Genomic DNA, 72,089 nt, shown 5'->3' on the forward strand with positions numbered 1-72,089 from the left:
AACATTCATCCATTCATATCTCTAGAACTGAGATATGAATCAAATCAGTGGTTGACATTAACATCCATCTTTCCATCTTTTCTGGTTTTGTGTTTATCTGAAGTTGAACAGATACTGGTATTGGTGCAATCTTGGATGTAAGATCTTCTAAAATTAAAGCTAATCAAAGACAAAAATGCCCTACTCTGTGCCAAATCATTATGCTGTGTATCTGAATCTAATGTAAAATTGTATGAAGTACTTCAATTAAAAAAAAATCTTCTTCTGTAAGGTAGTGATCCATATCACCTGATATGCTCAAGTAGACATTCCAGGGAATATTCAAGAGAAATATTTTAGACATGCTTTATATTAAAATTGTCTTAAAGATTATTTATTTAAATATATCATTAGATTTCTAAACATCCTGTGTGGTGCTTACTCTTGGTATCAATAAAAAACACACCTTTACCTTTTTTTTTCCTCTACAAAAATGTATTTCCATTGCCCAGGCATATTTGTGACTAACTTCCTATTTATCCCAAGGCTGAACTGCACCATTCCATGTTCTTTTACCATCTCTATATACCTTGAAAGATCTTTCTTTTATTATTGCCAACTATGCAAATTACAAATGTACTGTGACAACTATTTCCTTTTGCATGGAATAACTTGGGAAATGTAAAAATTTAGTATATATCTTTTTGAGAACCATAAAATTAATTCCTGAACAAATTCAGTACCATGAATAGATTTCCTGTTGTGTTTTTCCCAATAATTTCATCTAATAAGAAAACTAGGTATTACTGTCTGGATAACCCCCGTCCCCATATCCTCTCCTAAAATTATTTTTTGTTTGTAATACATTATACTTCATCAATACATTATACTTTTATCATGGGTTAGTCTACAGATTATACTGAAGGCACAAATATTATTTAAATCATTTAACAGGGAAAAAATAAATAATTTAACAGGGAAAAGTTTGAAATGGAAGCTGTGTTTTTTTAGAAAGTATTAGATCTCTCCAGGTGCCATATTGAATGATCAAAACACCAGAATTCTTCCATCTGGTGAAGTTTCTAATGAAATTTTGTCTGATGGACTAAAAATAGTTCTGAAAGAACATAATACAAAAATACTGAAACTACTGAAAAAAAAAACAGGAGGGATAAATGGATATTCCATTATTAATAAGCTTTTGAACATTTCTTTATCTTAACATGATCACTCTCCTCTCATTTTTAAAGATAATAATTCAGGATTTAGCAAGTTCTTCTTTCATCACTTGACAAAGGCCACGGGAGTTTGAATAATATTTCTTTAGAATTGCCTTCATAGAAACTCTGAGCTATCATTTTTTCACTGAGGCCAAACTTTGTGTAAAAAATAATGCAGATGTCTACAGAACTTGCTTATAAGTTCCGGATGTTTATGGGCTTTAGGTTAATACCTTCTCCTGAGGAGGCAAACTTTTTGTATACTTCATGAGAAAACTTTAGAAAACTTTACTCTATAAACCCACAGAGTAGTGGTTTTAGATTTCTGTCATCTCTTGTGAAATTGAGCCCTAACTTAGAACTGTATTAATAATGCTTTATCTACTTAGCCATCCTCCCTTCCTCCAGTTATCAAAATAGGTTAGTTTCACTTGGACCTCATTTTTGTCCCTTAGATGGTTTCATCAGGTTTCAAGAACCCTTACAGAATGACTGTCACCTCTTCTACAGAAATAACCTAAATTCCCTTAACCTGAAGTACTAAGGTTCAATAGTGAAATGACTTAGCCATCAAACCTGTGTGACAATGTCAAACATGAAGCCTTTTTTTTGGGGGGGGGGAAGAGAATATAACTATTTCATGTCTTGTGGTACTTGGAAAACCTACATTATCAACGTTATATAGGAACTTAAAAGAAGAAAATCCAAGCAACTTTCAAATTTATAATAACAAAAGCTACAGAAAAAATGCAGGCTGTAAATAAAAATGCAGGCTGTGTTTATGACACAAAGCAGTGAGCAAAACAAAAACAAAACAAAAACCCAGTCAATTAGTTAAATGTAGAGGTGTGTATGTGCACATGTATGGAAAGTTTGAGCATCAACTGTCAATCCTTAAATACATCTGTACCAAGGAAATTCTAATGTAGGAGGGGTTAGAGAACATTTTTGATGATTAAAAGATAGTCTTATTTCTGTCCTTTCATCTAAGATGATACCTTGCATGACATAACTCATCTCAGCTATGTATTGTTTTCTACTTTACCAAGAACTTACATATTCATGATGCAGTATTAATGAGTTTCCACTATCCAAAGCTATAATTTCTCAAATATCTGTTTTCATATTATGGGCTCAGTTCTCAACATTCTGTGTCCTGGATCTAGAGTCTCGTGGATTCTTGTCACATTTCTGTCCTGGGTTCTGAACAATATTTCTGATTCCTTCCAATAGTTGCCATTTTTATTGACCTAGGCTAATTTGAATATATGCCTGTTATATTTCCTGACAAAAGTATACTAGACTTCTAGTGTACTGGATTTTTTAATTGACTAAAAGATTCAACTACCTTAGAAAATTATGAACTTTGCATGAGAAATGTACTTTTGTCCCCCCATTGGAATCTTGTAAATAGCTCAGACATTGGGGATAGCGGATTTTCAACTGAAGAGAATGGATGAATCTGTTTATTAATCATCCTGGAAAATAGAGCAGAATATGAGGCAAACTGGACTACAGGGGTAGACGTCTTCTCTTATATCAAGTCCAGGTTTTATAAGCAATTCTAGTGGGGGGAAGTGATACACCCCTGGGCATATATGGCAGAACAGAAATGAGAAATTAGTGATATCAATGTCATTTTCTTTCTTCTGCTATTAGTGGCAGAAACAATTTCTGGCAGCATCATCAAATCAAGAAACATAAAAACATCCTATTTTTGAAAAATTCTAAATCAGAATCAGTATCAGTGGAGTAGCCCAGCAGAGTTTAAGATGCTGTATCTCTGGTAAGAACAATGAGAAATGAAAATCCATACTCTAGATATACAGAGAACCATGCCCTTTCTTCAAGATAGGAATAGAGCAGGATAGATATAGGAGGAGTCACAAACAGAGGGTTGCTGGGCTTGCAGAGTGGATATATTTATGCAGTAATCAACAGTAGTGGTAACGTCCTGGCCAGAGAAGAATTGGAAAAATTTTCTAGAGCACATTTCTCAGAATTAATTCTGCCACTGACCCTTCCTCTTCTACAGGATTATGACCAGTAAGCATCACATGCATAGATTACTAGATTTGGAAAACAAATATCAATTTAAATTAATTTCGGCAAGAATTTGAAAGAAAAAGTGGATAGAAAACATCGCAAAAGCTGATGGCAGAAAAGAAACTTCTTTCTTTTCATCTCACATTTAAACTTCGTAATCCCTTTCTTTGTGTCAATTTACCCCATAGCTTCTATCTGCAGGAGCTCCCTACTTGGTCATCTTCCAGATGAAATGATTTTTATTGAGCATCTCCATAGTTGCATGGCAGCAACATTATATTTACAAGATATGGATATATAAGAAGATATTCAATAATACAGCTTTTATCCTGTGGTATGAATTCAGTTCCAGTTGGCACATTCCCTCAGCCTTAAGAATTTTAATGAAAAGTGTGCTGTATGTTCTTTCTCACAATTTTTATCCATCAGATTTTTCACAAACTGGATCTTAGTTAAACTTCATTGCTCCAAAACAACCAGAATGTATTTTTGGCTCTTATTTTCATGTTGCAGTCTTAAATAACAGGACCCTAGCATTTCACGAAGAAAAGAATTTAAGAAAAGCCATCTAGAAAAATAATTTGGATTTCCAATTATCAATCCCTAATACTTCAAAAGAAATCTCACACAAAGGACTTGATGGACTTTATCTTCCTCTTAATACTAAAAGCCAAATGTGAGATAAGTTTGATGTGAGATACATCTTACTTGGCCCTAGAAAAGGCCTGAGTTCTCAAAATAATACTTCAAAATTTCTGAAAAAAAAAAAAAAGAAATTCTTCTGTATTCTAATTCCTCAAGGAGAAAATTTCTTCATCTCAGGAAAGTAACCTATATACCTCTATCCAGAAATAGATCTTTGACCTCTGATGTTCCAGATATTAGCACATTTTGATTCCTGCAATGATTCATACTCTTTTTAACCCCAGTTGTGATCTTATGTGTGAGACAACAGTCAAAACTATTTTAATAATCTATGTGTGTATACCAAAGGCAAGCAAGGAGAGATGGTGATTAAAAAGATGGCATAGAATTGGATCAACAGAGCCCTTCATCTTCCCATGTGGCATTTAGATACCAAATATTAAAAATATTGCATATGCTTACTGAAAATTAACCAGAGCACCTTTGTGTTTCTCCTAAAAGACTGCTAGCCTCAATTTTGTTTTATATTTTGTCTGTGTTTAGAATGTCACCACATATATATGAATTCCTAAAAATTATATTTGAAGTTGCATGAATTTGATATTTATATACATGATATCATACTATAATTTTAGGGCTTTCATATTCCCTTTTCTGTAAATTGCTTCTGTGTATTTCCATTTTTTAAAAATATTTTATTTATTCATTCATGGGAGACACAGAGAGGCAGAGACACAGGCAGAGGGAGAAGTAGACTCCCTGAAGGGAGCCCGATGTGAGACTCCGTCTTGGGATCCCAGGATCATGACTTGAGCCAAAGGCAAATGCTCAATGACTGAGCCACCCACATGTCCCTGTGTATGTCCATTTATCTTCTTGATACTTCATGGGATTTTTTTGGTAAGTTTATAGAAATCCTATGTATAATCCCAGTCCTAAATTGTGCAGTCATATGTGTTGAAAATATTTTGGATTAGCTTAAAGCATTGTCATATTATATTGCCATAATTATGGCATCTTTGGAAATGATACTTGATAATTATCTGGTGGGTATCTTGGTCTTTGGGAATTCCTAGACTATTTTTGGCCTTTTACAACTTACAATTTATAATGTGTTTGTTAATTTCCACCAAATCCTATTGGTGTTTTGATTGGAATTAAATTGAATTTATATATCATTTTTTATAAATGTGGGATCATGTGGTATTAAGTTTTCTAATTTACGAGTATGTGATATCTCTTCATTTATTAATATTGCTTTCAATATATATCATTACATTTTATGTATACTAAAAATAACCTATACATAAAATATATAAATTATATATAAATATTATAAATGCAGTTTTTTTTTTTTTCCTGTAAAACTTTTGCCCACATTTTCTTAAATTTTACCTCTTAGGTACATTAAAATTTTTGGTGCTGTGTAAAGTGATATATTTTAATTAGTTGTTAGAAATGCTTGTAGTTTTAATATGAAAATACAGTAAAATTTAAAATATTAATTTGTATACAAATGCTCCATTGTTAATTTTAATAATTTAAAAATTAAGGAACTGACTTGTTTTTTCCCATCCCCTTATCTATTTTCTTTACTTAATTTAATGCACTAGACAATGTCTCCAGCAGAATATGAAATAATATCAGTAAGAATGGATGCTTTTTACTTGTTTCTGGTAATAACATAAATATTTTAAATATTTCATATTATGTATTTGTTTCAAGTTTTGCAATAGTTAAGGATTATCAGGTTAAGAACATTCTATTTTCTGCTTTTCTTAGTAAATTTTTTTTTTTTTAATAATGAACAGATTGTGATTCCTTAATCCTCATTTTGGTGACTATTGGGATGATTACTTGATTATCTCACAAGCAAATTAATCCTTTTAAATTGATTTTTTTCTAATACTGGAAAACAATAAAATGCTCTAAGTTTAAATTATTCAAGGTGTATTATCACCTTTATTTGTTCTTAATTTGGTTTGAGGATATTTAATATATTTGTATCTGTGTTTATATGTGAGATTTGCTTACAATTCTAATTTGAATATTGTCTCTGTTAGAGTTGGTACCAAGGTTAGGAGATTTGGTTAAAGTAATATAGATATGTTCCCTTTCTGGTCTTTGAAATACTTGTGGTAAATGTGATTTGTTCCTTGAATGTTAGTAGGTAATACTACTTGGACCTGCCATTTTTCATAGGACAATTTTTAAAAATCATATTGGGTTTTGACATGAGAGTAATATTAAAGCTTTTTGTTTTGAGTCAGGTTTGACAAATACTATGTTTTCTTGGGAAGTATAAGTTTTCAAATTTATTGGGATAAAGAAATCACAGTTTATCTGTTATTTTTAAAATATTGGTTTCCACTGTTTTCATACATGTTTTACTTTCCTAATATGGTCTGTTTTTTGCCTTCTCTCTTTCTTAATCAATCTTAGTTGGTAAATGTTAAAGGGTAATGAATCTTTTTTTTTTTAAGAAGCTCAGTTTTATGGATATGTTGATCTTATATTTTAAAATTTATTTATAATTTCTTTTTGTTCTTTGAAATTTACATTGTAGTTTTTCTAATTTCTTAAGTTGCATTATAGAAAGTTCTCCACTGCAATTTTTTTTTAAGATCTTACTTTATTTAGGTTGAGAGAGAGAGAGAAAGAACATGAGCTGGGTAGGTAGGGAGTTGAGTGAAGAAGAGGAAGAAGCAGAATCCCCGAATGATCATGACCTGAGCTGAAGTCAAATGTTTAACACACTGAGCCACCCAGGCACCCCTCTTCTCCAATTTTAATTAGATCCACAAGATTTATTATACAGTTTTGTCATTACTTTTTCTTTGTGTTTTCATTAAAAATAGATTATTCCTTTATTTATAAAGGGATAGTTATTAATTTCCAATTAGAATCTTCCTAAATTATGTACATTCTTGATTTTTAATTTAATTAATTTGCAACTAGTCTTTTAATTTATTTAAAATATCTATATCAATGATCTTTTTGTATTAAACTACAGTTTTTAAAATCTGTCACTGTATAATTATTTTTAATTTTTATTGATAAAATTTTATTGATTTTTATTGATATGGAAAATACTTGTAATAGCTGCTTATTGTTTAATGTGAAACATAACATTTATATGAAATACTATAGAGACATATAAGATGTCTATTTTTCATGAGTTTTGGAATATTTGTTCATCAAACTATACTTGATAATTGTAGGGATAACCAGAATGTGCTTCTGGGATTCAGATGTCGCACCCTCATTCTTTTAGAGTTCAAGATTCTAATTTGCTAAGTGGAGCGAACTACCCAAAGGCGTTGCCCTATCTTTACCAATCCATAACAACTACTCTAAATATAGAAAAAAAAATCAATGGGTATTGGAAAGAGATATAGAAACACACACAGAGAGGGAAAGAGAGAGAATTTTACATAAAGTATTTTTAAAGTTTGTCTGACTTGCCTGTTTGTTAGCTTGTCTTGAATTATTTCAACACACATATGTCCTGAAAAAAGTAACTAGGTCGCACAAAAAAATGTGGTTAAACTTGTCCCATCATGGACTTCTAAGAAAGTTATGGTTACTAGTTAAACACAATTTATTCTGAGTAATTCTATCTTATATTGGAGTGATGGTTTTTTCAACTCTGTAAGTGCTTACTAGCTTACAAGAAATTTCTCTAGAAAACCTTTACCTCTGCCAAGTTTACTCCCAGATTCTGAAGTCTATTTATATATGCTTTTAATTTTTTAGAGATGCTTATATGTCTAGAATAAAGAGTTCCAAAGAATCAACCTAAAATTCTAATGTAACATTTCTGAAGCAGAACACATCCATGTACACACATAAGCATCACATATATACACAAACTGTATATATGCATAGAACCACCTGAATTTTGCATGTCTTTTCATTATGTATGCTATCAATTTTAATGAAAGTTACATTTCATAAAAGTAGAACAAAATATTAGTTTCATGCCCTTTTATAATAAAAGATAATTTCAGTGTAGTATTTAATAAGTATTTCTGTGTATCATGAGTTATATGCTAAATCCATCATAAATTTTATTTTACTTTCATAAAGTTTTATCCTTAAATATTTTAGGTAGATAAATAGATGAATCTTTATCTTTACCTTTTTCCAGGCATAATTCATTCTTTTTCTAATGTTTTTTAGAATCAGTGCCATTTGGATGTGAGATGATATTTTTCCATTCTGCTTTGGGCCAGTGTTTTATATTCTTTTCTTTGTCCCTCTTTCATGATACATAATGGATGAACTAGGATTCAAATGCATATTTTCAATTTCCATATTTTTGTTCTCTATAGCATATTCCTGCAAATACCTTTCATGTAACTTACTAATTTGAGTGCAATGTTTATGAAGAGACACACTAAAAGATGTAGGGAATGGGAAGAGTAGTAGCAGGACAGGTTTCTTTGAGACTAATGGACCCAAGCAATTGAGCATTGAATAATTGCCTTTTTAAAGAAATTATATAGTGGGAACATTACACATGATGTAATTTTATGTCATTTTAACAAAGCTGCACATTTTTGCAGATACAGAAATGATACTATGAAGAAACTAATGCCGAGATATTAAAGAAAATTCCCCCAAATCTCTGAACAATTAAGACACAAAATCATGGTCCAAGTCCTTGTATCCAATGAGATTTGAATTCAGATTGAAATCCTGGTTTTACCATTAAAATTTACTTCTGTTACTTAACCTCTCTGTGCTTCAGTTAAACAGATGATGTATTTGGATTTTTATGAGTATTAAATGACAATACAAGAAAAGTGTTTAGCAAATTGTAGCCAATAAATGTTAGTTGATTTTGCTATTACTGTTATTTCGATTTGGAAATATTTTGTAGATTAAGTATTTGATTAGTGGTTTGACATATGATTATGGCATTGAAATATTTTTGGATTTTGCTGTTGCTTTTACAGAATTTCCTGGCTGGATGGTAAAGTGGTCTATGCCTTCTCAGTAAATGATTTCTAACTTTTCTGTCTTTTTTCAGTGATTGTTATTTGCTTTTTAAATTAATAGTACTTGATACCTCCTGGAAATAAAATTGAATACATACACAAGTAGTGATATATATTTTAAGTGTATATAAGAGTTTTTTTTTAAAAATTAACTGTATTTTATTATTATTATTATTTATGTTTCTGAAATGGAATTGAACCATAGATATAAAAACAGATTTTCTGAATTTTTACAACTACTCAATTAATAAAACAAATATATAGTCTTTTCAAACAACTATATTATAATATTTATTCACACTTCTAGAATGTGAAATGTTATTTTCATATGCAATGGTACTTTTTAATGATTCACATTAAGTTCAAAATTGAATATATAGAGAAAAAATATTTTTTTTATTTTTTACCAAATGCAGTCTTTTGACAATTTAATGGCATAATGATGTGATAAATAAAAATACAAAAATATAACAGTCTAAATAATTTCTGTTTTTCAGTATGTGACATATGTCTTACCAAAAAGCATAAATTAAGTTTAATTAGCACTTGAGTGCATAGAAGGAACTCATGCATTTCTTTTTTTTTTAGGAAATGTAATTATATATACAATTCCAGAACGACTGAAACTATGAGTCAATCCCCTTTTATTAGTGGATCATCAATTCTGATAGTTATCTAGTAATGAAATCTAGATTTTTAAAATATCTCTGTTACTTCTACTTTCTCTAGAATATACAGGAAGATATTTATGGGGCACATGATATGAACATCTCTACTCTGCATAGTTACATGAATTAATTGCAGTCAGAATGGAAAATCTATTAATTTTTTCCATGCAAATAAGTTCACTATTTTAAATTAATTTTTGTAGTGCTAATAATGTGTTTCTAAATCAAGAAAATTGAATTGATGATAATTTAAAGACATTTTAACTTATTGCAAAAGCTAATGCATAGTCCACAAAGATTGGACAGAGAATATTTTGATGAAATTGGAATGCCCAGCAGATAAGGATCACATAAGAGCTAAGTGATAGTTTCTCATATATCATTAAAAATTATTAAAATTCAGCAAAATTAATATTTAGTACATATCATAGATTTTAAATTTTAAAACCTTGAAAAGTCTTCATTGCCAAGGTTCTGTTGTACTTTCTGAAGGACCTTTAAAATTTCCTTGTTCTGTATATCTTTCCTTCTTAGTTTTTCCATGCTTATGTTCTCAATTATCTCTATGCTGTTTAAGATCTTCTTTTCTTAAAACATTCGCTACATGATACAGCATTACAGAGATAGAATTAATGATTGCATCTGGGGATGAGTTTGTAGCCAGTGTTAATGGAATAAAAATTTACACCACCAAAACTACACCTATATTACTAAATTTAGAATTTGATATACCTTGGGTATTATTACTTCACTCTTCCTAAACAATGTCTCTACTGCAAATGTTTTCCTTCATAGTAGTGTCTATGCAATACAAAAAATCGTTTCAATTTAGTGAAAAGAAAATAAATTATTTTCTCTAGAACTTAGGAATTCAAAGCCAATTTTATTCCAATAATTATTCTATATGATGATTTAATATATAGAGATTGCATATGCAATAAGAGTTACAGGATCAATATGGACCAATAACCATACTTTTTATTTTTTTTTAATTTAGAGCCTTGTCATAGGATATCCATGCATCGTGAATATTTTATAGATAGCTGCAAAAACTCACAAAAATGTTGAAGAAAGAATTAATTTGTTTGTACAGATACATTAGCACATAATAATATGTCTGAAATAATATATATGAGACAGTCCTTAATTTTGTCAAGATATTTTTTCTCAAATACAAAGAATGTAACATTTGAAGAGTGATGATGCCTGAGTCAGAACATTTTAGTTATCAGTAGCTTATTTTAAACTTTTTATTTTGTCATAATTTCAGTCTTCAGAAATGTTACAGTAATAGACTTGATTTTTTTATTTCTTTGGTAGTAAATAACCCCTATCAAACTAATAAACTAAAATATATTATCTTTAAATTAGAAAATTTTATTGCAAGAAAAAAAGACTGTATAATTCATCCAGATTTGTTGCAAGAAAATCTTATTTCTCTTGAAATTTAGATATCAATTTATTATAATTAAAATTGTTTTAATCTTCATTTACATTTACACATGTTGTATAGGTTCTACTTGAAAATATACTGACCCTATATTTAAGTGTATTTATAAGAATTTATGTGTTCAGGACTAAAAGTGAGCTCTATGTGAAGCAAAAAAATAACAAGATCAGTTTTCTTGGACATTTAACTCATATTAATGATGAAATTAAAAAATATTCATTGATACCAGGAAAGGCTACATTTACATGTCAAATATATTTTTCCTGAGATTTAAAATATGTGTGTTTCTATTGTCTTGATTAGAGCATTAATTTATTTTCTGTCTCCAATAAAGCCTAAAAATACTGATTCCATTTCTCCTTTTATATACAGCTATCAAAGAAAATTTAGATTAGAAATGACTTTGTGAGAAGGGTGAAGAGTGACATAAATTTAGCAATCAAAAATTTTGCTTAGTAGGCATAAGCAGAAACAGTGGAATGGGAATTTGAAGAAAGACCAGTATTCTCATCCAAATTCTGTCACTGAGATATTATAAAAACTTGAAATATTACCCAATTTCATGTGTCCTCAGTCTCCTCATTAAGGGGTATTGGAGATAATCTCTCGGTTTTCACCTATTAAAATATCTACATAGTTTAGGAAATCCAAATTTTAGAAAGTTTAGAAAATTTGATATATCTAAAAGTGGTATTGTAAGATTGAAAAGCCAAGAAAAGTACTTTTCCCAAGAAAAAAGTACAAATAAGAGATTCTTTAGTAGAGTAAGTAGCACTTCCAAGGTCAGCCATCTAAGATACTCATTTTTTTTCCCATTATGGTAAGAACACTTAACATGAGATCTATGGTCTTAAAGACTTTAAATACTGTACTGCACAGTACAGTATTGTTAACTACTACATGATGTACTCATCTATAACTTATCCATCTTGTATAACTGAAACTTAGTACCTGTTGGAGAGCAATTGCATATCTTCCTCCCTTCATCCCCTGGAAACCACTATTCTGATCTCTATTTCTACGAGCTTGACTATTTTAGATGTTTGATATAGGTAGAATCATGTTGTATTTGTCTCATGACATATTTATTTCACTTAACAGGATGTATATAACAGGACTTACTTATTTTTTAAGGTCAAATAGTGTTCCATGGTATGCATGCATCACATTTTCTTCACCCATTCACTTGTTGATGGAAATTTAGGTTATTTTCATATTTTGGTTATTTGATTAATTCTAGAGTAAATGTGAGAGTGCAGGTATCTCTTTGAGATCCTGTTAACAATTCTTTTGGATATATACCCATTCAAATTAGCAATGTACACAGGTTCCAATTTCCCCACATTCTCACCCACACTTGTTATCTTTTGTTTTTCTGATAACAAATGTGAAGAGATTAGGGATGATTAGGGATGATGTCAAGCACATTTTCATGTCTGTTGGCCAATGTATGTTTACTCTGGAGAAATGCCTCTTCAGGTCCTGGGACCACATTGTTGCTGAGTTGTAGGAGTTTTTGAGGTAGTTTATTTTTTTGCTTATGTTGACTGGTTTTGATGATAAATCTCAGAAACTGTGGTCAAGACCAATGTCATAATGTTTTCTCTTATGTTTTCTTTTAGGAGTATCACAATTTCAGGTCTTATGTTTAGGTCTTTAATCCATTTTGAGCTCATTTTTTTTTTTGTATATGGTATAAGATAAGGGTCTAATTTCATGTCCAGTTTTTTAAAACAATTTATTGTAGAATCTATCATTTCCTCGTGTATATTCTTGGTAACTTTGTCAAAGATCAACTGACTATATACATATATTATTCACAAATGTATGGAAATTTAACAACACACTCTTGAACAACCAGTGGGTTGAAGAAAAAATCAATAGGGAAATTAGAAAATATTTCAAGATAAATAAAAATACAAAATACCAAAACATATGGGATGGAGCAAAAGTTGTACTAAGAGGAAGGCTTGTAGCATAAGCACATACATTAAAAAAGAAGAAAGATCTTAAATAAACAACATAACTTTACAACTCAATGAACTATAAAAAGAACAATCCAAGCCCAAAGGTAGCAGAAGGAAGAAATAATAAAGATTAGAACAGAAATAAATGAAATAAAGAACAAAAGGTATGGTAGAAAAAGATCAAAACTGACTTGCTTTTTGAAAAGATAAACAAACTTGGAAAACCTTTTATCAGACTAAGAAAACAAGGTAAAACACAAACAAAATAAGAAATGGAAGAAGAGACATTTACAAGGGATGCTTAAGGAGAAAAAAAAGGATCATAAGGAACTACTATGAAAAATTATACACCAACATATTCGATAACCCCAAAGAATGGACAAATTCCTAGAAACATACAGTCTACTAAGACTGAATTATGAATAAATAGAAAATAAATCTGAATTGATTAATAATGAGTTAAGAGATTGAGAGCAGCCCGGGTGGCTCAGCAGTTTAGTGCCACCTTCGGCCCAGGGCCTGATCCTGGAGACCCGGGATCTAGTCCCACATCAGGCTCCCTGCATGGAGCCTGCTTCTCCCTCTGTCTATGTCTCTGCCTCTCTCTGTGTGTGTTTCTCATGGATAAATAAATAAAATCTTTAGAAAGAGAGAGAGAGATTGAATCAGTAATCAAAAAACTCCCAGTAATGAAAAGACCAGGACCAGACGACTTGGCTGGTGAATTATAACAAACATTTAAATAAGAATCAATACCAATTCTTCCAAAACTCTTCCAAAAAAAGAAAAGAAGTGAACACTTGCAAACTCGTTTTATAAGCCAGCATTACTCTAATACCAAACCAAGTAAAAACACTATAAGAAAAGAAAATTACAGGCTAATATCCCTGATGAATATTGATGAAAAATTTCTCAGTAAGATGCTATTAAGATGAATTCAACAACACATTAAATGGGTCATACACCATGATTAAGTGGGTTTATCTCTGGAAACACAATGACATTTCAACAAATACAAATAATGTGATACACAACAATAACAGAATGAATGGCAAAAAAAATCACATGATCAAGTTTGTAGCTGCAGAAAAATCATCTGACAACATTAAAGGTGTTTTCATGGTAAAAACTCTTAACAAACTAGATATAGAAGGGATTTACCTAAACATAAGGAAAGCTGTATATGAAAAGCCCACAGCCGACAGACATCATATTCAACCTTGAAAACCTAAAGCTTTTCCTCTAAGATCTATAACAAGGCAAGGATGCCACTCTAGCAATTCCTATTCAACATTGTACTAAAAATCTTAGAGAAATTAGGCAAGGAAAATAAAAGGCATTTAAATTAGAAAGAAACAAAATTATCTTTCTTTGTAGATGGCATGAACTTGTAAGTAGCAAACCAAAAAAAATTAATAGTCAACTCACTGACTTATCGATATTAAATGTAAACCTAACCTTAGATTCATGCTTGTGCAGAAAAAAGTGACTTACCAAAGATAACACACCTTGTAGTATTAGAACCCAAAACAGATGTCAGTGAGTTGACTCCTTGTGCAGCAACAGCAACTATAGTAGTGAAAGCATGGAAATGATAGTGGCAAGCCTTCTATTGTGCGCCAGCCACAGTTTTAAATACTTTATACACATTGACTAATCTAATTATCACAACTATATGCAGTAGATTCTATTATGTTCATTTAACAGATGGGGAAGTTGAAGTACAGGGAGCTTATCTAAGCAGATAACAGAGTTGATAGGTTGCACACCTGGGTTTTAAAATGTAGGTACTCTTGTTCTCAGAGTACCGACTGGTTTCTTAAAAAGTGAAAAAAAAATAATTAAGTTGTCATTTTCTTTTAAACATCACAAGCATAAATCTTTTTTTAAACTCATAAAAATAATTTTAAGTGGACAGCTAATATGTTTTGGGTCAGCTTGACTATTAGCCCAGATAATGCAGAGTGTACGTCTAGTTGACCCAAGGTTAGGGGTGCCAACCCACCCTGCACAGTTGAAAATCTGCATATAACTTTTGACTCCCCAAAACTTAACTGTTGTAGCCTACCGTTGATTGGAAACATTACCAGTAACACAATCAATTATAACATATTTTAATATGTTATCTGTGTTACATATTATATTCTTACAATAAAGTAAGCTAGAGAAAAAATGTCATTAGGGAAAACACGAGGAAGCAAAAATATATTTACAGAACTGTGCTGTAAATCTGCATATAAGTGGACCACACAGTTCAAACCTGTGTTGTTCAAGGGTCAACTGTCATCTTTAAAGGCCACTTTCAATTGTAAAGAAAATAGGTAATCACTGCCTTCTCTTCTTTGTAGTAGCCCTTAACCCAAGCTCCTTGACACTGTAAAAACCAACAAAAGGCCAATAGGCAGGGATCTGAAATTAGATATTTTTCAATAAAAAGAGATTCCTGTGCTAAGAGTAAAAACAAAACTAACAAAGAAAAATGGATCAATCCCCCACTTTCCCTACATGAGTGAAACACAGGCAGTAGTTTGCTGATAAATGCTTAATATCTCTCTGGAAAAAAAGTGTATATTCTATACATAGGTTATTATAAATTTTATATATAGGATGTGTACCACACAATTTATGTATAATAATACACTACACCCTTATTGTAAACTCAGAAAAAAAGAACTGATGAACAAATACAGTAAATTCATGAGATATAAGATCAGCATTCAAAAATCAGCTGTGTTACTTTGCTTCTTCTTAGTTCATTTTTTTTAATTCCACATATAAGTGAAATTTATATGAAATATTTAGAAATACTTATATCACACAGATTCTTAAATACAGATAACAAAATGATATTTGCCCAAGGGGAAGTGGACAGGAGAATGGGTAAAATAGATAAAGAGGATTAAGGGATCTAACTTGCAGTTATAAAATAGTCATGGAGATGAGAAATACAGCATAGGAAATTTGGTCAATAATATTATAATAATGTTTGGTGACAGATAGTAACTACATTTATCATGGTGAGCACTGAGTAATATAGAGAATTGTTGAATCAATATATTGTACGCCTGAAACTAGTATAACATTGTATGTCAATTATACTTTAATTTAAAAAAAAGTTGTGTTTGTAATAATAAGCTATCTAAAGAAGAAAGTAAAGAAAGATCCAATTTACAATAGCATCAAACAAATAAATACTTAAAAATAAACATAACCAAGGAAGTGAAAGATTATATATACTAAAAATTGTGAAACACTGATGAAAGAACAGAAACAAATGGAAATCATACTGTGTTCACGGATTGGAAGACTTAATATTATTAAAACGTCTATACTACCCAGTTCAATCTCCAGGTTCAGTGCAACCCCTATCAAAATTTCAATGACATTTCAATGACATTGTTTACTAAAATAGAAGAAAACAGGACAGCCTGGGTGGCTCAGTGGTTTAGTGCCACCTTCGGCCCAGGGCGTGTTGCTGGAGTCCTAGGATGGAGTCCTATGTCAGGCTCCCTGCATGGAGCCTGCTTCTCCCTCTGCCTGTGTCTCTGCCTCTCTCTCTCTCTCTCTCTATGTGTGTGTCTCTCGTGAATAAATAAATAAAATCTTTTTTTTAAAGAGAAAACCATTCTAATATTTATATGTAAATACATAAAAGACCCCAGAAAGCCAAAAACAATTTAATAAAGAACAAAGCTGAAGAAATCAACATTCTGATTTAAAAATATATTTCAAAGCTACTGTATGTAAAACAGCACAGTGCTTGCATAAAAACAGACATATAGACAAATTGAACAGAATAGAGAGCCCAGAAACAAATCCACACATATAGAGTCAACTGAGTTTTGACAAGGGTTTCAAGAGTATGTAATGAGGAAAAGATGGTCTCTTCAAAAAATGGTGTTAGACAAACAATATTCACATGGAAAAGATTGAAAATGGGCAATTAATTATGTTATCTTACCCTGTACACAAAAATCAATTTAATATGGATTAAAGTCTAAATTGCAAGACCTAAAATTGTAAACCTAGAAGAAAATTTAGAGGAAAATCTTTATGACTTTGGTGTATACAATGCTTTTCTTGAGTCTTACAACCAAAGCAATAAGAGCAAAAATAGGCCACTGGTACTATTTCAAAAGATGTCTTCACAACAAAGGAAACTATCAACAGAATGAGAGGCAATTTATGGAGTAGGAGAAAATGTTTATAATCCAATTAAAAAGCAACATTTCTTAAGGAGCTAATATGTATACTGCAATGTGGATACCACTGAGGATGTGGAAGGATAAAGTGTGACTTTTTAAAAGATCCCATGAATACCAGCAATTGCAAGGAGATCATAAATGATAGAGGTCAGGTTAATCTCCAAATGTCTACTTAATGCTGTAGTGTGGATTATGATACAGGTATGAGTAGATTTTTTTTTTCTTTTTTCTTTTCTTCTTCAGATTTTTATTTAAATTCTAGTTAGTCAACAGATTGTGTAATATTGGTTTTAGGAATAGTATTCAGTAAGTCATCACTTACATACAACACCCAGTACTAATCACAAAAAGTGCCCTCCTTAATACCTGTTACCCATCTAGGCCATCACTGATTTTTTTCAATTGGAGTAGCATGTTAAAAGTTTAGGACAAGGCTCTGTGAAACACAAGTGGAAAATACTGTTATGGGTGCACAACAGATTGTTACTAACATTAGTGTTTATTTATTTATATGTTAAAACTATTGCTGATGGTGGCCTTATTAGAATTAAATATAACTGATATCTAAAGTTTCTTACAAGAGGCACCTGAGTGGCTCAATGGTTGAGCATCTGCCTTTGGCTCAGGTCAAGATCCCAGGGTCCTAGGATTGAGTCCCACATCAGGCTCCCCACAGGGGAGCCTCTGCCTATGTCCCTCTGCCTATGTCTCTGCCTCTTTCTGTGTGTGTCTCATGAATAAATAATTAAAATCTTTAAAAAATAAAGGTTCTTACAATTTTGGAAAATTAGTGTCTATTTTATGTTGGGTGTCCTGTAATGTTTGTTCCCCCTACCTAAAAGATACTTCTTAAAAAGTATTCAAATTTGTCAGTCATTTCAACTTTGATGACACTTTCAACATTTTTTCTTACTTGCTCTGTGATGTTGATAATACCACAAAAACACAGACACACACATATATATGCACATATACAGAGGAGAAAAAAATTCAAACCAAAAGAACCTTGCAAATTACCAAACTATTGCAGTTGATGAGTTATATTGTGGAATATTTATAGATTTTTTTTTACAATTAGAGGTTACATACTTTTCTAAAGAAAGTTTTGTTTTTGTTTTATGACATTTCTTTTTTACTGATATTTCTTCTGTGATTTTAGCCACATCTGAGAGTCTTTAACCATCACTCCAAGCCTTTGCTGAGACTTAATCATATATTCACTAATCAACAAGCCAACAAAACTAGCAATTCTTTAACATCTGTATTTCACTTTTATGGCTGTGAGTTTTACTCAAGGGAAATTTAATTAGTAAAAGAGGAAAAAATACCTTCTATATACAAACTGTGTGATTAAAAGTCTAAATTGAGAACTGAAACATATGGCAAGATTATTGAAGTAGGAAGTTGTTCTGTACATGGATCTTTGCTTTTGCATTAATCTCCTATCTTGTTTCTTCTGCACTTTTGGCTTTGGTACTAAGGAGACCAGGTAAATGAAGGTTGGAGAAATGACCTGTAGTTAGACAGCGAATCATCTCTGCTGCTTATTGTTTTGTATGAGGAAAAATTAGCAAATAACTAAAAGAAAACTAGATACTTTTTAGAAATGTGCATAATTAATATTGCCTTATTATATTTTTATCTTAATGACCAAAACGTTGTATTGAAAAATAACTTTTTTTTCTTTACTCACTTCCATATATTTCTAACAGAATTCAGAACCCACAACTGGGTCATAGAATATAGCTTTGGAAGATAGTCAGTATCCTCTGCATAGGTCAGGATCTAACCTGATGGAGAGTCATTAGTAGTCTTTATGGAAGAATTGAGTAATTTAGGTCAGAACTCAGATATATAAAGACTCAAAAAACTCCACCTGTACTTTCCCTTTGGATTTTAGAGGGTACAAAATCTTAATTGCTCTCATGTTGTAGGAAATTTAAAAAAAACTACTTATCTCAGTCTATAAATATGAAGGAGGGCATGAATCTAGGTAACTAACTTCCAAGTTGAGCTGACCATTTGAAGTGGAGTGATGTTTCATTGAGAGGAACCTTGTTAAATGAGATTGAGCCATGTCCATATCCCTTTGAGCCAAATAGCAATTGCAGAATTAGAATCCATGAGTAGTATTCTGTGAGCTGTATGTTCATCAAATGCGAAAAAGATTAATTCTTGTTTCTTGGCAGAAAACAAAACAACTTGAGAGTATTTTAAGGTAGTAAAGTGCAGGAAATATCCATTTTTATATTTGTCACTCTTTCTATTCTTTAGGACCACTAGCTTCAATTTACATCATCTACTTCAATAGTGTATTTTAGAGATGAAGAGATTTCATCTTAGAGAAAAAAAATACTTTATGATCAATGGACAGTTTTGTCATCTCTCATTCCCTCTTCCAAAAGTGCTCCTTGGGATCCCTGGGTGGCGCAGCGGTTTGGCGCCTGCCTTTGGCCCAGGGCGCGATCCTGGAGACTCGGGATCGAATCCCACATCGGGCTCCCAGTGCATGGAGCCTGCTTCTTCCTCCACCTGTGTCTCTGCCTCTCTCTCTCTCTCTGTGACTATCATAAAAAAAAAAAAAAGTGCTCCTTATAAATTAGAAAAATTAGAAAAGACCACAATAAGTTTTCTAAAGAAAATAAAACAATGTAGAAGCCCATGTTTAAAAAATAAAACAATGTAGAAGCCCATGTTCTCACCTTAATAAAGATCATAAATAAATCCTCATTCCATGATTAGAAATGTTGCAATGTTCAGCTGTCACACTGCAAAAACAAACAAGCAAGCGTGATTGATCAAGGATTAAAATGAATAAAGCCAAAAAGTTCTGCTACCCAGCACACATAATTTATAAAATCACTACATAGTTCATAAAATTTCCCATATATCATCACACTAAAATAAAGAACACTGTCTGCTGTCCAAATTGCCACTAACCATCAAAATTACCCTCTTTGGGACTTTCCCTTTTTTGAAAGGATACTTATAATTACTTTAGTTTGACTTTACTGAGACTGGTATGTTTCAGTTTGGGATTTTGGAAAGGCTCACCCCAAGTACATCATTCTTTTCTCTAGATACTCCAAATTGTAAGTGTTCATTTACCTAACCTAGAGTTAATGAGTATATCCTACCTACTTGAGATAGTTCTGTATACTGAAGGTATAGCAATAAATAAGTCACATGATTTTCCTTTCCTAGTGGAGTTTTTAATTCTTGTAGGAGACATAGGCAATGTGCAATAAATGATTTAGATGATGATGGCAATGGTGATAGATGGATAGATGATAGATAGATGATAGATAGATAGATAGATAGATAGATAGATAGATAGATAGATAGAGACACACAGGCAGGTGGTTGTGTGTGTTACATAAAAGAATAAAGCATGTTAAAGGATAGAAGTAGGTATGTAATAGGGAAGAGAGTAATGAGAGTGGACAGTGAAATATGTCTATATCAAAAGGACTGCAGACTTAATGTAAAATGCTAAACTATAAAATTCCTAGAAGGCAATACAGGAGAAAATCTGACTGTCAGTTTGTGATGGCTTTTTTAGATACAACACCAAAGGCACAATCCATGAAAGAAAAAACTGATTAGCTAAACTTCATTATAATAAAAAAAAAATCTGCTCTGTGAAAGACACTGTTTAGAGAACAAAAGGGAGAAAATATTTAGAAAATACATACCTGATAAAAGATTATTTTGGGGGAGGATTGTATTTACTTATTCGTAAGAGACTGAGAGAGAGGCAGAGACACAAGCAGAGGAAGAAGCAGGCTCCCTGCAGGGAGCCTGATGCAGCACTCGATCCCAGGACCCTGGGATCATGACATGAGCCAAAGACAGATGCTCAACCACTGAGCCACCCAGATGCCCCCAAGGATCATTATATAAAACATATGAAGAACTTGTAAAACTCAATAATCAGGTAAACAAGCCACCTGATTAAAATATAAGCCAAGTACCTTAACAGATACATCACCAAAGAAGATAGTCAGCTGGCAAATAAGCAAATGAAAAATGTTCTACATTATATGACATCAGGGAAATGCAAATCAAAACAACAGTGAGATACCATTACATACCTATTAGAATGACCAAAATCTAAGACAATGATAACAAAAGATTTAGAATGACCAAAATCTAAGACAATGATAACACAAGATGCTTGGGAGGGTATGGAGCTATAGGAACTCTCATTTATTGCTAGTGGGAATACAGAATGGTGCAGCCATTATAGAAGACAGTTTAGAGGTTTCTTTTGTATGTGCATGCTATCTATATCTATATGACACTCAAAAAGCTGTGCAAATTTAATGTATGCAATTTGATGACTTGATGGTTTGGAGATAGGTATACACATATACACCTATGAAACTATCACCATAATCTATACCATAAAAATATATCCATATCCTCCAAAAGTTTCCTTCCACTCTTTTTATATATTATCATCATTCGTATGATAAGAAAACTTAATATAAGATCCCTTTTCATCAATTTTTTAAGCATAAAATACTTGTATTGTCAGAAAACTAAACATTGTTATCATACAAGCCAGCAATTTCACTCACTGGTATTTTCTCAAATAAGTCGAAAACATATGTCCTTGCAAAAACCTACACATGAATGTTTATAGCATCTTTATTCACACTTGTGAAAATTTAGAATCAACTAAGATGTCTTTTGGTAGGTGAATAGATAAATAATTTGTGGTACATCTAGACAATGTAATATTCAGCGCTAAGGAGAAATGAGTTATCAAGCCATGTAAGGATTAAATGCATATAACTAAATGAAAGAATCCAGCCTTAAAAAGCTGTATTTCAGCTGTATGACTCTGGAGAGTGGTCGCCAGACATAAAAGGGAAGGATAGGATGAAACAGTAAAGCACAGAGGATTTTTAGGGCAATGAAATTACTCTGTATGATACTATAATGGTTGATATACATCATTATACATTTAAAAGAACCCACAGAATGAATACCACCAGGAGTGAACACTAATATGAATTATGTCTTTTGGGTGATGATGATATGTCAACATAAGCTTATCAATTATAACAAAATATACTACTATGGTGACAGATATTGATAAATGGGAGGAAGCTATGCGTTTTTGGTTATAGGGGATAAGTGGGAAATCTTTGCACCTTCTCAACAGTTTTTTTTGTGAACTGAAAAATGCTCTAAAATAAAGTATGTTTTGAACGTCAGGAAAGGTAAAATTTAAGCTGAGAGTAAATACTTTGGAGTCAGAAATACAAAGTTCTAAGATTGTGTTATAAGCAGAGGAAACAAGTGTAAAGCTTTGAAGCTGTAATGATTTGTATAGTTAAATATAGAAAGAAATCCAGTGTCACAAGAGCATGGTAAATAATTTTGCTACCACATGAAGGCAGGTAAGTAGTCAGAAACCAGATCATTAAAGGCTTTATAAGCTAGTGCAAAAGAAAAGCTTGTGCTGCATATGACATCAGTACACTAGAAGATTTAGAGTAATGGAAAAACTTGATGATTTCTGTGTTGAGAATGGGATGTTGGGTGGTGGTGAGAGATGATGTAGGTGGCTTTACCTGCATTTAGGAGGCTTTGAGATTTCTAAGTGTAATATAATGGCTGATTGGACTTCTAGTGTAGATAGAAATGGAATGAAGTAGACCAATTCAAATATTTTAGTGGTAGCCCGGCAGGACTTAATAATAGATAAACACGGTGGGGGAAAAAAAACCCCAAAGAATTATGAAAGACCCATGGATTTTTTTATTGAGTCACAAGTTAGATGCTAGTATCATTTACTGATTTGGTGAAAACCTAGGGAAGACAGGTTTGGGTGGAGAGGTATTGAGTTCTTTTTGGGACATATTGATTTTGAGATGTCTGGAAGACAGTCAAGCAGATGCTTTAACTTAATATTTGGACACATGATTTTGGAACTAAGTGGAAAATTCAGTCCTAGATTTTAAATGTAAGATTCAACAGAAGAATAATGATGTATAAAGCCATGGAAATGGAATGGAATAATTTTAGAGTAATATATAGACAGAAAAGAGGGACTAGGATTGGAACTCCAAGGGGTTGGGGGAACCATCATGCGTTTCAGTAGAACGGTAAAGGTAGGAGCTCAATTATTCTTACACGATACATTGAATTTTAATCTAAAACTTGACTTTTGAATACCATGTTAGAAAATAATCTAAGGGCTTTTTTTTTAGAGGAATAAAAAATGTTAAATGATTCCCTAAATCCTTAGAGAGATGCTAACATTTCCAGACAATTTTTAAAAATCTGAATATAGAATTTTACTATAAGCAGAGGAAGAGGAAGAATGAGTTTCCTGGAAGAAGGAGAAAACAGTGAGACAGGATTTGACTGTCATTACAGCTGATTTAGATCTGCAAGGTAGAGCCACAAGGTTACGTAAATTACAAATGGCCATGAATCGTTCAGTAGTTGGTGTAGGGAAACAGGGGCCAATGTTTAAAGAGAAGGTCACACAATTATATCTCATTATTCATAGAAAGTTAGTTCTTGAAGGCATGTGGAATTAGAAGTATCAAGGAAAAGCTTTATTTTGCATCCAGAATTTATGTTGGGAGGGATAAAGGGAGAGAAAATCATTTAGCAAATTCTGCAACAATGTTTATCTGAAAAAGATGTTAAAAGATCTAATTGCAAAAAAAAAAAAAAAAAGGATCTAATTGCTACTAATTGGATATTTGAAGAATTTTGCATTTTGCTTTATGTTGCTTTTTATTTTTCTTCACATTAATAGGACTTATGGATCACAAGAGAGTTTAATATAGTTATAAAGATACAAAGTTAATTGTTTTCACATCTAAATAATATGTAGATGCTTTCACTCTGTTAGGCTCTGTTGAATTCTGGCTAATTTGATTTTGCATATGTATTAGCAATTTATCAGGCATCTCCTTAATATGTATTGTTTAAATATATACCTGTCTTAAATGGAGAGAAGTGGGCTACTATTTCTTGCCTGAAGAAAAAAAATTCTTGGTAAGTAAGTGTTAAAGTTATCATGTATCATAAACCAGTCTCATCTCTCATGACAAATCTACTTTTTCATTAATACTTTTAACATCTTCATTCTTGTAGTATTCTCAATATATTTCCCAGGTATTGTGAATGAGAAAGCACAAAGTAAATGCTACTTCATTCTACCAAATCCCAGTAAAAATGTAGTCAGCAGATTACACAGATTTTTCTAAGAATGGTAGATTTCAATTCAAACTTTAAATTGACTCAAGCATTGTTTAATCCTATTTGGCTTAAAATAAAACAAAACTAACTTACCAAGTATGTTTATTTTGGCTTGAAAATGGAACATTTAACATCCATCGACCTGGTTGTGGTTATTTATACTTCAGACATGGTGGTATGGGTTCACAAGGAAATAATAGGTTTTCTTTCTTTCTTTCTTATTTGAAGAATGTTACATTTAATTTGTATTTGTATTTATTTTAAAGTAGAGTTCCTTAAATTTTCCTGACTTCCTCTCATTACTCCTGTGATTCTTTATTTAAATTTGTGGATGCAGCTTGAGACTGTTTGATTCCATAGATGGAACATCTGCCTTCTTGAATTTTTTTGAAGTCTTGATTGATTTTTTTTGTTGTTGTTTCCACAGATTGTGTCATTAACTCCTACATCCTGATTTGAATATTATTCTTTGAACCTTTCTAGGGACCTTTCATTGAATCTTTCATATCTCCAAACTTAGCATAAGTATCCTCCAAGTCCTTAAATAAACCATTGCTTAATTTTTCATATTTCTTACATTTTTATACTTGTCTGAGTCTTTCTGTGTATTCTTCTTTGCTTCATTTTAAAAATTATTTGATTAATTATTTGAATCCCCCTGTCACTCATATTCAGTTTCAGACTACTAAAATTGGTTATCAAATGCTTTCGAATTATTATCCAGGGCTTACTTCTTCTTTGCATCCTTCTTCTTTGCATCTTTCTTTGCATCAGCAGATTCTGTGTCAGTATCTTTCTTGCCATCCTTCTTGCCATCCTTCTTAGACCCCTTCTTGGCCCCCTTCTTGGCATCATCCTTTGTTTCAATATCTGTCCCACTGGCCTTCTTTTCATCTTTCTTATCTTTTTTACTCCCCTTTTTCTTTATATCTTTCTTGGGACCCTTCTTGTCTTTTGACTGATCATCTTTCTCTCCTAGTTTCTTTGAATCTTTTTTCCCATCCTTATCCATCTTTGTATCTTTCTTTTCATCTTCAGATTCTATAGTTGACCCTTTGCTCTTCTTTGAACCTTTCTTCTCTTTCTTGGCATCTTTCTTTTCATCCTCAGATTCTGTAGCGGACTCCTTGCTCTTCTTTAAACCTTTCTTCTCTTTCTTGGCATCTTTCTTCGTATCTTTCTTGTCATCTTCAGATTCTGTAGCAGACTCCTTGCCCTTCTTTGAAGCTTTCCTCTCTTTCTTGGGACCTTTCTTGTCATCTTCAGATTCTGTAGCAGACTCCTTGCCCTTCTTTGAAGCTTTCCTCTCTTTCTTGGGACCTTTCTTGTCATCTTCAGATTCTGTAGCAGACTCCTTGCCCTTCTTTGAAGCTTTCCTCTCTTTCTTGGGACCTTTCTTGTCATCTTCAGATTCTGTAGCAGACTCCTTGCCCTTCTTTGAAGCTTTCCTCTCTTTCTTGGGACCTTTCTTGTCATCTTCAGATTCTGTACCTGATTCCTTGCCCTTCTTTGAAGCTTTCCTCTCTTTCTTGGGACCTTTCTTGTCATCTTCAGATTCTGTACCTGATTCCTTGCCCTTCTTTGAAGCTTTCCTCTCTTTCTTGGGACCTTTCTTGTCATCTTCAGATTCTGTACCTGATTCCTTGCCCTTCTTTGAATCTTTTTTTTCTTTTTTGGCATCTGTTTTTGCAACATCCTTTTCACCTTTAGTTCCTCTTTCTATATCCTTATCTTTCATTGGCTCTCTCTTAGTAATTTTTGGCTCCTTTAAAACTGTGGATTCTGTTTCTGATTCTAAATTGTCCTTGTGTGCTTGCTTGTCTTTATCTTTCTTACCTGCTACTGGAGATGTAGGTTTTTCTACATCTGCTACTTTAGCATCTCCCTTCCATTTATATGATTTATATGGAGGCTGACTCCTGGCAGCTAAATAATCAGATGGCCTCTCAGAAATTCTCATTAAAGAACTATGCATCCATAATGGTCGTTTAGAAGCTTCTTTTAATTTATCTGCATCATATACCTAGAATATTGGTTAGAATAATAATCATTAACAACCTGTATGTGAATTACACAGCTCTTATTACCACATACCAAATACATTTTAACTTCGACCATTAAAAGATTTTAGATTTTGATAAATAGTGGATAAAGTGTAGATGTCATAGTGTATTCTGCTTTTCCAATTTCATTCTTTTTTGGACTGATGGATAGTCATGTCTCATTGTGGGCCTTATTTTAATTTAGAGGATTTTCAAAATTCCCTCAAGATATTATGTTAAAATGGGTAGAGAAAAAAAAATGAGTAGAGACCTCCACTGACTAATGACATCAGAATCTCTCTTCACAATCAAGAGAGGTCTTCCCCCCCGCCCCCGCTCAGTGTTCTCAAGTAGTATTAGAATATCTTGCCCACTTTTTATTCCTAGGCTAAATCAGAAAATAATCATTCTCTAATGTGTAATAGTTTTATGTTTAGGCATATCCTGGTCTCTGTTATCAGATTCAGGGTCTCTGGAATTTGGAATACTATGCATAGTTAAAAGTAAAAACATGAAACTCCTGCTTAGCAAGATATAAATTGAGTATCATCAGATAGAAAACTACGATAATAAAGCTGTAACATTCAATGCACATAAAATTGTGCAGAATGGTACATTTTGTTTTCAACTCCTAACCAAGTATTTACAAAAATCTTAATTGCAGAAGCAGCAAACTTAGGAAATAATGTTAAGAAACAATGGAGAAAATAAATTGAATAAAGAAGGGAAAAGCAAAGAGTGTGAGATAACAGAATAAGCTAGGACCACTACTGAATGGAAACGCTCCCTAAAATAAATAAGAGTTGATGATAAATTTATCTTGTGAAACTTTTTTTTAAACATTTCATATCCCTTGATGACTCTAGGAAACATTGAGAAATACTTATCTTCTAATATTCAGAATCCTGAATGCTATACTACAGAAAATGAGAAAGAATTAAAACTTCATCAAGGTATAATATAACCCCATGATTATAATGAGTGATTTTTTTTTCCAGCTGGGGAACATTTTCTGAATGTTAATACTAATTGTAGTATTAGGATCTCCAGATTTTTGTGCTTCTTGAACACATATTTTCTATAACGTGGGGCTACTAAATAAATAGTTAATATGAAATAAGGGGCAGTGTTTATACAGTGAAATGCAAATAAAATATATCTACTTTCTTCAAGTGTAGAATTTGAATTACCTTTAACTGTGCTGTCCAATATGGTATTTAAAAGCCACAAGTGAACTGAATTAAATTGAATTGAGATGTAAAAGTCAATTCTTCAGTTGCACTAGCCTCATATTAAGTGTTCAATAGAACACATTGGAACGGAAAGACATAAAATATTTCCATCATCACAGAAATCCCATTGGTCAGCGCTGATCTGTAACACATATAACTATACATGATTTCACAAGCTTAGCACTAGTAAAATGATATGATCTTTTCAATACTCACGAAAACTGTATTGTCTCGTAGTTGGGATGGTTTTGATCTCCTTTTTGTTCCTGGCCGTGGTGGTTTGGGAAATCTCAGGGCAAAGTGTTGCTGATTCCATGATTTTTTGCTTAATTCACTGACTAAAATCAGAAAACATTAAATGTTTTAGAGTAAATAGTATTTCATCAGCTCTAAAATGGCAGTATGATAATAGATTTCATGAATGAACAAATGATACAAATTATGGCTTCATTTATTTAGTTAGGTTTTAAATTCTCTGCTATCAACCTATGAAAATAAAAATTGTTTTTTTTTCTATTTGATCAGTTTTATAGAAAACTACATAGTCATTGTGAAACTAATATAGTCTGTAATATAAATGCAAAGAAATATCTTTACTGTTTTCTTTTAATCTTTCTCTTCTAGTCTATATTTTTGCTTTAGATTCCTTTGGTTAGAATACAATTCTTTTGAGATGAGAAAATATGATAGCTAATTCTGTAGCCTCTAAAGTACTTAGTATTAGTATAGACAGTATCTGTTATAAAATAGTCAGTAAATATATGATTGAATCTAAATGCTAATGAATAAGATTCCTTTGGTTAGTAATCATTTTCCAAGCTATAAGAGTCAATGTTATAGACATAAGAACTGCATTGTTATAGTAAGTGACATATTAATGAAGAAAACTGCAAATAAGAATTGTGACCGTGAGGGACAAGTTACCTGGAAACTATAAGAGAAATGTTTAAAGATATTTAGCATACAAATGAGACCAATGAGAAAGAGATTTCACTTCCTTTAAATATGTGCAGTATTGAAGTATTATTTCTTGTAAGAAAAAATATACTTTCCTGTGAGTCTCCTGAAAACAGGAACAATGAGAAAATATACAGAATTAAACGCATATTTAAGCTCAATATATGAAGTAAATTGTCCAATACGTGAGTTCCTTCAACATCAGATTGGTGAATATTTGGCCAACTATAAGAGGACTATAGTTTATCATGAATATACTAGAAGTCATTGCAGACATGAATGAATTTTTCATCCAGTTTCTACACTACTTTTCAAGTGTAAGATTATCTGATTGTTTGATTTCTAACATGACAACACCTTTATGTTGCTGAACATATTTGCTTAAACTTTGTTGGATTTAAGAACAAAATATCTTTAGAAAGTGCTTCCTAAAGGTCCATGAGAAAGCTGATTTTTAATAATATTCCATAAGATCTACTGCTTTATCACTTTGAATAGAGGATAATAATCAGTTATCCTTAAAGTAATTATAATCCTAAAATCAATCATGTTTGAGAAATAAATATTAATACTTTCTTACCTGGAATGTAATTATCATATGTTCCAAAGTTTATTTTTTGGCTATTAAAATAAGAGGGAAAAGTTTTAATTAATTTACATAAATTCACTGTATTTAATGATTATTGTTATGTGTAAGCATTTGCCATTACCAACTACAGAAATATTTTGTATTCTCAGATCGCTACTATTATGTAAGATTACATCATCCTAAAAAAAAAGTAGATGAGTAAATGTGTGTTTTTTGCACAAACTTCAATATAACTAAAACAAAGTAGATAAAAACATTTAAAAAATTACCAAATTGCCATTTCTGAAGTGTATACCTTTTAAAAAATTGTGAATTCATGGGTGAATTATTTTTCTCTATCTCATATTCCAAATTCTCTTGCAATGGAATTTTAGCAAAGACATCACCTTAAAAACACTGCTTAAGCAAAATCAGAGCCACAAAATATTCTTAAACTTAAGCAAATCCAAATCTTTTAGTGGCATACTTGTATGTCTGTGAATGTGTCAGTGTGTACCATAAGCATTGATATGGATTTTAATTTTTAAAAAATATATGTTCTTTAGGAACACCTGAGAAATAAAACTACGTTGTTGTAAAGCATTTTTCATTTTTTTTAAAAGATTTTATTTATTTGACAGAGAGAGAGAGCACAAGTAGGCAGAGCGGCAGGCAGAGGGAAAAGGAGATGTAAGCTCCCCGCTGAGCAGAGATCTTGATGTGGGGCTGGATCCTAGGACTCTGGGATCATGACCTGAGCCAAAGGCAATTGCTTAACTAACTGAGTCCCCCAGGTCCCCCAGATATTTTTCATTTGAAAGTTTCCATTTGCTTTAGTGCTATGTGAACATGTTTATTCCCACAAAGAGGAATTTTATAATACCGTTTTATTTATTTTTAATGAAGGCATATATTAAGGTCTGATAGAGAAATCTTATTTTACAACATCCTATTACATTACAGAAATAAAGCCATTGTCACGTATGAGTTTGGGCTTACACACACATGCTCATATAGTATTTTACTTATTTTGTCATTACATAAATATTAAGAAAAAAAGTTACATTGTAGAATCTAAAACAAACAAAAAACCCCAAGTGAATAAACAAACAAAAAGCAGAAGTAGATCCATAAATAAAACTGATGATTGCTTGGGAGGAGGTGCAAATTGGGTGAAAGGAAGTGGAAGATACAGGCTTCCACTTATAGAATGACTAAGGTATGAGAATAAAAGGCACAGCACAGGTAATATAGGCAATGATACTGTATACTGTAATAGTGTTGTATGATGACAAATGGTAGCTACACTTATAACCAGCATAGCATAATATTTAGAGAAGCCTAACCCCTATGTTGTACACTTGGAATTAGTGTAACATTATATGTCAGCTATACTCAATGAAAAAAAAATGAGGAATAAAGTACATTAAACTAAAAATCTTGATATCTTTATTTAGGTTCTATTTCCAAGCACAAACCTTAGCACATTTCTGTAACTATAAAAATTTTAATGATTTTGGTGGACTGGGAGGCACAGTTGGTTAGGCCTCCACTCTTGGTTTCAGCTGAGGTCATGATCTCAGCACCATGGGATCAAGTTCCACGTTGGGCTCCACACTCATGGAGAATCTGCTTATGACTCTCTTTTTCTCCCTCTGGCCTGCCCTCCCCTCAAATAAATTTTAAAAAAATTAAATAGGGGTGCCTGGGTGCCTCAATTGGTTGAGCATCTGGCTTTTGATTCCAGTTGGGGTCATGACGTTGGGGTCCTGGCATTGAGCCAGGGAGTCTGTCTGTCTCCCTCTCCCTTTGCCCCTTGCCCTGCTGGCGTGCTTTCTCTCAAATAAATAAATAAATATCTTTTTAAAAACTAAATGATTTTAATTGAATAAAATTTCAGATATATTGATCAAAAAGGTGTCTGGTAGTGGTTTTTTTATTTTTTATTTTTATCTAAATGCCAGTTAGTGAACATACAATATATTGTTAGTTTCATATGTAGAATATAGTGATTCCACACTTCCCTATGTGGTGATCATCACAAGTGCCCTCCTTAATCCCCATCACCTGTTTAACCTATCCCTCCACCCACCTCTCTTCTGGTAACCATCAGTTTGTTCTCTGTAGTTAAGAATCTGTTGCTTGGTTTGCCTCTCTTTCTCTCTCGCTCTCTCTCTTTTACCTTCGATTGTTTGTTTTGGTTCTTAAATTCCACATAAGAGGGAAATCATAAGGTATTTGTCTTTTCCTGACTGACTCATTTCACTTCACATATTACTCTCTAGCTCCATCCACATAACGTTGTTATTGTTATTGTTGTTGCTGTTTTTAACTGAGGACTTGCATTAAAATTACCTGCCCCACCATATCTGAATCTCTAGGTTTGCATCTAGCTAATGTACGTTTATACACCCCTGAAGAAATTTTGATGTTCTACCCTGGTTATGAACATCTCTCTTTTAAATATTCTGAAAGAGGAACTATTTCAGGTTCATGAAACAATATTATTAAATTTGAGATTTAAAAAAAATTACACATAGACATGATCCATTACTTCCTGGTATAATCTCTAGGGCATATTATTTAATCACAAAGCAACTGAATTAGAAACCAAAAACAAAATTATATAGAAAATACACAAGTATTTTTTAATAGTTCTTACTAAATAACCAATGGTCAAACAGAAATTACAATTCACACTTATAAAAAAGAAGCAAATAAACAATAACATAGTATCACAAATTATAGAATACTGGGGAGAGGTCATAGAGGAGAATTTAAGCTTTAATGTTTTATATTAGAAAAAAAGTTTAAAACAGCGTTTTAAATCTCTCCTATAAAATTAGGGAAATATCAAAGTAAACTCAAATTTAGAATAATTAATAAAGCTTTAAGAAGGAATCAAAGCAAAAACAAAATTAGGGCAAAAAGATCCAAAATTTTGTTTTTTGAAAAGATTATTAAAATTGATTAACTCCTAGAAAGACTGATAAGAGAAAATACAGATTACCAGTATTAGGGTTGATGCAAATGTTACAATTACATAGATTTTAAAGGATAATATTAATAAGAATATTAATAAGAATTTTATGGCAATAAATTCAGCAACTTAAGTGAAACAGGTGAGCTCCTTGTTAAACTAATTTAGCAAAACAGACACATGATTAATAAATATGTGATTAGTCTCATAGTAATTAAATAAAGTGAATCCATTATCAAAAACCTCCTCATAAAAAAGAGTGCAGACTCGGAGTGTTTTACTGAAAAATAGGAAAAATACTAACTACACAGATTTTTCAGAAAGAAGAGAAAGAGGAAAGATGTTTCAACTCATATTTGAGACCAATATGAATAACCCTGACACCAAAACTTCTTAAAGACAATACCAGAAATGAGTATTATAGACCAATATTTTGCATTAACACAGACACAAAAATTCCTTAACAACTTGCTAACTAATCTTACTGAACAATATATAGAATGGCAGAGACATCATGGTCATTGAGATTTACTTCCTAGAGTGTAAGATTAGTTTAACATATGTCAATCAATGTAATCACTTAAAATAACAAAATTCATCTAATCATGTCAAGATATGCAGAAGAACTTTTGAAAAAGTAACATTGATTCATAATTCAAAACTCTCAGAAAACTAGGAACAGAAGGCATCTTCCTCAAATGGATAAAATGTCTCTAGACAATACTTACTCCATTTCAAATGAAACTGAAGGAGATACCACATTACTGAGAGTCCTTATCCTTTGAATTTATTATACATTTTAAAATGTACCAGAGATATAGTTAAGGGCAAGAGTATTCTGTTAAGTATTCTGTTATAGTTAAGGGCAGGTGTATTTTGTACTAAGTTTTAAATTTTTCAGACTAAGAAGGAAAAAAAAATCCACAAATGCAGTTAAATGTTTACTCCTTTAAAAGAAAAAACCTTTTCCAGAGTTAATATAAAAATAAATTTTTGTCCGAAAAAATAAAGTCTCCATACCTCCTACATTAGGATCTCAACTTTTTATTTTGGAAAACATAAACCTGTCTCCCTTTCTTAGTCATGAATTAATGACATTCCATGTGCTAACAACGTGCACCGTCTTAAAGCTCACACAATATGGAATCTAAAACAAAATGCAGAATCAGACCTATAAATACAGAGAACAAACTGATGCTGTCAGAGGGGAGGAGGATTGCCAGGACGAACTAAGTGGGAGAAGGGAAATTGGACACACAGATTTCCAGTTATGGAATAAATAAGTCACAGAATGAAAGACACAGCATAGGAAATATAGTCAGTGATACTGTCATACCATTGTATTGTGGCAGGTGGCAGCTACACTTATTGGGGGCAAAGCATAATGTATAATCTTGTTCAATCATTATGTTGTACACCTGAAACTAGTGTAACATTGGGTGCCAACTATACTCAAATAAAAAAAAATTAAAGAATAAAAAGGAATCCTGAGATCAAAGAAAAAAATGCTCAGAGATATTAAAATTGATTTTGAAATGACTGGATATTTGGCACCGCACCTGCAGTGAAGGCAGATTCTGTGGCATGTTTTCCATTTCACCTTGGTTGAGATGAAGTATTAGTTATTATGTTTACATCTATCTATATCTATATATCTATATCTATATCTATATCTATATTTGCATCTATCAATATCCAGAGGCCTTAATTAAAAAACTAGTTATATTAAGAACGAACAACCTTTTTGAGTTGTTGCAGTTTTTTTTTCTTTTTAGATAATTAAATTAGACAATATTTTCAAAATAGAAAATAATAAAACATGCTGACATGATTGCTGTTGTCATGAATGAGAAACTTCGAAAATTGAATCTAAATGTATCCTGGTCTAGAAAATTTCTTGACTGTCTGGGAAAGGTAAAAGGAGAGGTGCTATCACCAGCAGAAACAGATTTAGGTGAAAGAGTGGAAAATGCCATCTATTCCCAAAAAGTTAAATGTATTGAATTGCTTATGACATGTAAATTTACATAGGGAGTGAGAACTAGAGTATTCAGATCATGGCTATTTTGGGGTCCTATAAACTTTTCCCAGTGAAAATGAAAGGGAACTAAATTTATTTGTCACTAATCCTGACCTAACCAACCTTGAGAAACACAGGAATTTTCAACCACACCATTAAGTTACATTGTACCAGTTTCCAGTCAATCCACTCTGGCCCTTCCCTACAAAGCCTGTTAAAATACCATGGACAGCCTTGCCTATGTTTGAAATTCATAGAAATTATATCATACAGTAAATGCTTTTGTGTTTCTGGGTCTTTTCAGTATAATTTTTTTATTCACCCATGTTGCGTATATGAATAGTCTATTCCTTTAGGTTGCAGAGCAGTATTCCATTACAGCAATACAATACACTGAGTTTTTCCATCCTCCTGTGTATGAACATTTGAGTTATTTTAGTTTGGCTTATTGTGAATACAGCTGCTATACACATTTTGTTCAAGTCTTTTTGCGAACTTGGGTAAGCTATGGTGGAAAAACTAAATCATACATATAATATGGGTGTGTTTAACTTTATTTTTAAAACATCAAGTGGCATTCCAAAGTGGTTGTACCATTTTACACCCACTACCGGTGCTGAACATGTCAGATGCCCTACAGTGTTGCTGACTGTTGGTGTCATTAATCGTTAATTTTAGCTGTTCTGGTAGGTAAAAAGGGAATAAAGGATATCTTTGACTCAGAGGATATATATTGACTATATATAGTAAAAATAACAGTTTATGTATATGTATGTTTTTATATATATATTTATATATGTATTATATAACATATATTATATATAAATAAATATTTATATATTATTCATATATTATTTATATTATTTATAATATAATACAATATATTTATAATATATAATATATTTATATATAATATATTTTATATATAATATATATAAAACCTTCCTCAAAAAATTCCCTGAGGAAAAAAAATTTTAAAAAATTCCCTGAGGAAAAAAGAATTAAAAAAATTCCCTGAGGAAAGTTTTTAGTTTTCTTATATATGTCCTGTGTATATTTCAATAAACTTATATTTAAAGTTTTTTATGTTATTGCAAATTGTATTGTTTTCTTAAATTTATATTTTCTAATTTTTCCAGTTATAGAAATATAATTTATATAATTAGAACCCGTATCATATATTCTTATTACATTCCTTTAATAGCTCTAAAAAATTCTTTTTGTAGGTGTTACTGGATAATCCACTCAATCATGTCCTCTGTGAATAAAGATAATTTTACTTCTTCCTGTTCCATCTTAATGTTTTATTGCCTTATGGAACAAAATAGAGTCTGGATTACAAGATTGAATAGAAATAATGAGCATCTTTGCCTTGTTTCTGGCTTATAGAGGAAAGATAGTCAACATTCCACAGTGAAGTTTGATTTTAATGGTAAAATGGCTGCAATCATATATGTCAGTGCCACACGATATCCTGTCAGGTGGTTTTGGCTTTTTGGATTCTGCATCAGATAAATGGCAAATAAGGTCACAAAGCAAGTGGCAGAAAATTTTCCAGGGGCTGAATGGGGCCTGAGTCACTCCTATACTTGCTATAGAGGTCTCTCTTTTTAAGGCAAAGGTCAACTGCCACATGGTCATGGTCTTGGTGAGGGATGGCTCTATGTGTAGAATGGTGAGATTTGCTGTCTTTTTCTAACATATTCTAGAGCAGAGTTTCTCATCCTGGGTTTATTAAGAATCCCTTCCCCCTGTAGACATTTGCATTATCTAAGATACTTTTATCACAATTGTGTGTGTGTGTCTGAGGGTGGTGGTGATGGTGTACACACATGCACATGCTGACAGTGGCATCTAGTGGGTAGAGACCAGAGATTCTGCTGACAACTAACAAAGCAGAGGCCCTCCTGGTCCTCAACTCCAGTAAGGAGTTATTCTTCCTTAAAAGGTCAATAGTGTTAAGGTTCAGAAACTTTATTCTATATCAAGGTTTCCTAGGCAAGGTAGTAAGAGAGGACCTTGTTAATGCTACTCAGGGGCCCCCAAAATAAAAATGTACAATGTACAAAGAGGCTAACACAGGAAGTTTCAATAGTTCAGATTTTTAGATAGCCCTATGTTTGTAAATAACTCTCCCACTTCCTTCAGAGACCTTAGATCTACCCATTCACTATTAGAAATGGAAGGATTAAGTTGATTGACAACCTGTGTTGGAGGAAAAGGCAAGAAGTATTTCACCTCTTAAAGTGAAACACTTAAATGGAGTTTTTGAGATTTGGGTGAAAAGGGTTTTAAAGAAGAGTAAGTGGGGAGGTGGAAAACTGAACTCAAAGAGGAAAATTTATCAAGTAGAAGTTGATAGCCATGACACAGAAACTTAAGTCTAAAATTAAGGTCCTGTCATAGAATTCAGAGGGAAAACAAAGTAGGAAATTATTTTTTGCATCTCAACTTCTCTATTAAGTGACCTGGAAGTTGCCACTTGAATCTAAATAACTATGAGAATATTCATTAAATTTCTGTGTATCCTTGAGGCCATTTGATATGAATTTAAACAGTTTCTTTCTATGATAACATGAGAGTTTTAGGATTTTACCAGAAAACAATGTAAAGTAATAGTCATAAAACCAAAAATAAGTTTTTAGTGAAGTTCTCTGAAAGCTGTGCAGTGCTCATGATAATAGTAATGCCATCAATATTTTATTGTGCTTAAACATTTTAAAGTAATTAGCATATAGTGTAATTCTGTCCTGCTATGTGCCAGAGTACAGATTGTTTTGTAATCATGAGGAAGTCTCTCAGCCTTTAATCATTACAAATACATTGAATCCTTTTACTGATGATTGTCCCTTAAAGTACTGATTGCATTTTAATGAAGTAGGCACCAGTGCCAATTAAAGCCCATTTTGTTTATTTTTGAGATTTGTGTTTTATCTTTCCTTTAAAAGTACTGCCAAGAAAATCCAGTTACACTTTCCTTTGTATTTCACAGTTCTGTGCCTTCATCTTCGTTCTAAACCTACATGGTAAAAAGGCTTATGTAATTGAAGATCTTCTTTCTCTACCTCATTTTAACATGGCATGAATTAAGCATAAGGAAACCACTATCATCCAACTTCCTTTGTCTGGATAATCTGCTTTACATTGCAAAGTACTTTTGCAAGCTCAGTATTTCTCAAGAGGAAATTATTGCCAGAGGTTTAGTGCCCTTGACCCACACCCTCTCAAGGTCAGTAGACTCCTCAGTCACTGTGACATTTACCAAAAAAAAAAAAAAAAAAAAAAAAAAATTCCCATCAATTTCCAGATGGCCTCTAAGGAGGTGGTATTTCTCTGAATGAGAACCATGAATTATTTTATTCTGTGTATTAGAAAATACAGTATGATAAAGATAAATGAAGTAAGAATCACATTGATAAAGACGTATCCAAAGCTAAGTATTTATTTTACTGAAGTGAATGAACTAGTTAAGTCTTAGATCAAAACAATCTATGATGTTGTTGGAGAATGTATGTGTCTGCTAAACACACACTCTCTTGCTTATAACAAATACTAATATAACAAACATCTCTTTACACTAAAGAGGTTGAATAGAGAGCTAACTGTAACATTTCAGCTATTTTAAAACATACAATTTGACCAGAGGACTTACAATCGTGGTACAGACATTTCCCCCACCTCTGATTTGCCAGGACTCAAGCACTGTAAGTTCAAATTAGTGATGTTGAGAGATGACATCATAAAGAGGTCATGCACACTGGCAGTTAAAGGGGAAAACAAGAGGAATCAATTTTACTTGTATGTCACATTCTCTAATATTCAGTCTAAGATTTGTGTTTTCTTTTGTTCATTATTCCTGACAAAATAAAACAGGTGGCTTAAAAATAATCAGTTGGTTTTTCATCTTAATAAAAATCTTGTCTGACTTTTTCATGTACTTATAATTTATTGACTGATATAAGACAAGGATAAATCTAAGCACCTATGATAGTCATGTGTCTTTTGTTAAATCCTTTGCTTAATTTTGTGCCTTTACCTTTTCCTATTTTAAGCACATGTGTTTCTCATAAGATACCAAATTTTACAGAAGGCTAGATGCTTATTAAAATTGTCAACTTACTGATAGATCGGAGTTGGATAAGTTTTACTACACCCAGCACTCCAAACCACTAACGGATGAATGAAAATAACTATATAGAGTAATATTTGAACACATTGCCATTATCTAGCTCCTTTTAGGGAATTTCAGCTGATTTTTTTTCTCTTAAGGAATAGTTTCATTAAATTTCAGCTACTGCAGGAGATCAACTACTAAAATCTCAGTGGTTTTAACTCAGTGAAAGTTTATTGTTCCTTCCCATTTAAACAGTGAAAATTTCTATCTCATGTCTCAGACCATGGTAAGTTCTAGAGTGGTTGGGTAGGAGGTTTCCTTAAGGTAATTTAGTAATTCGGGTTTCTCTGATTTGCTTCATTATCCACTAACATAACACTATTAATGCTGATGTTTTTCTGCCAAGTGATGACTTAGCAAACAATGTATGATTTCTAAATCCACAATATTTTGTTTAAGATTTTATATGTACCTCGTTTATAAAAATATATGTACCCAATGCATTTCCTCTATCAGTATGTAGTAAGATCCAAATCATGACTAGACACCCAGCAATGCTTGCCTTCTGCACCATGATTTCTTGCATTAATCTCTCATTGTCATTCTTAACTAAATGTGTGTGATCTATTAGGATCTCAGAGAGCTAATGATCTTTTTATAATAAGCTTGTGTTACTTTTCTATTGCTATATAACAAATTACCACAAACTTGGAGTTATAAAACAAAACACATTTATAATCTCATAATTCTGCAGTTCAGAAATCCCAGGCAATTTCAATTGATTCCTCTGCTCAGTGTCTCATAGGCTGAAGTCAATTTGTTGACTATTCTCTCACCTGTAGGCCCTGAGAAATAATCTATTTCCAAGCGACATTCTGGTTGGCAGAACTCAGTTCCTTGTGGCTCCTAGAAGCTGCTGACATTCCTTCTGACATGACACCTTCCATCGTCAATCCAGGAATGTTTCAAGTCCTTCTCATAGTTCACATCTGTGTTCTTTTTCTGCCTTCCTCCCCTGTCACCAGATACAGAAAATTTTGTCTTCCAAAAAAACTCAGCTGGATAGATTAGGCCCATGTAGATATTCTCCATTTTAAGGCCACCTGTACCTCATAAAATAGCATAACCATGGGAATGATTTTATATATATATATATATATATATATATATATATATATATGGATATATTGTAACCATAATACAATATGGTTATACTCATATTCACAACCCATCTATTCTCAAAAGGGAAGGTTGTTGGGGGTCATTCTTCAGTTCTTGCCTACCATAAAGCCAAAATTAGACTAAAACCTTACTCTGAGGCTTATGAGAAATATATCAACATCATATGTATTTTTTATGTCCTAAGATTGTGACAATGTCTATTCAGCAGCACTAATACATACAAGCATTTTGTTGTTTTTTTTAAAAGACCATTCCTTTTAAAAAGCATGTCTTCAAATATTATAATTAGGAATTATATATTTGTGAAATGAAAAGATAAAAGTATAATGTATAGAATATATTTTAAGTATTTCACAGGTCATGAAATAATTTGTGTATATTAACTCATTTATTTCTTAAAATAACACAGCACAAAATAGGAACAGTTGGTCCTTGATTTTCAGTTATTTCCTAAGATTTTATAATCTATTACCAATTTAAATATATGGTATTTAATTTTTCCCATAAAATCAATGTATTTATATAACTAAAATAGATTTTCAAGCATGTGATTGTTTCAAAGATTCACATATTTATGTGCATATATAAATATAAGATTTGTATAATATTAAGCTATTTATGTATCTATACATGTATCATCAAAATTATTTATTTCTGTTGTTTAAAATATTTGACACCTAACAAGAATATATAAGTATAAAAATAAATGTATTAAATATAATCTAAACAATTTTGTATACTTTAGTAGTTTGCATCATTATTGTAAAAATTAATCATGAAATTGTATAAAAATCTAAAGTTTTGAGCTTTTATTACTTTTAAATGTAACAAATCTTAAGTGATAAGCATAATAAATATAAAATGAACAAACTTTTTAAGAATTATCTGTTACAATCTGTTTGAACTAGTGACCTATGATCTATTCAATTTGTTTACCTTTATACCCACCCCAAAGGTGATCACTATTATTAAAGCTGTTAGAACTACTATACTATTAATTTTGTCTATTTTTGAAACCCATATTAGGATATAATATGTATTTTCATATATGGCTTCTTTCAATATAACTTATACTTTTATATTGATCTACATAGCTGCATGTATTTGCAATTTGTTCATAATTTCTCTGTATATATAATTATAACATATGTATATAATATTAGTTATACATACCAAAATTGATGAACATTTATTTTACCTCTAATTTTTAAACTGTTTTTAATTATTTTGTCATGAAAATTGTTTCACATGTATTTTGGCAGATATGATCATACATTTATGTTTCTATATAACATTTATGAAAGTATTTAGTGATAGGGTATAGTGATATTCAACATTACACAATGCCAAACGATTTTCCAAAGTGCCTATATTAATAGGAGTATAGGAGAGCTCCTTTTCATCCACATCCTCACAACAATGGCTTTTATGATTTATTTTAATTTTAGTTAGTTTGAAGGTATGTGATGGTATATCCCTGCTGCTTTAAATTGCATTTTCCTGATTAATATTATTTTCCTAATAATAATTAGGAACACTTGTGAAATGGCAGGTCTAGGGAAAACAACTAGAACAACATATAACAAACACATAACATACCAAAGAAGAAAAACTAGAATTGTAACAAAATTTTTACTAAAAAACTACATAAGACATAGATGTATTAAAAGTAAAAGTAGAAAACTTATATAACATATGGTAATAATAATACTTAGAAGGTGGAATAACTATATTAACGTTCTACAAAGCATCAAACTAAGAAATATAACCAAGGATTAAGAAGAACATTACATAAAGATAAAAGACTCAATTCATCAAGAAGATATAGTATTCTTAAATATTTTTTTAACCTAAAACCAGAATTTACAGTACACAAAGCAAAGGAACTGAAAGGAGAAACAGATCTAGAATTATAGTTGGACACTATTTTTCTTTTAAAAAATATCCAGTATAAATAACATAGAGTAATACAGTTTCAAGTGTATAATATGGTGATTCAACAATTCTATACAGTACCTAGTGCTCATCACAATAGGTATGTTTTTTTCTTAAAGATTTTATTTATTTATTTATTCATGAAAGACACAGAGAGAAAGCAGAGACATTAGCAGAGGGAGAAGCAGGCTCCAATAGGGAGCCTGATATGGAACTTGATCCCAGAACCCCGGGATCACACCCTGAGCCAAAGGCAGACACTTAACCACTGGCATCCTTGGTATGCATTTTTAAAATATTTTATTTATTTATTTATTTATTTATTTATTTATTTATTTGAGAGAGAGAGAGCATGAAGGGGTGGGGTAGGGGCAGAAGAACAAGCAGATTCCTCATTGAGTACAGACCTCAATGTGGGACTTGATCCCAAGACCCTGAGATCATGACCTGAGCTGAAGTCAGACACGTAACTGACTGGGCCCCCCCAGGTTCCCCTGATAGGTATACTCTTAATCCCCTTCATCTATTTAAAACATTGCCCTACACTACTCCTCTCAGGTAACCACCAGTGCATTCTCTACACTAAGAGTCTGTTTTCTGGGGTTGTCTGTTTTTTCTTTATTTTGTTTCTTAAATTCCATATATGAGTGCAATTATATGATATTTCTCTTTCTCTGACATATTTCACTTGCATTATACCCTGTAGATCCATCCATGTTGTTGCAAATGGCAAGATTTCATTCTTTTTAGGACTAATATTCCATTGTGTGTGCATATCAAATATATATATTAACACCAAATCTTATTAATCCATTTATCTACTAGTGAACACTTAGGTCGTTTTCATACTTTGACTATTGTGAATAATTGTGTAATAAACATATAGATGCATATATCTTTTGGAATTAGTGTTTTTCATTTTCATTGGGTAATTCCACAATTGGAATTTCCAATGAAAATGGGTAAATTTACCAAGTGTCTAGTGGAATTACCAGACAGTTGGTGATTCCATTTTTAATACTGTTTTCCACCGTGCCTGCACCAATTTGCATTATTACTAACAGTGCATGAGGGCTCCTTTTTCACAACATCCTTGTCAACACTTATTTCTTCTGTTTTTGATTTTAGCCATTCTTACTAGCGTGAAGTGATGTATCACTCACTGAGGTTCTGATTTGCATTTCTCTGATGGTGAGTGATGTTGAGCATGTTTTCATGTGTTTGATGGCCACCTGTATGTCTTTTCTGGAGAAATGTTTGCTCGTGTCTTCTGCCAGTTTTTTAAATTGGATTATTTGTTTTTGGTATTGAGTTGTAAAAGTTTTCCATGTGTTTTGTATACTAACCCTTTGTCAGATATGTCACAAATATTTTCTCAATATTCAATAGTTTTTTTTTATTGTTTATTTTGCCACGTAGAAACTTTTTCTTTTGATGTAGTCCCATTAGTTTATAATTGCGTTTGTATCCCTTGCCTCAGGAGACATGATCTAAAAAAAAAAAAAGGTTGTCAATGTTATAAAAATTACTGCCTGTGCTCTCTTCTAGGATTTTTTAGGATTTCAAGCCTCAAATTTAGGTCTTTTATCCATTTTGAGGGCAGCCCGGGTGGCTCAGCAGTTTAGCACGTGCCTTTGGCCCAGGGCGTGATCCTGGAGTCCTGGGATCGAGTCCCACGTCGGACTCCCTGCATGGAGCCTGCTTCTCCCTCTGCCTGTGTCTCTGCCTCTCTCTCTCTGTGTGTGTGTGTCTCTCATGAATAAATAAATAAAATCTTTAAAAAATATTATCCGTTTTGAGTTTATTTTTGTGTATAGTGTAAGAAAGTAGTCCAGTTTCATTCATTTGAATGTAGCTGTCCAGTTTGTCCAGTTTTCTCAACATCATTTATTTTTTTAAAATTTTTATTTATTAATGATAGTCACAGAGAGAGAGAGAGAGGCAGAGACATAGGCAGAGGGAGAAGCAGGCTCCATGCACCGGGAGCCCAACGTGGGATTCGATCCCGGGTCTCCAGGATCGCGCCCTGGGCCAAACGCAGGCGCTAAACCGCTGCGCCACCCAGTAATCCCAACATCATTTATTAAAGAGTGTCATTTTCGCATTGGATGTTCTTCCATGCGTTGTTGAAGATTAATTGACCATATAATTGTGGATATATTTCTGGACTCTATTCTGTTCTATTGATTTATGTGTCTTTCAGAGTGCCAGTTATCATACTGTTTTGATTACTACAGCTTTGTAGGCTATCTTGAGATCTGGGATTGTGATACCTCAATCTTTGTACTTCTTTTTCAAGATTGATTATTTGGGGTCTTTTGTAGTTTCATACAAATTTTAAGATTATTTGTTCTAGTTATGTGAAAAATGCTGTTGGTATTTTGATAGGGATTGCATTATATCTGTAGATTGCTTGGGTAGTATGGACATTTACAATATTTGTTCTCCCAATCTATGAGCGAGGAATATCATCCCATTTGTCTGTATCACCTTCAGTTTCTTTCATCAGTGTTTTGTAGTTTTCAGAGAGTGTTCCTTTCAGCTCCTCATCAATTTTATTCCTAGATATGTTATTATTTTGGTGAATTTGTAAATGGGATTGTTTTCTTAAATTCTGTTTCTGTTACTTCCTTATTAGTGTACAGAAATGCAACAGATTTCTGCATATTGATTTTGTATTCCACAACCATACTGATGAATACCAATAATACCAGTAATACCAATTACTTATTGACAATTTCTGATAATTTTTGGTGGAGTCTTTGAGGGTTTTTTATATATAATGTTATGTCATCTGCAAATAATGAAAATTTTAATTTTTCCTCACCTATTTGGGTGCCATTCATTTCTTTTTGTTATCTGATTGCCATGACTAGGACTTCCAGTACCATATTGAATAAACGTGGTGAGAGTGGACATACTTTTCTTGTTCCTGACCCAAGAAGAAATTGAGTATGATAAGTATGATGCTAGTTGTGAATTTTTTACACATGGCCTATGTGGATGTACATTCCTAGTAAGTCTGATTTGCTGAGGCTTCTTACCATGAATGGATGTTATACTTTGTCAAATGATTTTTTCTGCATCTATTAAAATGATTCTATAGTTTTTATCTTGTCTCTTATTGATGTGAGGTATCACACTGATTTGCAAATATGGGACCAGCTTTGTATCCCAGGAATAAATGCCACTTCATTGTGAATGATCTTTATGAATATGTTGTTGGATTTGGTTTGCCAATATTTTGGTGAAGATTTTTACATATATGTTCACCAGAGATATTTGACTGTAGTTCTCCTTTTTTATGGTGTCTTTATCTGGTTTTTAAATCAAATTAGGGTAATGCTGGCCTCATAAAATGAATCTGGAAGGTTTCCTTCCTCTTCTATTTTTCTTTTTTTGGAATAGTTTAAGGGGAATAAAAATAAACTCTTTAAATGTTTGGTAGAACTTATCTGTGAAGCCATCTGATCCTGGAGTTTTATTTATTGGGAGTTTTTAGGTTACTGATTCAATTTCATTGCTAGTAATCAGTCTATTCAAATTCTCTATTTCTGCTTGATTCAGTTTTGGAAGATTATGTGCTTCTAAGAATTTATCCATTTCTTCTAGATTGTCCAATTTGTTGAACATATAATTCTTCCACAATGTTCTCTTATAATCCTTTGTATCTCTGTAGTGTTGGTTGTTACTTCTCTTATTTCTGATTTTGTTTACTTGAGTCCTCCCCATCTCTTTGGATGAGTGGCTAAAAGTTTATCAATTTTGTTGATCTTTTCAAAGAAATAGCTTCTGGTTTTGTTGATCTGTTCTATTTTTTTAAGTTTCTATTATTTATTTCTGCTTTAATATTTTTTTAAAGATTTTATTTACTGATTCATAAGAGACACACAGAGAGAGGCAGACACATAGACAGAGGGAGAAGCAGGCTCAGAGCCTCCGGGGAACCTGAAGTCGGACTTGATCCCAGGACCCCGGGATCATGACCTGAGCCAAAGGCAGACGCTGAAACACAGCCACATATGCATCATCCTGCTCTAATCCTTATTTCCTTTTTTCTACTCCTTTTGCCCCCAAGTTCCTCTAGGTGTAAGGTTCAGTTATTTATTTGAGATTTTTCTTGCTTCTTGAGGTAGGCCTGTCAGCTTTTGCTGCTTCCTAAAATATTGGATCATTGTGTGTTCATTTTCATTTCTCTTTATATATATATATATATTTTCTCCTTTGATTTCTTGGTTGGCCTATTCATTGTTTAGTAGCATGCTACTTAATCTCAACGTATTTGTGTTCTTTCCAGATTTTTCTTGTTGTTGATTTTTAGTTTCTTAGTCTTGTGGTCAGAAAAGATACATGGTACATCAATCTTTTTTAATTTGTTGAGACTTGTTTTGTGGCCTAATATATGATCTATTATGGAGAACATTCCATACGTACTTGAAAGGAATGTGTATTCTGCTGTTTTAGGGTGGAATGTTCTGACTATATCTTAGATACATCTAGTCTAATGTGTCCTTTAAAGCCACCGTTTCCTTGTTGATTTTCTGTTTGGATGATCTATCCATTGATGTAAGTGGAATGTGAAAGTCCCCTACTATTATTGTACTACTATCAATTAGTTCATTTATGTTTGTAACAGCTACTTTATGTATTTGGATGCTGCATGTTGGGTCCATAAATATTTACAATTTTTATGTTTCATTGGACTGTTCCTATTATGATTATGCAGTGTTCTTCTTTGTCTCTCATTGCAGTCTTTGTTTTAAAATGTTATTGGTCTGATATAAATATTACTACACTGGCTTTCTTTTCACCTGTATTTGTGTGTCAAATGCCCTTTCATCCCTTCACTTTCAATCTGCACATATCTTTAGGTCTAAAATGAGTCTCTTGTAGGCAGTGTATGGATGGGTTTTGTTTTGTTTATCTATTCTCTTACCCTTTGTCTTTTGATTGAAGTGTTTAGTCCATTTACATTCAAAGTGAGTACTGCTCGGTATGTCATTATTATTATTTTGTTACTTGTTTTATGATCGTTTTTGTAGTTCTTCTGTATTCCTTTCTTTTCTGGCTCTTTTCTCTCACAGTTACTGGCTTCCTTTGTGATCTACTTGGATTTCTCTCTCTCTCTCTCTCTCTCTCTGTCTTTTTTTTTTTTTTTTTGCTTGCATACGCCTCACTTGTTTTTGATTTGTGGTGTTATATATACAGATAGATAGATATAGATGATATAGATATAGATATAGATATAGATATAGATATAGGATATGGATATCTTTGGCATTTAGCAGTGTATTTTTTTTTTTTAGCAGTGTATTTTAAGTTGATGGTTGCTTAACTTTGAACCTGTTCTAAAAGTACTAAATTTTTCCTCCTCTCCTTCCCATGTTTTAGGTATATGATGTTATACTTTATAACCTTTAATTTTGTGAATTTCTTAATTTATTTGTATAGATATATTTAATTGTACTGCTTTTATGCTTCCTACTTTTCTTATTCCTATTTATAATTTTTCTTTTTATTCAAAGAGTCCCCTTTGACATTTATTGTAAATCTTGTTCAGTGGTGATAAATTCCTTCACTTTTGTCCATGAAACTTTTCATCTCTCCTTCTATTCTCAATCATAGCCTTGCTGGATAGACTGTTCTCAGTTGTAGCTATTTTTTTTTTCAGCACTTGAATGTATCATGCCACTTTCTTCTGGCCTCAAAATTTCTGCTGAAAAATCCTCTGATAACCTTATGGGGTTTCCCTTATATATAACAATTTTCTTTTCTCTTGCTGCTTTAAAAATTCTGTCTTTCTCACTACTTTTTGCCATTTTAATTGGCAGGTATTTTGGTGTAGATTTCCTTGGGTTGATTTTTCTTTAGGTCTCTCTCTGCCTCCTGCATTTTTGGTTCCTTCTCAGATTCAGGAAGTTTTCAGCTATTATTTCTTCAAGTAAATTTTCTACCTTCTTTTCTTTTTTCCTTCTTGGATCCCCATAATGTGAAAGTTATTGTGCTTGATGGTGTTTCTGAGTTTCCTTGATCTATTTTCTTTTTTTGTTGTTCTTTTTTCCTCTCTCCTATTCAGCTTGATTGCTTTCCACTCTATTCTCTGATCTGTTCATCTAATTCCTCTAGTTTATTATTTATTCCCTCTAGTGCATTTTTAATTTGCTATTGAGTTCTTCATCTCTGATTGGTTCTTTTTTGTTTTCTATCTCTATGTTGAGGGTCTCACTGAGGTCCTCCAGTGAGGACCGGGTTTTCTCAAGCCTGGTGAGTATCTTTATGACCATTATTTTAAATTATTTATCAGACATGTTACTTATATTTATTTTGTTTTACTTTTTTTTTTTGCTGTGATTTTGTCCTGGTCTTTCATGGGACATGGGTCTTTTCTTGGGACATATACCTCTGTCTCCTCATGTTGTCTAACCTTCTGTCTTTTTCTATGTGTTAGGAATGTCACCCACATCACCTGCTGGTTAAAGCAGTAGCATCACGAAGAAGAGATCTGTAGTGCTTTACAATGAAATGCCCCCTGTTTATCAGAACTTGGTGCTTCAGGGGTGTCCCCTATGTGTGTTGCATGAACCCTACTGTTTTGGTTGAGCTGCCTCTCTCTTCAGACCAATTGTCTGCAATGGCTCTCTTTGCCTGTTGTGGACAATGTTCAGGCCCTGTGTTATTACTGGGTGAGTCTGGGGATGCCTTGGGCTTCAGTTGAATCAGACCAGGCAACTGCCAGAGCTGCAGTAGCACTAAACTTCAGGGTACTCTCCCTGTATTATCCCCTGAGAACCTTTGGTGGAGAAATCCTGCAGTCAGACCAGACCACTTCTGGGCTGCAATATATGGTTATCTTCTGCTCTCCTTGGGACAAGAGTCAATTTGAGCTGGTGCTGACCTCGATCTGTGCTTCTTGAACACTGCCACACTTGTGGTGCCACTTTGGATAAACTTTTACTGAAGGTGTTTTTGAGGGACTTGGTCTGCAGAAGAGTACAGGGGTGGGACATTTGGTATTACCAAGGTTTTCACCTTCCTGAATTGAGGAAGTCTGGTTGGAGTGAGCACAACCACAGAAGCATGTGGGGCAGGGTGTGCTGTTAGCAAGCTAGACAGAGAGTGTTCATGGTGCTCAGGTCCCTGTTGGTACCCATGTATTTAGGCTGGAGGCAGGGGAAGGAAATGATGCCTGCCAGGTCCTTTTTTTTTTTTTTTTTTTTAAGAAGTCTTCCTAAAGATCCTCATCCCTTCAGCACATGCTCTAAGATTAGTATATAAATCTCCTTCTTGTATACCCCAGGCATTTTTCAAACTGCTGCTCCTGTGCTGTATCTCAGTAGGGCTATTTATTGTGCTGTCTCAGTTTCCCATTGCCCCTAGACTCCTCCAAAATTGAGCCCCCTGATTTTTTAAATTCCTCATGGTAAGCCCCAGTGATTATAAGAACTCAAGAAGTTAAGCCCCTCTGGTTTTCAAAGCCAAATATTATGAGAATTCATCTTTCTAGTATGAGTCCTCTGTATTTTGTTTACTTTGTGTTGAGGTGTGATCCTCCTATCATGGCCTTTGGCATAATTTTCTCTTTCAGATAATCCTGAGTCAGTTTCACTCCCTCCTGGGTCTCTGCCCTTTCTACCCTCTTTGATATGGACTTTTCTCTACATTTAGGTGTGGATAGTCTTTCTGTCAATCTTCAGGTCATTTTCTGGTTATTTAGACTGATGCAGGTGTTATCTAAGTGTATCCATGGGATAAGTTGAACCAAACATCCTCCTACTTTGCTATCTTCTTCTACTATCACACTTTATTCCTTTTAATAATCATATAAAAAATAGACAGAAAACACCAAGAAATGTAAAAGACCCAACGAACTATCAACCAATACGTCCTTGTTTACATTTAAGACAGTCCAACAAGAGGAGAGTATTTATTCATTTCAAGTTTTTAGGTAAATATATATGACTTTCTCCAATATAGAGCATATTATCAACCATAAAAAGAAATCTTGCAAAGTATGTTCATAGACCATAATGGAATTAAACTAGAAATTAATAATAAGATATCTGGAAAGTCACCAGATTAAATAAAATTCTTCTAATCGTGCAGGGATCAAAAGGAAGTTACATGTGAATTTATAGTTTGTGTAACTTCTTATGTTAACTAATATTGGAATTGCCAATAAATTGTAAAATGATACAGGTTCTCCTGTCACATTCATCCAAATTCCCCTGATGTTAACACCATACATCATGACCAAAACTTATGTTAACATCATGCAGAACCTGAAAAACTAAAACTAATATTGGTGCAATACTATTAAATTAATATCTTTTTTTTAAAGATTTACTGCTCTTTTCACAAATGTTTTTCTGTTCAAGGACAGCCCAGGATCTCACATTGCATTTAGTTGTCATGGGACCTTCTCCAAATTTGTGGAGTTCCTCTACCATTTCTTGACTTTCATGCTTTGACATGCTTTGACTCAGCCATTAGAAACGACAAATACCCACCATTTGCTTCAACGTGGATGGAACTGGAGGGTATTATGCTGAGTGAAATAAGTCAGTCGGAGAAGGACAAACAGTGTATGTTCTCATTCATTTGGGGAATATGAATAATAGTGAAAGGGAATATAAAGGAAGGGAGAAGAAATGTTGGGAAATATCAGGAAGGGAGACAGAACATAAAGACTCCTAACTCGGGGAAACGAACTAGGGGTGGTGGAGGGGGAGGAGGGCGGGTGTTGGAGGGGAATGGGTGACGGGCACTGAGGTGGACACTTGACGGGATGAGCACTGGGTGTTTTTCTGTATGTTGGTAAATTGAACACCAATAAAAATTAATTAAAAAAAATAAAAAAATAAAATAAAATAATAAAAAAATAATGTTTTATATATAAACATAAAAAAAAAAAATATGCCCCATGCTTTTGCTTAAGTATGTCCTTATTTTTTTGCTACCACAGGTTGTTCTAGGGTCAATATTTTTTCTTTCTATGGCTATAAAATCAAACACTTCTCCAAGGAGCCCTGGTTCCTTGTATTAGAAACCAAGATATTAACAACAACTCACGGTCAGCTGTTGGTTTTACATATCTATTTATTTATTTTTAAAAATATTCCATAGATAGGTCAAATTCAAGAAGTTAAACAGAAGAAAAAATCTGCCCCTTATTCCGAATGTATTACTTCTTTTCAATTTAAAATATTCTTTCTCTGTATCAAATTAAAACTTACTCGTGTTAGAAAGCAATTTAAAAATACAAACATATACATTAGAATGTGTTCTTTTTTCCCACTTCACAGAGACAACAGTTTTGAGATCACAATAAATAGTTTAAATCACAAAAATACATGTAAAATTATAATCAATAGATTTTTAAATCACGGAATATAATTTATTCCACACAAATACTTATTAAACTGAGATATTATAAATGCAGTTTTAGATATTTACTAGACTGATCATCTTAAAACCCCTGCATGTTTCAAATAAAATGAGAATGGAATTATTCAATAAAAAGGATGGGGGTAGGTTGAAAGCACATAAGAGCTAAGCTGAAAGAGCTTTCAACAGCAAAATCTAGAACAATTTGAACAACAAAATAACATGTGCATTGGATTATAATCCATGAAATAATATAAGTATCCATGAGTTCAAGTTCATAAATAGTAGGATAAATAAAGGGAGAGAGAAGAGACAGCTCTTCCTTAGAGAAGATCTCCAAGTAATAAATACAAAAGCATTGAGAGATCTAGAAAATGTTATTAGAATATGCCATGAATAATTAAGTCGTAATTTAAACCCCTGAATAGAACAATCACAACTATGGAAAAGTAGCCATATTGCATAAAAAAGTAACTCAATCACATTGCAAATTAAAATGGCATATATTTAAACCACTTGATACAACTCTTCAAGTGTGATGCTTTAATAATTTCTCTGCTTATAAAATATTTTATACTTCTATATTCTTATCTATATTTGTGGCAACATTTTAAATACTGTATATGTATATTTCATATTTATGGTTACAAAACTGGTCATATGTTTGTTTTTGCTTTTCAAAAGAAATCACTGAATTTAGAGGACTCTCTGGATCACAAACAGGAATACAAAACCTTTTATGTATGTATTTTTTCAATTTGATCTTGTAAGAATGTTGTGACAGTTTGATCAAACAAAACTCATGGGAAAGAGATCTTAAATCAACCTTGCCCTCAGATCAGAGGATCAGGGCTGAGTGAGCTCTAGTATGTATGTGTGTGTGTGTGTGTGTGTGTGTATGTCTGTGTGTGTCTGTGTGTGTGTGTGTGCATACATAGTTCTCCAAAGAGCTTGCATGAATAGGATGAGAAGGGTGGGAATGAAAAAAATCAGAGTCAGCTCGTGGATTAGAAAAAGTGTAGAGCAACTTGGCCCTGGGCAGGAATACTGGGTGAGCCATGGTCTTAACTTGACTTATAAATCATAGACTTAGTCATATACCATTTGGGCTTACATCTCTATTCTTGCCCCAACCCCTGCAGATATTAGAGTATAATCTAAATCACAATTTTTGTAATTTTTGTCAGATCCTTTTTCACACTAATTTATTCTATTATGTAGTCTTCTTTTCTGTCTATCATGTTATATCTTGCCTTGATTTATGAACCTAATAAACTATGTGTAGTAGCAGAGTGAGAGAATAACAATGTCCAACAGTTTTTATATCATTATAGACAAAGGTACCATGTTGGCATAAATCACCAAAGTTCACAGAAGAGAGTTAAAAAGTTAATGAACTAAGAAAATAGAGAACACCTAGAAAGACATTGAAAATTATGTTTGCATTATACAGATATGTAATGGATTTTAACATTTAATATGGAAGTATTAGGCATAAACAACTCTATGTATTGATACGATTGTGCAAAGGTGTTATCAGAAAATATCCATCATGTATTCCCATGTGTAATTCATTAGCAACTATTCATATCTCTTTAGTCATCAGACATTTGCAATTACTTTTCTCCTACCCAATGTAGACAAATAAGGTAAACAATTTCTCTTATTAATGATGCTCTATAAATTTATAACAACCCACATTCTACAATTTATGGAGAAAGCATTATAAATAAAGGTAAAAGAGATGATTTTGCAAATGTTGTCTAAACCCACTTTTTCAGAAGTATGTTCACCAGTGTCATATGTTGTGATCTCATGGTGCTTTAATATATATCAACCAATCAACATTAGAAAGCTTCTTAAGATATAATGGGCTCTTGATACCAGAAATAATGCCTAGGATCCCAATTTTCTTCTTAAACATCAAATTCCTGTAGATAAACTCAAATATTCATTGTAGATTCTAGCAATATATACATAAATATATCTGATAAAGGTGAATTTAAAACTGCAAAATATATAAAAGGCAACCTATAGGATAGGAGAAGATATTTGCAAATGACATATCTGCTAAAGGGTTAGTATCAAAAATACATAAAGAGCTTATAAAACTCAACACCCAAAATATGAATAATCCAATTAAAAATGGGAAGAAGACATTAGACATTATTCCAAAGAAGACATACAGATGGCCTACAGACACATGAAAAGATGTTCAGAATCAGTCATCATCAGGGAAATAGCAATTCAAAACTACAATGAGACATCATCTCACACCTACCTGAATGGCTAAAATCAACACTAGAAACAACAGATGTTGCGGAGGATGTGGAGAAAAGGGAACCTTCTTGCCCTGTTGATGGGAATGCAAACCAGTGCAGCCACTCTGGAAAACAGTACGGAGTTTCTCAAAAAGTTAAAAATAAAACCACCCCATGATCCAGCAGTTACACTACTAGGTATTTATACAAAGAATGCAGAAATACTAATTCAAAGGGATACATGCACCCTAATGTATATAGTGGCATTATTTACAATAGCCAATTATGGAAACATCCCAAGTGTCCATCAAGTGACGAATAAAGAAAGAAGAAATGGCATACATACACAATGTAATATTACTCAACCATGAAAAGAATGAAATATTTCCATTTCCAACAACATGGATGGAGATAGACAGTATTATGCTAAGTAAAATATGCCAGTTAGAGAAAGATACCATATAATTTCACTTGAATGTGGAAATTAAGAAACAAAACAAATAAGCAAAAGGCAAAAGAGAGAGAGAGAGAGAGAGAGAGAGAAGAGAAGGCAAACCAAGAAATAGACTCTTAACCATAGAGAACAAACTGATGGATACCAGAAGGGAAGTGCGTGGGAGAATGGGTGAAATAAGTGATAAGGATTAAGGAGTGCCCTTGTGATACCACCAGGTGGTGTATGGAGGTGTTGAATCACTATAGTGTACACCGGAAACTAAATGCTGTTTGTAAACTAACTAGAGTTTGAATAAAAACTTTTTTAAAGGGCAGCCCAGGTGGCTCAGCAGTTTAGCGCCTGCCTTTGGCCCAGGGTGTGATCCTGGAGTCCCGGGATGGAGTCCCACATTGGGCTCCCTGCATGGAGCTTGCTTCTCCCTCTGCCTGTGTCTCTGTGTCTCTCATGAATAAATAAATAAAATCTTAAAAAAAAACTTTTTAAAAAACTGCAAAAGACAAACGTAATGAGAATACTTGAAAAGAAATGCATGACTTAGCTAGGGATAAAGTCATTCTCCTGAAAAGCAAAGTGAAGAGGTATTACAGATTTAAGTAAGATTGAAATATTTACTGATTAATGATGTCTCTTAACGTAAGCCAAACTTTTGGGGCACCTGGCTGGCTCAGTCTGTTACGTGTCTGCCGTTGCCTCAGGTCATGATCCCAGGAGTCCAGGGATGAACCATAAGTTGGGGTCCCTACTCAGTGGGAATTCTACTTCTCCTTCTCCCTCTGGCCCTCCCCCTGTCATGCTTTCTCACATGCACAAATAATAAATAAATAAAATATTTGATTAAAACCTATAAACTAATTTTGAGTATAGAAAATTAGATCTTTCTAAGAGCATAATTATTTTTACAAAATAAAATATCTTATTCAATATATCTATATGCTTGTTATATTTCTTTATTTCCCTTGAATTTAGTTTTTTTTTTTTTCCCCGAATTACCAGACTCTTGAAGCACATCTGTCTAGGGACATAATTCCCAATCATTTCCTGTATAGCTATCCAGGCTTCTATAGGAAATCTATATATTTCTATTTGTAGCTTTCTTTTGATAAGAGCTCTATTTCGAGATTACAAAAAGTTTCTTTGGTGTTACGCATAACTGTATCATTTAAATTTATTTGTCTAATATTTTGTGCGTTGAGAAGTTATTAGAGATTTTTGTCATGTGCTCAGTTCACTGCCTGTGGCAGATAGTTTGTGGGTTTCAGAAGGTGTCTGTGGAATTGAAGGTAGAACTTTAACTATTGAAGTAACCTCTGAATTTCCACATCAAATATGAACATGCAAAAATGGAAGGACTGTCAGAGGGAAGCAACCTAAGTATTATTCTGGTTCACATAATGACTGATGCCAAAAGCAAACTTTTTAGCTTTTTATATATTTGTGAATCATCAATATATATATATTGATGCTCTCTCTATAAAACCTGAAGATACCTAATATCCATTTAGAAATTATCTGATAATAATCCACAGGGATTAAGGAGATTTTTAGCAGGTGACTCCTCTGTGGCCCTCAATTATTTCCTTTCTTTAAGCTAATGTCACCTGTTTAGGAAACATCAGGAGAGATCAGTCTGGAGTAAAATAAATGCTCAATAAACTTTTGTTGAATAAATTAATAATTTAAAATCAAATAAACTGTTTAATAAGAGGTGAAATAAATAAGCCAAGGATGTCACCATTGCCCTCCCGGAAATGCAACATAGAATTTGCAAGAGGCTGTTAGTTTGGGCTTCTCACCTCCTTGTCCAAATGTCTGCAAAGTTAAGAGTCAAAGTAGTCTCATAAAACAGATGTTTAATAGTAAAGTTAGGTTGAGTGTTTTCGGGTATTGTGAATTTTGACATAATCAAGATACTGCCATAGCAAAAGCTAGTTCCAAAATGTTGATTAACTTGTATCAGTATATAAAAGATCTAGCCATTCTTGTTCTCAAGATTTTATCTGTAAATGTATACATAACTATTGATTATCTCTAAGAACTTTTTTTTTTCTAAGAACTTTTTTTTAAATTGAAGTATGGTTGACACACCATGACTCCTAGCAATTCAACAAATTTACTACTATCTCTAAGAATCTTACATGGCTAAACCAGTGATTTAGTGTGCTCCATTAAACTTGAGAATTAGCACACATCTATCTACTCTCCTCCATTTAATGCAAATATCAAAATGTATCTTTTGGGAATATTTCTTTAACATCACCTGGAGGACTTGTTAAATCCTAATTGTTAAGCCCGACCTCCAGAGTTTCTGATTTAATGGTTCTTAGTAGGCTTGTGAAATTGAATATCTAAGAAGTTCCCAGTGGATATAACGCTTCTTCCTGGCCAAGGAGCCATGCTGATAACTCTTACTTTATTCTATGACTTGTTACAATTGTAAATGACTATTTAATTTTGTTATAGGAGATCATTGGCATACAATGAGTCACCATTGCCATATGGAAACATCTATAAGTAGTTTTTTTGTAGAAAAATGAAAATATCTCTTTATTCTCCCTGTATTAAATGAAAATCTACATATAAAATTTATTCATCATTTGGAACACTAAATTTGGAATAAGAAGTAATCTAGGAATATAAAATATAAAAATTATAGATAAGGATTTTTCGTTCATCTTTAATACATTTTATACTATATTTTATGTTTCTGTTACAACCAAGAGAATGCAAATGCTATTGGATAAACAGTTTGCCATCAATGACATTTATCCATGAATCATTTTTTGGCTTGGGCAATTATCTAAACTGCATAGTTTGAAGATTACTTTCCCTCCTTTGTGCTTAGCTGAAAACTTAATTAGCTTCAATATCTTTCTCCCCTTACTTTTTTTTTCTTACTTAAGTGACAGTAATTAAACTGAGTGAAAGGGATGTTTAGAACATGCAAGATATAGTATGTGCAAATTTTCTTTTTTCTACTATGCCAAGTATAGAAACAACTGATATAAATGACAGTGATAGAACAAAATACATTGCCTTGAAAAGAACTGATTTTAGCTATTGATTGTGAAATCTTCTTTTTCAACTACTCCGTTCAACTCTGATCTTAAAATATACCTGCTTTATTTGTTTAGAGATTATTCTCCAAATGCAAATATCTTGTCAAATCCCAGCATCTTTTGTACTATGAATATCAAAACATAGCATTTCTGAATATGGGATCCTAGAGAAACCACTTGGGCTAGATCAGTTGTTATAGGATTACAGAATGCTCAGTTATTCACTCATATAACAGGTATTTATTAAATTTCTATTGCACATCAGGAATTGATTTAAGACTTGCAAACATGAGAATTGTTTCCTTGAATTAAATAATATAGAGAAACATGGAAGCAAATAATTTCATACAAATTTAAGGGAAATATGATAAAAGTAAAAATCATCAGAGATTTATTTTACTTTTTTATTAATTCATTTAATGAAATAGTTTCCATTGTTATCCCTATTATTATCCTGATCCCAAGGGCAGCATTTGATTAAATTGTGGTTTGAGGAATTGTACCTAGGTAATTTGGCTCCAGAATCAGTACTTTTAACCACTGTGCCTATAAATCATAATTTTTTATTTGCAGAAGCAAGTATGAGAGATTATATGATCACAGAGAACCAACCTGCCCAGAAAATTCAGAAAGTAATGTTTTATAAAGAGTTAATATTTAATCTAGTTGTCAAATGACAAGAAATATACGTACATTTATAAACCCATAGAAGTATAAAAAATCAAGGAGTAAAAAAAGTAGTTTGATGTGAAACAACTGAAAGAAAGGAAAAGATGTCAGAAGATGAGGTTGGGATTTAGATAGGAATAAGTTTGAGATAATGTCTGTATGCAAAGAAAATCTTAGCATGGTAAGATGCTGTGATGGTAAAGAAGGAGGCCAGTGGACAATTTAGAAATATAGCAAGATGAAATAGTGCCATGTGTGAATAGTGTGTTGGGATGTGATTTAGGACTTATATATAGGTTCCTTCCTAGTTAGTGTCTCTATCACCCTGCATGACATATAGACAAGGCTCTTATCTCAGTTTCAGTGTTCCCATGTGTAAAAGAAAACTGATGATTTATCAGTTGCATATAATACCAGTGCTTATCACATCATATATCCTCCTTAATGCCCATCACCAAATTATTGAACACTATATCTGAAACTAAGTTTGTACCATATGTTGGCTAATTAATTTAAATTTAAAAGAAAAAGAAAACTAATGAGCTTGATATTCTTTTCAGGTACACTTCTACTGAATCAACATTTTTATTGAGGCAAAAAAATCATGAATGGAAGTGATTTTCTACTTAGATCTTTGTATGTGTATGGGCAGATTTTAAGCAGAGGTATGATCATTTGACTAATAAAAGATCATTCTAGCTACAGTCCAATGCAGGTCCTTCAAAACTACTCTGCCTTGAGGGTGTTTTGTGAGGAGAACATAGGAAATGACCATTTAAAAGCTTTCTATCCGGGATCCCTGGGTGGCGCAGTGGTTTGGCGCCTGCCTTTGGCCCGGGGCGCGATCCTGGAGACCCGGGATCGAATCCCACATCGGGCTCCCGGTGCATGGAGCCTGCTTCTCCCTCCGCCTGTGTCTCTGCCTCTCTCTCTCTCTCTGTGACTATCATAAATAAAAAAAAATTAAAAGCTTTCTATCCATCTGAGTGTATTTAGGCTCAGTATTTGATCTCTTTAAGTTAATATGGGGCATTACAAAGTTAATATTTTCGTAATTTGGAAACATGATGCACAGGGTTATGGTATGGATTAAATTGAGATTAGGTAGGACAAGACATAAATTACAAAGGACAGTGTTATAGTGTATAATGATGATAGTTTCACTTCCCGTATCTTGTCTAATGTTCTTCAAAATACTCAAGACACAATAATAGGGGGGAGTAATAGTTTCATGAGGGTAAGTGTTGAGCAAAAGTAAAAGAAGAGAAGCAGATTACTTTAAGCATAAATTTTAGCTTAATATTACCTTACAAACAATGGGAGTATTTTCCTAAATTTTTTTATCAATCCAAGAAGCACTGAGAACTACTTCTTGGGAATTAACCTTAAGTAAGAAGCTGGCTATAAAATTCTGGTCAAAAAAATAATGAACATTCATGCTAAATAGGAGTTTTCCTGTACTCAAAAAAGTTATCCATAAAAATATGACATTAAAATTAATGCATTAAAATTTAAACAATAAAAATGAATGATATTGTTCTTACAAAAGTTAAACAAGCTCATTTTATAAAATGAAATAGTAGAAATAAGAAAACTATATATTTCAGGAGTTAAATTTTAACAGTCATTTCCAAGGATTCAAGGGAGGATAGCTGAGGTTTCTCGAAAATGTTACTCATTTTTCAAAGATGCCACAACAAATTTACAGTAATTTTAAAAGAACAACAATAAGAGTTAAAATAATAAAATATTTTAAGATATATTTTTGACCTCTAGCAGGTGATAGTCTATACATGAAAATAAAAATATTTCTAATAAAATATTTCTAGAAATATTTCTAATATTTCTAATAAAAATATTTCTAATTTGAAGTGTATGAAATAGTATTACACAGCAGAGAAGGGTTGATATGAATATAAGCTTTGGTATAGGTATATGAATAGCATATCTTTATTCAGATAAGAAAGGTTCATTGGATGTAGGTAAATGATAGTTGTATACTTTATAAAATATTAATTATTTGCTTATATTGTTCTCAAGTGCAAAAATTAGCATCCAGTATTCTAAAACTGTAATAGATTTTTTTTATTGAAGTTCGGTTTGCCAATATATATTATAATACCCAGTACTCATCTCATCAAGTGCCCCCCTCAGTGTCCATCACCCAGTTACCCCACACCCCTGCTCACCTCCCCTTCCACAACCCTTTGTTTGTTTCCCAGAGTTAGGTTTGTCTCCCTCTCTAATTTTTCCCACTCATTTTCCCTCCTTTCCCTTATAATCCATTTCACTATAAAACTAATGGAATTCAGTAAATGCTAAAATAATTACATCTGATGAATTGTGTTTTATCAAATATGTAAAGTTTTACAGTTAACTTTTTAAACAGGAATATAATGAGAAAACAAACAATACAACAGATGTCTAATTGTTCCAAAGCTGTGTTTTTTTCTAGTTAATATTTGTAAAATGATTTCATTTTTGCTTAAAATACTAGATTTTTCATTCTATACATAAAATATTAACATGTGAAAAGAATATACATGACATATTAATGTAGCATGAAAATATTTTCTGGGAGTTGAAAGCTAATTTTTAAATTTTTTCCTACTGACTAGACTATTTTGATGGTATTATTGAAAAATTTAAACAGTCATAATTTAAGAAGTATTCTTGTCTGCATATATGAATATTAACAGAATGTTTGAGAAGTGTTATAGAGGGTTGAAATAATTGATAAATGCATTTATTATCTGAAAACTACATACTTACATCACAATCTTGAAGACATATGCTTTGAAGATTTTTTTCATTGTTATTTTAGCCAATTTTCTTTGTAGATATTTTTATATGTAGATTTTTATATAGCTATGGGTCTTTCTTTCTGTCAGATGGATATCTAATAATATTGTCTTTTCTCCAAAGCAGGATTTAGGTTATCCTAGGAGTCTCTGTTTTTTTTTTCACCTAACTTTAAGTGTTGTAGGATAAAAATGCAGTTAAACCCTGAGGGAAGATATTAATGTTATATATAAAACAAAAATGTTAGTTTGATTATATCAAAAATTTTCAGAGCACCTGAGTGGCTCAGTGAGTTGAGCACCCCAACTCTTGATTTTGGTTCAGGTCATGATCTCAGGGTCTTCTTGAGGATTGTTCATCTCCCTCTCACTCTGCCCCCTCCCTCTCTGTCCCTCTCACGTAAGTGAGCACTCTCTGTCTGTCTTTCTCTCTAAAATAAATAAATAAATCTTTAAAATAATTTTCTCATTGTTTTCTTACCTTTGTGTAAGGTGTTTGCAAGTGAACTCTGTGTTTTCCTATATTTCTTGTTAAAGTTGCCAAATTAATTAAAACTTCTCTAGTTCATAGTACTGTTTCCATAAATTCATCCTACTACACTCTGTACGCCTGCCTTGTCAGCACTCAACTGCAAAATCATCTTTTATACACAGCTTTTCTCCGCAGGTCCCACTAGAACACAAGCTCCACAAAGGGGAATCTTTTTAAAAAAGACTTTATTTATTCACATTAGAGAGAATAAGAAAGAGAGAGAGAGAGAGAGAGCACAAGCAGGGGGAAGGGCAGAGGGACAAGCAGACTTCCCACTGAGCTCAGAGCCCGATGGGGGCTTAATCCCAGGATCCTGAGATCAGGGCCTGAACCAAAGTCAGAACTTAACCAACTGAGACACCCAGGTGCCCCTCACAAAGGGGAATTTTTACATCTTTTCTTCACTGATGTATCACTAGTTCCTAGCTCTTATGTTATCAGTGTACAGTGCAGCTTGATAGATAGATATTGAATAAATAAAGGTCACTGGTCTCTCACGGATCTACATTGGCCCCAAATCCTCCTCAGTACGCATCTCCTAGATATATTATTTCTTCAGCACAGCTATATTTTCATCAGCTCCCAACTTAAGTCAACCTAAACCCTTTTCACCTGAAATTCCAGGGTTTTTTCCCCTTCTTTATTTTCATTATAATTAATAGTTTTTATCTGACACCTGTCTCCTACTTAGGCTATTTAAGAACTTCAAAAGCACCATTATTAGAACATTTAAAGCTAGAAAAGCAATTAGGACACATATACTCTATTGTGACTTGACCTGAAATTCTCAGTTCAACAAGGGATTAATCCATGGAAGGCCTCTGGAAATCATAATTAATTGGTATGGAAATGTATATGCATAAATTTCATCTGATTCACAAAATCATCTCTTTCTTCACAAAACCCAGTGATTTGGAAAATTTTGATAATGACCTACAGCAATATATGTTTGTTTGTCTTGACCAGTATATATAGGAATATAAAAAAGTTAATTATAAAAAAGTTATCCTTATTATGCATGAACCATAGTTTCATTTTTATTCTATTCTACTCTAATTTCAATACATTCAACCTTATCACTTAAAATACTGGTCAGAGATTATTAAACAAAATCTGCAATCAAGATAAGTTATATATTATAGTCTTAAAAACTCGGATCCATTATTACATCTTCATCTTAAAAATAAGGAGAGACAGACAATTGAATTAGATTAATTAATAATGATGACTCACAAATTCCTTTTTTTTAAATGCAAAATTTTAATTGTAATATTTATGACAAGGAAAACTGGAACTAAATGAATATACAACAAAGGAGAAATTATATAGTAAGTTAAGATACATGCAAAAATGTAATATCATGTAGCCATTATAATTAGGTTTCTAGGGAATCTCAGTGGAAATTAATATAATTATATTAAAAATTGCTATATAAAGCCATATAAAATAATATATAAATTGAAACTTTATTCAAAGAGCATATTTGCAATTAAAATGTTAACTCTTGGGATCCCTGGGTGGCGCAGCGGTTTGGCGCCTGCCTTTGGCCCAGGGCGAGATCTTGGGGAGCCGGGATCGAATCCCACGTCGGGCTCCCGGTGCATGGAGCCTGCTTCTCCCTCTGCCTGTGTCTCTGCCTCTCTCACTCTCCCTCTCTCTCTGTGACTATCATAAAATAGATAAAAATTATAAAAAAAAAATTTAAAAAAATGTTAACTCTTTAGATAGGACAGGAAGTAAGATTTAAATTATATTATTTTTATTCTTTTTTTAATTTTTTAATTTTTCCCTCTTGTTTTTATTTTTATTTTCTTTTTTCTTTTTCTTTTTTTAATAAATTTATTTTTTTTTTGGTGTTCAATTTACCAACATACAGAATAACACCCAGTGCTCATCCCGTCAAGTGCCCCCCTCAGTGCCCGTCACCCATTCACCCCCACCCCCTGCCCTCCTCCCCCTCCACCACCCCTAGTTCGTTTCCCAGAGTTAGGAGTCTTTATGTTCTGTCTCCCTTTCTGATATTTCCTACCCATTTCTTCTCCTTTCCCTTCTATTCCCTTTCACTATTATTTATATTCCCCAAATGAATGAGACCATATAATGTTTGTCCTTCTCCGATTGACTTATTTCACTCAGCATAATACCCTCCAGTTCCATCCACGTTGAAGCAAATGGTGGGTATTTGTCATTTCTAATGGCTGAGTAATATCCCATTGTATACATAAACCACATCTTCTTTATCCATTCATCTTTCGATGGACACCGAGGCCCCTCCACAGTCAGCTAAAACTGATTTTAAATTTCTTTGTAGGGGAATGATACTCAGCTTTACAGAATGGTTATTATAATATAGGTACTGGATATAGATTTACTCTGTAATGACTTTATGAAAAATTATTATACCATAATAATTCCATAACAATGTCAAACACGATTCACACCTTCTTGCAAGATTTTTGAATGATAGAAATAAGCTGATCAACTTGCAAAAATACATGTGAGCATTATTTGTACACATCTTCCAAGAGGTTGGTCATAAAGCCTCTGTCATTAATTTGTTACATAATTGCCTACAAAATGGAAAGAAGTGCTTTTGTAGCACTTCAACAATACAAAATGAGAAATTTTTAAATTAAATGCAGGATTTTGTAGAGTACATATGGATATAGATTTATACAGCTGCTATTCTGAGTGTTCCTTAATTCTTGAGGGAATAAGATTCATACTTATGATGTACCCAAGTGCTGATGTTTACAGTAGATCTATATTTTTTCTACAAATGTGTGAAAGTATATGAAGCCAGAAATCTGTTTATAACTGGTTTTATATCTGAAAATTTATCTATGTAAGTTATTTTTGCACAGCTCTAGAATTTAAAACTTTATTACACCTGTGATTCTAATTTAAATATTTGTTAATTATAACTACTGCTTAAGTTGTTATGGGAATGAAATACAATTTTATCTAAAGAGTGTCCCCAGCTAGTGCTTGATATATAATAAATGTTCAAGTACTATTTTGTTGGGCAGTTTGGAAGTAAAATATTAAACATGGTTTATGGAGCACCTGGGTGGGTCAGTTGGTTAAGTGTCTGTTTGCCTTTGGCTCAGGTCATGATCCCAGGGTCCTGGGATCAAGCCCTGCATGGGGCTCTCTGCCTAGCAGAGAGTCTGCTTTTTCCTTTACCCTTCCTCCCTACTTGTACTCTCTCTCTCTTTCTGTTTTTAAATAATATATTTTTTAATAGACATGATTCCTAAGAATTGTTTTTTTTTTCCAATGGCTATAAAGGTTCTATTATGCAAAATGAGTAAGTTCTAGAGATCTGCTGTATACCACAGTGCCTGTAGTTGACAGCACCCTATTGTGAACTTTAAAATATGCTAAGAGGGATGCCTGGGTAGCTCAGTGGTTGAGCACCTACCTTTGGCTTAGGGCGTGATTCCAGGGTTCTGGGACCAAGTTGTGCATCGGGCTCCCAACAGACAGACTGCTTCTCCCTCTGCCTATGTCTCTGCTTCTCTATGTGTCTCTCATGAATAAATAAATAAAATATTAAAAAAAATAAATAAAACATGCTAGAAAGATAGGTCCAATGTTAAGGATTCTTACAACAAAAAACCAACAACAATGTACACACACATATATACAAAAGAACACAAGGGAAAAAATCATTTCCCTGCTTGTCTGAAGAAGACCACCTGAGAAAATAGCTAAATGCTTACCTATATTTTAACTTCTTAGGCTTAAACAGAGAATGAATCATTCCTAGAATGACTGGAAGAATGCTTGACACAACCGTAAGTATGCTATGAAAAGAGGGAAAAAAAGAAAATATATTTATCACGCCAATATGGATGTATTACACTATTATCTAATGACCACAGTTTAGGTATTAGTGTCATATGTATGTCTACAAATTCAAGAGAGGATGAAATATTATCTCTGTCCTCCATATTTTACATTCTAGTGGTCTTGAGGGTGTTATATAAAAGAATTGACAATGAAAATATATTGTAATACTAGTGTAAAAAGTCTATTGAATGATATGAATAGATAAAATGTCTTTGTTTTATGCATCATTGCCTTCAAACAAACTATTTCAATCTCTTGCTTCAAGTTTTTAGAATATTTCCAGTACATCCAGTAATTTAGAATTTTCCAATTGGAGAAGAGGATGTCATTCTCCCTTTATTGCAGGCATTCCAGTTATCTAGAACAATTTTTTTGGAAACATTATCTCTTGTGAAGATGGAGCAATGATAGGCACAATTTAGATATCGATAGTCAACAAATATTATTAGCCAAAGTGACAAAATGAATGAAAGGTCTTGTCAGAATTCTTGCATGTCATCCTCAAAATTACCAGAACAATTTGGCCCTTTTCAAAGAATGAGTCTTGATAGGTTACCATGACATACCTCATTCTCTGAGTTGCTCCAGCAAGCAGGTGAAAAGAGACAATCTTTTTTACTTTGGATTTAGCTAGACAAAGTGAATTCATCAGAAGCAAGTGTTTTCCACTAGAGGACAGGACGTCATTGGCTAACCAAAATGAGGCTCTCAAGAGTTTAAGAAGAATGCTGAGAGGTAAAGTGTAGAATATAGACTTTTTACTTGAAAAGACTAGGAAACCATCTTCATAATAAAAAGGGCTTAGTTAACTAGGAAATATTTTGTTTCTCCCTAAAATTTAAAGAGGGAAAATGTCATTGGTGTGTTATGGGAAAGTACTGATGACTTAATTTTAGGTTTATGAACTATGGTCCAGGACGATTGTTGAATGATGAACTGTTGGCTGAGGATGTGTGCATCTTTTGAGAAATAGGAAAACTGTTTTCTCAGTGGCTTGGTAACCATACTCATAAAAGACTTTAATACTTCAATAATGACTCAGCCCTACAATAACATGTTCGTCTCTGTTTGCTTTGTGTCAGACTTAAATTTCTCATGGTTCAGTGGATTTGTTGATTAGATCTCTTTCAGCCTGTATATATCCAAAGTTAGCTTTGTGTAAGAATGATTTATTTCTGAGTTTAGATTTGTCCTAAATGGAATCAGTATCATCAAAACAGATGAGATCCTATTACTGCATAGACATGAAACAGAAATTGCTAGAAAACCTGAAGCAATCTTTGCTGTAATCCTCAAGTTACCTGCAAAAGGAGATGGTTTTGAAAGTCACAGTACACAAGTCCTATGCCATTTAGTTTTCCTTGAGATCACTTATAAGTTACAAAAGAAAGAAGGATGGAAAGCATGAGTGTCTGCCTGGTATTCTTTTAATATCTTAATTCTTGTCCTGAGAAAGTATGCATTTATATGATTTAATAAGTATATATGTATTTAGAGTTTGTTTGCATACATTGTTATAATCTTTCTATGTATCTATCAGGGAGGGAGAGAGAAAGAAGAGAGGGATGTCGAAAATTTACTTACCCTAAGAAGAAAAGCTATAATTTTCAATGTCAGTCATTTACACTGTAAACAAATAATTGGATCACCTTGGTCCTTAGAAGAAGAGAACAGATATGTTTTCAGAGCATCACAATGGATGAGCCTGTCTTTATCAGCCATTCCTAAGGCAGGGGCAAAAATCTGTACTCTTGAGACTGTAAAGCAAAAGTTAAAAAAAAAAAACTTTCATGACTAATGGTTAAGAAAAAGTGATGGGAGGGATGCCAGGGTGGCTCAGATGTTGAGTGCCTGCCTTCGGCCCAGGACGTGATTCTAGAGTCCTTGGATCAAGTCCCACATTGGGCTCCCTGCATGGAGCCTGCTTTTCCCTCTGCCTGTGTCTCTGCCTCTCTCTCTGTGTGTGTCTCTCATGAATAAATAAATAAAATATTTAAAAAAAAGAAAAAGAAAAAGTGATGGGAGTTTCTGTTATTTAGATTAAAAAAATTAAAACTTAAAATAACCTCTTTCAATAGATCATGGTTTACTCTTAAATATCTAAATTTTGAACTCACATAAAGGCTGAAACAGTCACTATTAGGTGTGCAAGGAAATGGTGTCTCTTGAGAACCTTGGTTACCAATATCCTAAATAGAAAGATGAAGAATAAAATATAATGATAAATCTAACAGTGCTTTGGGATGAAGCAGATCTATTTTTTTAAAAAAAGAAGGAAAATACAAATCTATCAAAAGGAAAACAAATAGAACTAGCATAGTAAGAATAATAATATTTGGTGTTACACAAGCTGGTTGCAGTGAATTACCATGGGAAAGAAAGATCTTTATCCCATGTTATAATGGTAGAGTGATATTTAGAGCCAGAAATATAAGACTACCAATGATACCAAACAAAAAGTGAGCTCAAAATGGATTAAAGACCTAATCATAAGACCTGAAAGTATAAAGCTCCAAAAAAGAAAATGTAGGGGAAAAGTTTCGTGACATTGGATTTAGCAATGATTTCTTGAGTATATGATACCAAAATCATAGGCAACAAAATAAAAGCAAAAATAAAATAAGCAAAAATAAAAATAATGGGACTATATAAAACTAATACTTCTGCAAGGGAAAGAAATATCAGTAGAGTAAATATAAAACATATACAACCCATGGAAGGGGAGAAGACATTTGAAAACCACACATAATGGATAGAGATCCAAAATATAGAAAATTCCTACAACCCAATAAAACAGCAACCAAAAAAACTAGATGACTAACTTAAAAAAAATATGGCCCCAGGATTTGACTAGACATTTTTCTTACGAAGATACACAAATAGCCAAAAAACATCTGAAAAGATGTTCCATTTGACCAATCATCAGGAAAATATAAATCAAAACCACAATGAGATATCTCCTCACACCTGTTAGGATGGTCACTATGAAAACAAAGTGGAAAAAAAATAGAAAATAACAAATGTTGGGGAGGATGCTGAGAAATTGGAACCCTTATTCACTGTTGATGAGAATGTAAAATGGTGCATCCTTTATGAAAAACTGTAATTCCTTAAAAAATTAATAATACAATTACTATATAATCTGGCAACTCTACTTCTAGGTATACAACTGAAGGAAATGAAATCACTATTTCTAAGGGATATATGTTCTCTAATATTCATTGCAATATTATTTACAATATCCAAGAGATGGAAAACAATGTTACAGGGGATCCCTGGGTGGCGCAGCGGTTTGGCGCCTGCCTTTGGCCCAGGGCGCGATCCTGGAGACCCGGGATCGAATCCCACGTCGGGCTCCCGGTGCATGGAGCCTTCTTCTCCCTCTGCCTATGTCTCTGCCTCTCTCTCTCTCTCTGTGTGACTATCATAAATAAATAAAAATTAAAAAAAAAACAATGTTACAGATCTGTTGCACAACAATCTGTGTATAGTTAGCACTACCGTATTGTGCATTTAAAAATGGTTTAAGTGGTAAATTTTGTTGTGTGTTTTTCCACAATAAAAGGAATACATATTGCCCTCCCCTTTGATTATAAAATTTATTAAGGGGACGCCAGGGTGGCTCAGCAGTCGAGCATCTGCCTTCAGATCAGGGTGTGATCCCAGGATCCAGGATCGAGTTTCGCATCAGGCTCCCTGTGAGGAGCCTGCTTCTCCCTCTACCTATGTCTCTGCCTCTTTCGGTCTCTCATGAATAAATAAATAAATCTTAAAAAAATAAAATCTATTGAGAATCGTAAATTGTAAATATGAAAATTTTAAAGGAGATTTAAAGATGTATAGCATATGTCTATAAAATATACCATAATGAATTTTGATGATTCGAAAGAAACAATTACATTGGTACACTATAAGAAATACACTATTGTAAAATGGAGATTGGCCTTTTGATAAATAACTAACCAATCATTTGCTGATTTCTACACTTCAAATCTAATGTATTTTTAATCTCATAAGCCTTGCCTCCAAGGATGCTTCATGTAACAGTGGCATCTCTCTTTCCCCATATGCAAGTCCAGTTATTCAGTAATGCAAACTTACTTTCTCAGTCTTTTTTAATTTATTATCCCTTCAACAGCATTTAATGAATAGCTACATATCAAGTTATCAAAGTCATGGCAGGGTGGAATAGAATATTCCACTTTCTACTGTATTCCACTGCAATTCCACTGTATTCTAATTTTGTTGAACTTCATTTAGAGAGTATGGCAAAAGAACTCATATCATGCATTCATATGGTTTTTATTAATGGTACCTCTCCCTTTTTTAAGGCTCATATATGAGTTGCATGAATTGAGCCAGAAGAAAATTATACTGTTTATCTCTTATCAGCCTTTCAGATATGATGAATTAATCTTAGTCTCAAGTTCCAAATACCTTTGGCACAACATCAATTCTAAATAAATAGAATAGAGCTGAATTCAACAGATATTTACTGATGACATTATATTAACTTGGCACAAGGTACTGTGAACTGGGGTTAGAAAATGGAGTAATCTTTGACCTCAAGGAAATTTGTGTAAATGAGAGATAGTTTATATACACATATATAGGAATTGAAAGAGAGAGAGAGAAAGAGAGACAGAGAGAGAAAATGTATTATCACTGAGAAGGATTCAAACAAAAAGGAATTGCCTTACTCAGAACAATATGATATATGAAATAGTACATAAATATTATACTAGTATCAGAATTATGAGATACTTTGTGTAAAGACAATACCAGACTCACAGTGTAAGGTGTTCACTTATGTAAATTTATTTATTTACATATTTATTAATTTATTTATTTTAAAGATTTTCTTTATTTATTCATGAGACACAGAAAGAGAGAGAGAGAGAGAGAGAGAGAGAGAGAGAGAGAGAGGCAGAGACCTAGGCAGAGGGAGAAGTAGGCTCCATGCAAGGAGCACAATGTGGGACTCCATCCAGTCCCAGACCCGGGGATCACACCCTGAGCCTAAGGCAGATGCTCAACCATTCAGCCACCCAGGTGTCTCATTATATATAAATTTAAAATAAAGTCAAATTGGGATCCCTGGGTGGCGCAGCGGTTTGGCGCCTGCCTTTGGCCCAGGGCGCGATCCTGGAGACCCGGGATCGAATCCCACGTCGGGCTCCCGGTGCATGGAGCCTGCTTCTCCCTCTGCCTATGTCTCTGCCTCTCTCTCTCTCTCTCTCTGACTATCATAAATAAATAAAAATAAATAATAAAAAAATAAAGTCAAATTGCTATTAGACTTTTTTGACTGAATCATTTTATTAATAATGTGTGTCCAATTCTATCATTTCAGTTTTATTAAAATATGTCCCTCATGGCATTGAAATTGCTACATCTCAAAGGATCTTTTTTTTTTTTTCTCAAAGGATCTTTTTCAATATACTGTGAATAAAAATATCAACAATTGTAGAAAATGATGAAGTTGCATTTTTAAAAGATGACCTTTTAAAATATTAGTATTATAACTTCATAAAGTGTTTTCAATTTATGAGATGCCAAATAGTCACTTATATCAGGAATTGACATAAAAATATAAGGGCTGAGGGGTGCCTGGGTGGCTCAGTTGGTTAAGCATCTGCCTTAGGTTCAGTCATGATCCTAGGGTCCTGGCATCAAGTCATGTGTCGGGCTTCCTGCTCGGAGGTGAGTCTGCTTCTCCCTCTGCCCCTCCCCCTGCTCATGCTCTCTCTCTCTCTCTCTCTCTCTCTCTCTCTCACACACACACACACACACACACACACGCTGTCTCTCTCTCTTAAATAAAAAATAAAATCTTCAAAAAATATGTGGGCTGAGTCAAAAAGTGAGGCAGAAGTTGCATGAGAAGGGGAGGGGCAAGACGGCGGAAGAGCAGGGTCCCCAAGTCACCTGTCCTCAACAAATTACCTAGAAAACCATCCAATCATCCTGAAAATCTACGAATTCAGCCTGAGATTTAAAGAGAGACCAGCTGGAACGCTACAGTGAGAAGAGTCCGCGCTTCTATCAAGGTAGGAAGACGGGGAAAAAGAAATAAAGACACAAAAGGCCTCCGAGGGGGAGGGGCCCCGAGGAGCCGGGCTGAGGCCGGGGCGAGTGTCCCCAGGACAGGAGAGCCCCGTCCCGGAGGAGCAGGAGCTGCACCGACCTTCCCGGGGGAAAGGCCTCCCGGGGAATTGGAGCAGGATCCCCAGGAGGGCGGGGATGCCCTCGGGCTCCCTGGGACAGTAACAGGCACCTGCGCCCCGGGAGATGCGCCCCGAGCTCCCTAAGGGCTGCAGCGCTCGGCGGGACCCGGAGCAGCTCGGGGGGGCTCAGGCGGCGGCTCCGCAGAGGGGGCTGCGCGGCTCCGGGAACAGCTCGGCGGCGGCGGCTCGGGCGGAGGAAGAAGCTCCGCGCGGAGGGGGCGGCGCGGCTCTGGGAGCAGCTCGGAGTGACTCGATCTGCGGCTCCGCGGAGGGGGCTGCCGGGTGGGAGCGCGAATCCAACAGCGCAGGCCCCGGAGCACAGGGCGCCGGGACACAGCCCAGGATCCGGCCTCCCCCGGGACAGGCAGAGGCCGGGAGGGCCCAGGACAGTGAGGACGCTCCTGCCTGGAGCTGAGCAGATCAGCGGCCCCGCCCGGAGCCTCCAGGCCCTGCAGACGGAGAGCCCCGGAGCTACTGCGGGAGCTGACTCCAGGGTCCCAGAGCTGCCCCCGCCACTGTGGCTTCCTCCCGGGGCCTCACGGGGTGAACAACCCCCACTGAGCCCTGCACCAGGCAGGGGCAGAGCAGCTCCCCCAAGTGCTCACACCTGAGAATCAGCACAGCAGGCCCCTCCCCCAGAAGACCAGCGAGACGGACCAGTTCCAGGGGAAGTCAAGGGACTTAAAGTATACAGAATCGGAAGATACTCCCCGTGGTTTTTGTTTTTGTTTTTGTTTTTGTTTTTGTTTTTCTTTTTTGTTTTGTTTTGTGCTTTTTTTTTCTTTCTTTCTTCTTGATTTCTGATTGCTTCCCCCACCCCACCCCACCCTTTTTTTTCTTTTTTCTCCTTTCTTTCTTTTTCTTCTCTTTTCCCCCTTTTTTTCTTCTTTCTCTTTTTTCTTTTTCTCTTTTCTTTCCTTCTCTCTCTTTTCCTCCTTTTCCCAATACAACTTGTTTTTGCCCACTCTGCACTGAGCAAAATGACTAGAAGGAAAACCCCACCTCAAAAAAAAAGAATCAGAAACAGTCCTCTCTCCCACAGAGTTACACAATATGGATTACAATTCAATGTCAGAAAGCCAATTCAGAAGCACTATTTTACAGCTACTGGTGGCTCTAGAAAAAACCATAAAGGACTCAAGAGACTTCATGACTGCAGAATTTAGATCCAATCAGACAGAAATTAAAAATCAATTAAATGAGATGCAATCCAAGCTAGAAGTCCTAACGACGAGGGTTAACGAGGTGGAAGAACGAGTGAGTGACATAGAAGACAAGTTGATGGCAAAGAGGGAAACTGAGGAAAAAAGAGACAAGCAATTAAAAGATCATGAGGATAGATTAAGGGAAATAAATGACAGCCTGAGGAAGAAAAACCTACGTTTAATTGGGGTTCCTGAGGGC

General features: G+C 33.4%; 1 protein-coding gene across 1 annotated transcript; it reads right to left on the minus strand.

Moving 5' to 3' along the window:
- Nucleotides 1-25,140: 25,140 nt before the first annotated feature.
- Nucleotides 25,141-37,881, minus strand: CYLC2 (cylicin 2). Its single transcript, XM_072731895.1, has 6 exons — nt 37,865-37,881; nt 29,225-29,265; nt 27,904-28,025; nt 26,002-26,436; nt 25,373-25,653; nt 25,141-25,318 (listed from the first exon to the last, which is right to left on the minus strand). Exons 1-6 carry the CDS (start codon nt 37,879-37,881, stop codon nt 25,141-25,143), a joined length of 1,074 nt encoding a protein of 357 aa, XP_072587996.1.
- Nucleotides 37,882-72,089: the final 34,208 nt, after the last annotated feature.

Source organism: Vulpes vulpes, chromosome 12, assembly GCF_048418805.1.
Source record: "Vulpes vulpes isolate BD-2025 chromosome 12, VulVul3, whole genome shotgun sequence".
In the NCBI taxonomy this organism is placed as follows: domain Eukaryota; kingdom Metazoa; phylum Chordata; class Mammalia; order Carnivora; family Canidae; genus Vulpes; species Vulpes vulpes.

Excerpts from the sequence above, each read along its gene's own strand:
- CYLC2 (XM_072731895.1), bottom strand. Across the intron at positions 25,654-26,001 it reads GTCCCAAGAAAGAGAGGAAA|AAAGAGAGGAAAGCTTCAAA; the intron begins GCTTCAAAGAAG and ends AAAGGTCCCAAG. Across the intron at positions 25,319-25,372 it reads CTAGGAGAGAAAGATGATCA|AGATAAGAAAGATGAAAAGA; the intron begins GTCAAAAGACAA and ends GGGGAGTAAAAA.